The sequence below is a fragment of the Somniosus microcephalus genome, unplaced genomic scaffold, assembly GCF_052327205.1.
Source record: "Somniosus microcephalus isolate GS21.2 unplaced genomic scaffold, FLI_Smic_1.0 unresolved_chr1, whole genome shotgun sequence".
Taxonomy (NCBI): Eukaryota; Metazoa; Chordata; class Chondrichthyes; order Squaliformes; family Somniosidae; genus Somniosus; species Somniosus microcephalus.
The window spans coordinates 145,925,955-145,986,902 of NW_028225179.1; the positions used below are offsets into that span (position 1 = coordinate 145,925,955).

At 46.4% G+C, this 60,948-nt stretch overlaps 1 protein-coding gene across 1 annotated transcript; it reads right to left on the reverse strand.

The window, feature by feature from the left end:
- Positions 1–30,949: 30,949 nt before the first annotated feature.
- LOC147096200 (zinc-binding protein A33-like) lies at positions 30,950–59,857 on the reverse strand. Its single transcript, XM_085975068.1, has 6 exons — positions 59,433–59,857; positions 43,506–43,601; positions 41,085–41,318; positions 37,355–37,377; positions 37,141–37,256; positions 30,950–33,555 (listed from the first exon to the last, which is right to left on the reverse strand). The coding sequence occupies exons 1-6, from the start codon at positions 59,805–59,807 to the stop codon at positions 32,984–32,986; spliced, it is 1,416 nt and encodes a 471-aa protein (XP_085831194.1). The 5' UTR covers positions 59,808–59,857; the 3' UTR covers positions 30,950–32,983.
- Between the last annotated feature and the right edge of the window lie 1,091 nt (positions 59,858–60,948).

A 60,948-nucleotide genomic window follows, 5' to 3' on the forward strand; every position in this document is an offset into this window, starting at 1 on the left:
ACAACAACTTCAGTTCATCCACCTTATTTGCAAGACTCCTTGCATTAAAATAAATGCCTTCCAGCCCTGCCATATTCCCTTTTGCCTTCACATCTTTGCTCTGCCTTCCCTGCTGACTTGTTTTTTCCTCCGTATTTGGCTGTACATCACCCCCTACTATAGCTCCACTCTGTATCCCATCCCCCTGCCGAGTTAGTTTAAACCCCCCCCAGCAGTGCTAGCAAACCTCCCCGCAAGGATATTGGTTCCCCTCTGGTTCAGGTGTAAACCGTCCGACTTGTACAAGTCCCACCTGTCCCAGAAGCAGACCCAGTGATCCAGGAAACGAAAGCCCTCCCTCCTGCACCATCCCTTTAGCCACGCATTCATCTGTTCTATCCTCCCATTCCTATACTCACTAGCACGTGGCACCGGGAGTAATCCAGAGATTACAACCTTTGAGGTCCTGCTCCTTAATCTTGCCCCTAGCTCCCTAAATTCTTGCTGCAGGACCTCATCCCTCTTTTTACCTATGTCGTTGGTACCAATGTGGACCACGACCACTGGCTGTTCACCCTCCCCCTCCAGAATGCCCTGCAGCCGCTCAGTGACATCCTTGACCCTGGCACCAGGGAGGCAACAAACCATCCTGGATTCACGTCTACGGCCACAGAAACGCCTGTCTGTTCCCCTTACTATAGAATCCCCTACCACTATTGCTCTCCCACTCTTTTTCCCCCCTTCCTGGGCAGCAGGAGCACCCCCAGTGCCAGGAAGTTGGCTGCTGCTGCCTTCCCCTGGTGAGTCATCCCCCTCAAAAGTATCCAACTTGGTATACTTGTTTGAAAGGGGGATGTCCGCAGGGGTTCCCTGCACTACCTGCCTGCCTTTGTTGCTCCGCCTGATGGTCACCCCCTGTGCTGCCCTACCCTGAGGCGTGAACAACTCGCTAAACGTGCTATCCACGAGCCTCTCAGCATCGCGCATGCTCCAAAATTCATCCACCCGCAGCTCGAGCGCCGCAATGCGGTCTACAAGTAGCTGCAGCTGGATGCATTTCCCGCACACATGGTCATCAGGGACACTGGCAGCATCCCTGACTTCCCACATGGAGCAAGAGGAGCAGAACATGGGTCTGAACTCTCCTGCCATGACTTACTCCTTTAATTAATTAAAAAATTTATTCAATACCCCAGTTACAGGTATACTCTAGGGCGCTTTATTTACCAACTATCCCCACTACACCACAGAAATTTACACCACAGAATTCAAGCTTGTATTGAAAAAAGAGAAATACTCACCAACCAATCACCTACCTGCTCCCTGGTGACGTCACACACTGATTACTTTTTACCTCTCTCCCCGCTGCTGAGTTGGTCGGGCCTCGCTGGTGCCTCCGGTTTTTATACCGGGCTCCTCACCACGCTGCTCCCTGCTCCGAGTGCTCTGGCCTCGCTGGTGCCTCCGGTTTTTATACCGGGCTCCTCACCACGCTGCTCCCTGCTCCGAGTGCTCTGGCCTCACTGGTGCCTCCGGTTTTTATACCGGGCTCCTCAACACGCTGCTCCCTGCTCTGAGTGCTCTGGCCTCGCTGCTCTCCAGTTTTTATACCGGGCTCCTCACCACGCTGCTCCCTGCTCCGAGTGCTCTGGCCTCGCTGGTGCCTCCGGTTTTTATACCGGGCTCCTCACCACGCTGCTCCCTGCTCCGAGTGCTCTGGCCTCGTTGCTGCCTCCGGTTTTTATACCGGGCTCCTCACCACGCTGCTCCCTGCTCCGAGTGCTCTGGCCTCGCTGGTGCCTCCGGTTTTTATACCGGGCTCCTCACCACGCTGCTCCCTGCTCCGAGTGCTCTGGCCTCGCTGGTGACTACGGTTTTTATACCGGGCTCCTCACCACGCTGCTCCCTGCTCCGAGTGCTCTGGCCTCGCTGGTGCCTCTGGTTTTTATACCGGGCTCCTCACCACGCTGCTCCCTGCTCCGAGTGCTCTGGCCTCGCTGGTGCCTCCGGTTTTTATACCGGGCTCCTCACCACGCTGCTCCCTGCTCCGAGTGCTCTGGCCTCGCTGGTGACTCCGGTTTTTATACCGGGCTCCTCACCACGCTGCTCCCTGCTCCGAGTGCTCTGGCCTCGTTGCTGCCTCCGGTTTTTATACCGGGCTCCTCACCACGCTGCTCCCTGCTCTGAGTGCTCTGGCCTCGCTGGTGCCTCCGGTTTTTATACCGGGCTCCTCACCACGCTGCTCCCTGCTCCGAGTGCTCTGGCCTCGCTGGTGCCTCCGGTTTTTATACCGGGCTCCTCACCACGCTGCTCCCTGCTCCGAGTGCTCTGGCCTCGCTGGTGCCTCCAGTTTTTATACCGGGCTCCTCACCACGCTGCTCCCTGCTCCGAGTATGGGGAACCACGAGAACTGAGCATGATGAGAGACTGAAAAAAGTGCTGGAAGCAACAAGGAAAACAAACCTGAAGCTGAATAGAGAGAAATGCCAGCTCGGGGTGACAGAACTGACATTCGTGGGGGATATCCTTAGCAGTGAGGGCATCAGACCAGATCCCAGAAAGGTGTCCGCCATTGATAATATGCCTAAGCCACAATGCAAAAAGGACGTGCAGAGGTTTAATGGAATGATCAATTACATGGGTAAATTCATATCCAACCTCTCAGAAAAGATGGCGCCACTGAGAAGACTAACTGAAAAGAACATAGAATGGGAATGGAATCATGAGCATGAGAAGTCATGGAGCGATCTAAAGAAACTGCTCACAGAGGAACCAGTTCTGAGGTTTTATGACCCAGCGAGACCCATCAAGATATCATCAGATGCATCACAGAGTGGGCTCGGTGCCTTTCTTCTGCAAAAATATGACTACTGGCAACCTATTGCATATGCATCGTGCTCAATGACAGATGCGGAGACGCGATATGCTCAAATAGAAAAGGAGCTGCTCAGCATCACTTACGCCTGTGAAAGATTTCACCAGTTTGTGGCAGGACAAGCAATCAGTGTAGAGACTGCCCATAAGCCCTTGATTGCATTGTTCCAAAAGCCACTAAATAGCTGTCCGCTTAGAATACAAAGAATGATGATCAGGCTACAACACTATACACTGAATGTTGCGTACACTCCGGGTAAACTGATGTATACAGCAGACACGTTGTCCAGAGCTGTAGACCCAAGTGAGCCCGCAAACACCAAAATGGAGGAAAAAGTGAACGCCTACGTGGATATGATCACAAGTGCACTGCCCATAGCAGATGCAAAAATGGAGCTCATAAAGACTGAGACAAACAAAGATGAAACAATGAGACAACTGAGGAAAAGCATCTTGGATGGATGGCCCAACATGAAGCAAGACTGCTCACCTGACATGGCAGAGTACTGGAACTGCAGGGTGGAACTATCAGTGGTCGAAGACATAGTCTACAAAGGAAGTAAAATAGTTATCCCAAAGAGTCTGTGAAAAGAGATGCTAAAAAGGATCCATGGAGGACATCTGGGAATCGAAAAGTGTAAGAAAAGAGCACGAGAGGTGATGTACTGGCCACGAATCAACCAAGATGTGACAAATGAGGTGTCAAACTGCACAATATGCCTGAAATATCGAGCAAGCAATCCGGTAGAACCACTAAAGCCACACCCAGCGCCAGACAGACCTTACCAGAAGGTAGGCGCTGACCTATTTGTATGTCAAGGGAAGGACTATCTTGTAGTCACAGACTATTACTCCCTGTATCCAGAGGTTTGTAGACTGTACACCAGCACAGCAGATGCTGTGATAAGATGTATGAAAGCCATATTCTCCAGACATGGCGTGGCGAGCGAGGTCTTCACAGACAACGGACCCCAGTTTTACAATGCAAGTTTCCGACACTTTGCCAAAGAGTGGGACTTTGTCCACACAACGTCAAGTCCTCACTTTCCACAGTCCAATGGACTAGTGGAAAAATCGGTCCAGGCAGTGAAAAGACTGATGTACAAGGCAAAAGACAGTGGAACTGACTTCTACCAGAGCATGCTTGTATACCGCACAACGCCGCTCGAGTGTGGTATGTCACCAGCCCAACTCCTTATGGGACGTCGGCTAAGGTCAAACCTACCCATCCCGGAGAACCTCCTGAAACCAAAAGAGGGGGAGAAAGTGAGGAAGTTCAAAGAACAACAGAAAGAAAAGCAAAAGTACTACTATGACAGAGGAACACAAAACCTACCTGAACTCCACACTGGTGACCAAGTAAGGTTCAAAGACAAAACAAACATATGGACTCAGAAGGGAACCGTCCTGAGTGAAGTTCAACCAAGATCATACACCATTCAGACAGATGAGGGTGCTGTTCTGAGAAGAAATCGTCGAGATCTTCTCATGGGACCAGCCACAGCAAGTCAAAAGACTGATACTGTTGAACAACCTGATCACACAGCAGGTCAAAAGACTGATACTGTTGAAAAACCTGATCACACAGCTGAGAACCAATCATCTGAGGCAACAACTCAGATTCAAGGACAATCAATCAGAAAATCCTCAAGACACGTGAAGCCTCCTTAGAGACTCATTGAGCAAATTTAAGGACTATTGTTATAGGAGGAAGTAATGTTATCTTATTCTTTCTTCAAGTTCTAGTGTATTTACATATTTCATGTGAACACACAAAGCAAGGTTAAAAAACCTTGATAATGATAATGTTAATGTAAGTTCATTAAGTGTTACAGTTAAAATGCAGATTAATACAAAGAAAACATGTTGTTAGTTAAAAGTAAAATACTTTTGTTTTAAGAAAGGGAGATGTAATGATATCAGCAAATAGTGATGTTATTTGCCTGTTTTAGTATCATGCCTTACCAGCATATTTGCATGTATTGATTACTTATGCCTGACCAGCAGAGGGCATGTGACAGAGACAAGCAGTTTAGTCTTGGTTTCGCTTTAGATGGATTTCTAACATGATGTCTCCTGTAATGCTGTATAAAGAGTTGAACAAACTTTAGATTAAAAGACATTCTCTTTCATAAATGTCTCATCATTGAACCCACAAAGAAATCAATACAGCCCTGAGCCCACAGTAAAGGTTCAATCTTTCACTTGGACGGGTTTGGATTCAGAACCTGACCCACCGACACAATAGACGGTCGTCAAAACATTTCCTAATAGAGTACTCCTGCGGGGAGGCACTGAGCCAACTAAAGGGTTAAATCCTTCACCTGGGCGTGTCTGGACTCCACAACCTGGGCCACTGTCAAAATAATCGGCCGCTTGTGGCATTTGCCCAGTACTTGCTTCGCAACCTAGTCATAAAATCATCATAGAATCATAGAAATTTACAGCACAGAATGAGGCCATTTGGACAATCTTGTCGGAGCAGGCGGCAAAGAGCTATCCAGCCTAATCCCACTTTCAGCACTCGGTCGGTATCCTTGTAGGTTAGATACTTCAAGTGCATATCCAAGTATTTTTTAATGTGATGAGGGTCTCTGCCTCTACCACTCTTGCAGGCAGTGAGTTCCAGACCCCCACCACCCTCTGGGTGAAACATTTCTCCTCAACTCCCCTCTAAACCTCTGACCAATTACTTTAAATCTATGCCCCTGGTTATTGAGCCCTCTACTAAGGGAAATAAGTCCTTTCTATCCACTCTATCTGGGCCCCTCATAATTTTATACACCTCAATAAGGTCTCCCCTCAGCCTCCTCTGTTCCAAAGAAAACAACCCCAGCCTATCCAATCTTTCCTCATAGCCAAAATTCCCCAGCCCAGGCAACATCCTCGTAAATCTCCTCTGCACCCCCCACCCCCAGTGCAATCACATCCTTCCTGTAATGTGGTGACCAGAACTGCACGCAGAACTCTAGCTGTGGCCTAACTAGTGTTTTATACAGTTCAAGCATAACCTCCCTGCTCTTATATTCTATGCCTCGGCTAATAAAGGCAAGTATCCCGCATGCCTTAACCACCTTATCTACCTGTCCTGCTACCTTCAGGGATCTGTGTCATCCAGTGGGAAGAAGGAAATGTCCCTGAATTCCTTGGATTAATCTGTGGCTCATGGTAGACTCGCTGATATTGAGAGAGGTTCAATGAGATAGTATAGCTGCTGGGAGGGGGATATCTGTCCCACTATCAGTGCATAATGGGGATTCAGTTAACCCTTTGATATGTTCTGTATAATGGCTGTAAAATGACTCGGCTACTTTTCTGATTTATTGAGAATTATGAAACTATCTGGCAATGTATCTGCTGGAACCTCCCAGTACTCCAGCAGCCCCTCCCCACCCAAGAATAAAAAAAACATTTGTTGGCTTCACAATAGTATTTTTTTTTAAACATCCAAATTTGTGGAACCTACTTTTTTAATTGTGCAAGAAGAGAATGTTCGTTTCCATCTTTCTCTGATTGAAATGAGAAAGAAACGTCGGCCCGGATTTTGCGGGGCCGATGAGAGCGGACACCGTCGTAAACCCTCAGAATGACCCCGCAAGTTCCGGGTTTGTGCATGAGCTGTGCTCGCGTGAAAACCCAGAACTTGCGAACTGTCAAGTTTCTCCTTGACAGATCGTTCGTATGCGCCGCAAAAAACACTTCGCTGTCGCAGAGTTGGGTGATTACACAAAATCATGAGGTTATTACACGCAATTAGGACTCACGGGATTGGAGGTAATATACTAGCATGGATTGAGGATTGGTTAATGGACAGAAAATAGAGAGTAGGGATAAATGGGTTATTTTCGAGTTGGCAGGCTGTAATTAGTGGGGTACTGCAAGGATCAGTGCTTGGGCCTCAGCTATTTACAATCTATATTAATGACTTAGATGAAGGGACTGAGTGTAACGTATCCAAGTTTGCTGATGATACAAAGTTAGGTTGTAAAGTAAGCTGTGAGGAGGACACAAAGAGGCTGCAGAGAGATATAGACAGGTTGACTGAGTGGGCAAGAACATGGCAAAGGGAATACAATGTGGGGAAGTGTGAAGTTATCCACTTTGGTAGGAAAAACAAAAAAGCAGAATATTTTTTGAATGGTGAGAGACTGGGAAATGTTTGCATTCAGAGGGACCAGAGTGTCCTTGTACATGAATCACAGAAAGCTAACATGCAGGTGTTGGCGGAAATTTTAAAATGGCACCGTAGTGCCTGCTGAAATACTTGACATTCATTGACATTTTGCAGACACTGGCATAACAGACAGCTGACTTGATCTGCTTACACCAAACGTGTGATGTCACTTGTACAGAACAGTAATATAATTAAGTTGTTTGCTAACGGTATAATAATATAATCAACTTGTTTTTGACAGAATGTGATTAAGGGTTGCTAAGGTATCGGATTGGTCAAAGTTAAAGGATGCTAAAGTACCAGATTGGCCAAGGAAATAATGTAATATGGTATCTTTCCTGTTTTTAAATTGTATAAAAGGAGCGCGGCTGCTATTGTAAAGCTGAGAAGCTGGTGATTGCACCAAGGGGGTGTATAGCACTTCTCCCAGAGCACTCTGTAAATAAAAGTGTACTTGCACATTGTGGTAAACCACTGTTGTTAGTATTGTTGTTCACTGTTAGTACTGTTGTTCACTCTTGCATATTGTTGTACTTGTCTGTGCATGCCTCAGCTGACTCCGCCCCTGGCTCCACCCTCATGGCTGGGTATAAAGGTCGCTGCTCAGAAGCCTCCGGCCCTTTTGGATACCAGGCAACCACAAGAGGCATGCTCTGTTCTTTGGTAATAAAAGCCTGTTTATTACTTTCTCAATCTCCAGTCTTTTGTAGCAATTGATAGTGCATCACACATTCCAGCAAGGTCCGCAGTAGTCTGAGTTTATTGCTCTATAAGTCGAAGTTGGGTATACGTCGACCCTGTATATCACTGGGTCCGTTCAGGCTCCAATTCGGCGGTAACAAATTGGCGCTGCGAGCAGGGTCACCGGTGTTTTAGTACTCTGATCAAGTATAAGGACGCCGAGTGATCAAAGAATAAGTAAGTGGACTAGTGGAGTGTGGGACTACACTTGACATTTGTCTGTGATGAACTTATATTCGTATCTGTATTGACAAAATTTTAATTCTCAGGTCTTATTCGGGACTAACAGACTGATGTTAGGAACTTGTGGAGCGGGGTAAAACGTTACACGTCCAGGCACTCTTGAAAGACAGAGAAACCCAGACCTCTGAGAACGCCGTTTCGAGTACGTTAAAACGCCCGGGTATTCTTAGAAGAAAAGAATAGGGGGGCTTTCAAAAACGTGACTCCAGACAAAGAGGAAAGGTCGGTGGACTACTGATGTCAGGTAAGGAGATTAAGAGGGGGCCCCCGGGCTCCCTCATCGATTCTTATATGACAGACAGGCATTCACTAATTTAAAAAATGCAGAAGGACGGATGGGACGTATCACAGACATTAGAACTTCAGAGAAATTGGCTGAGTAAACAGAAAAAGGATAAAACTAAAAAGGCGGGCGTGTTACTAGTACACCAATTGTCAGGACTGATAGAACAAGTAAATGTAATTAAGAAAATTGTTAAAGATAAAACACAGGACATTAAAACTCTCGAAACAAAGATAACTTGCCAAGATAAGGTAATTAAGGATTTAGAAAAGAGGGCTACATGTGAGGGCGGATGAATGAGTGGTTGGACGGATACTACTTCCCTTCCCCCATATGAGACACTAGATCCAATGGCTCCCATGTTTGAGGAAAAGGTCGAAAGTGTCGACATGGCCCCAGTAACCTGGGGTGGAACCGCCGCTGCACCAACAGCGAGTTATAAACCCTTTACCCCCGGGGAGAGACAACAAATCATGACAGTCCTGGGAAAACTCCAGACCCGTAGCCTGAATGCAAAGTTTTGGGCAGAACTCAACAGAGTTTGGGTGGGGCATCAGTTACATCTAAGAGACATCCATCAGTTAGTTCGGGCAGCCTGTCCGGCGGACAGGTGGCGACTTGTGGCGGGCGATCCCGGTGAGGGCGCCGCCGCAGCCGCAAGTGATTACAGTGGGGGACGCTGGACACATGCAGTAGCCCTCACTGCCGAAGTAGACGCCCAACAGGCACCCTTTGTTCTCTTTAAAACTGAAGTCCAACGGGTTTTAGGTGACTCCCCCACTAATTGGAGTAAAATTACAGCGACTAAACAACAAAAGGGAGAAGGGGCCTCAGAATATGGCGAGCGACTATTTAGTATTTACCAGGAAAGTTCGGGCCAACCAAACGCAGTCAGGACAGATCTGGCATTTATACAAGCATTTAAGGACGGCTTATCACCGGCACACCAAACAATCATAAAAACGGGAGTAGTGACCACAAGAAATTATGATGACCTGGTAGAATGGGCATGTGAAATAGACGGAAACGGGATGAAGGATGAGATAGTGACAAAAGTTAAACAAGAAAAAATAGCTGCGGTCGGCCAATTGGAAACTGGAGCAAGACCCAAAAAGGGACCATGCCATAATTGTGGAAAGATGGGTCACTTTGCAAAAGAATGCAAGGGCAAAAAGAATGAGAGACAATGTAACTATTGTGGAAAAAGGGGACACTTGGAAGCCACTTGTTATAGCAAACATGGCAGGCCAACTAGCGGGCAAAATACGATGTCCGCCGAAGACTACAGGGAGTGGCAGGAGTATAAACGACAGCAACAGAATAAGTGATGTCCAGTGGCCCCCGTAAAAAGCAAAAAGGAGGGTAGGATTTATGTGTCTGCACTAGTAGGGGGCCGACAGTGTGAAATGCTAATGGACACGGGAGCGTCAATATCTGTAACCGACCTTCCCCTCCCTACAACTAGTAAGATGATATAGTTAACAGGGATCGGTGGCCTTCCTAAGTACCACCCAAATGGTAGAAATAGACAATCTTTACATCCCGATGAGATTCTACGTATGTAAAAATAACGAGGGCACAATAATGGGTAATGATCTTATGAAAGAATACGAAATATTAATCGATTGTGGCAAGGGAAAACTAATGTGGCCAAAAACAGACGGCCACGTAGCAAACGTAGGACGACTCGCAAATAATACCGGCACGATTGGAGTAGCCACAGTAACCAAAAGAAACTGGAAATTAGATACAGGTGATTACGGGGCCATTTGCGCCTCCGTCCCTGGAGTTTGGGCAGAAACAAAACTAGACACAGGAAAAGCTGGTATTGACCCTATCAAGATCCCCGGACCAGAACATAAGCCATACCGCCAGTACCCCATAAAAACCGAGGCAAGAAAGGCAGTCATAGACATAGTAAAAGGACTTGTAGAGAAAGGCATCCTGAGAGAAACAACAAGTACCACCAATTCCCCTACATGGCCAGTAGGAAAACCTGACGGAAGCTATAAGTTAACTATAGATTACACTGCCCTCAACAAGGTCACCCCTAAGTTACACCCTATCGTCGCCAGCCCCTCAACCATCTTAAACGATCTAGCCCCAGAACACCAAATCTTCACGGTCCTGGACATAGCCAACGGATTCTGGGCCTTACCCTTGGACCCAAAATCACAGGAAAAATTTGCGTTTACGGTGGGGGACAAGCAGTATACCTGGACCCGGCTCCCACAGGGGTTTCACAATAGCCCGGCTATCTTTCACCGAGTCATGAGCGACATCTTAAAAAGGGTAGAACCGCCCAGCGGGAGTACGATTCTCCAGTATGTTGATGACATACTAATAGCTTCGGAAACGAAAGAAGGGCACCAGACGACCCTGTACCTAGTATTAAAAACATTGGAGACGGCTGGCCTAAAGGTGAGCCCCAAAAAGGCACAGATAGGAAAAACTCAGGTATTGTATCTGGGACACCTTATCTCCCAGGGACTTAAAGAAATGCCACCGGACAGAAAGGACGCTGTCCAGAGTATGCCCAGGCCCGTAACAATGAGGGGAGTAAGGAAGGTATTAGGCCTCTTTAATTATAGTAGAAATGTTATCCCAGGGTTCGCTAAAATAGCAGAACCCATACAGCGGCTAGTGAAAGGGGGCAAACCAGCACTGGACTCAATAGAATGGGGTCCAGAGCAGGAGGAAGCTTATAAGGGGAGCACGGTGGCATAGTGGTTAGCACTGTTACCTCACAGCGCCAGGGACCCGGGTTCGAATCCGGCCTCAGGTGACTGTCTGTGTGGAGTTTGCACATTCTCCCCGTGTTTGCGTGGGTTTCCTCCGGGTGCTCCGGTTTCCTCCCACAGTCCAAAGATGTGCAGGTTAGGTTGATTGGCTATGATAAATTGACCCTTAGTGTTAGGGGGATTAAATACGTGGGGTTACGGGGATAGGGTGGGATATGTGTTGGTGTAGGGGTTACGGGGATCAGGTGGGATATGTGTCGGTGCAGGCTCGATGGGCCGAAATGGCCTCTATCTGCACTGTGGGGTTTCTGTGATTCTGTGATTCTGTGATATCCAACTGAAGTCAGAATTAATATCAGCCCCAGGATTGGGATTACCAGACATGTGCAAAGACTTCCACATACACTGCAATAATGAAGGGGGATTTTATACCGCGGTGGTAACACAGGATCATGGGGACAAGCGCAGGCCAGTGGCATACTACTCCACTGCAGAAGGACCTGTAGTAACCGGGCTTTCACGGTGTATAGCCGCATTAGATTGTGCTGCCTGGGCCATAAAGGTCAGCGAGCCAATTGTGATGACAGGAAACATTATCCTACACACCTTGGTAGAAATGCTGAACACGGGAAAATTGAGATCCGTCTCAAATATGAGATGAGCAAAATGGGAAGCGGTCCTCCTCCCTCCGAGTAAAGCAGTAACCATCATTAGGGATATGGGGGACAATCCGGCAGAAGGAATATTAGGAACCGGAGAGCCTCATAATTGTGGGGATGTAGATATGAACTTAGAAGAAGATAGAATAAAGGATACCCCTCTGGCGACGGCCGAAGGAACACTTTACGTAGATGGGTCACACAAATATATGGATAGACTACCCCGCACAGGGTGGGCCGTAGTTAATGACCGACTGGAAACAGTAGAGTCAGGGCGAATCGACAGGGGTTTGTCAGCCCAAGTGGCCGAGTTAGTGGCACTCACTAAGGCACTGGAGATGTCGGAAAATAAAGTAGTAAACATCTACACAGATAGTAGATACGCCTTTGGGGTAGTCCATGACTATATGACCGCCTGGGGTAGGAGAGGATTCATTACGACAGGAGGCAATCCTATAAAACATCAGAGAAGGATAGAGGCCCTCCTTGAGGCTAGTAATAAGCCCCAACAAGTTGCAGTAATAAAAATCAAGGCACACCAGAGAGAGCCGGACAGAACTAGCCCAGATTGGTGGAACCAAGCAGCGGACAAAGCTGCACAATTCGCGTTAGAACAAGAGGAGATTAGCGACACACCAGTGGCTAGCATAAGTAACCCAGGAGATGAGATAAGTATTGAAGAACTGCACGAGGACACACCAGATGTTGAGAAAGGTATGTGGGAGAAACAAGGCGCTATACGAGGAAGCGATAACGTCTGGCGAAAGGATGATAAGGTAATGGCCCCAGAGTGCATACAAAACACTCTGTTGGAAATTCACCACGGGCTCTCTCACTCGGGAAGAGAGGCAATGACAGGAAGTCTCGGTACAGAATGGTGGTGGAAAGGGATGGGAAGAGATATTGCTAAACACTGCCACCGGTGTGTTACGTGTGCACAGTACAATCCAGGCAGGCCAATAAAGGTTAATATGGGACATCAACCCAGGCTGCGAGGCCCATGGGAACATTTGCAAATCGATTTTACCAGCCCTCTACCCCCGTCCCACGGTAAAACATACTGCCTGGTAATCATAGACCAATTCACTCGATGGGTGGAGGCTTTTCCAACACAGAACTGCACCGCCCTGACGGTTGCCAGAATCCTAGCAGAAGAAGCAATTCCCCGATGGGGAGTGCCCCTTCAAATCGACTCCGATCAAGGCACTCACTTTACTGGTAGTGTGATAAAAACCGTATGTCAATTAATGGGTATAAAACAGAAGTTCCACATCCCCTATCACCCACAAAGTTCAGGAATGGTGGAACGGATGAACCGTACCCTTAAAAATGCATTGGCCAAGGCGATGCAAACATCGGGAAAAACATGGACTGAAGTGCTGCCCATCATCCTGATGAAACTTCGGGCCACTACAAACCGAACGACTGGCCTTACCCCTTATGAAGTAGTGACAGGAAGGGCGATGCAATTACCCGAAGGCATCATAACAGGTGGGGCCGATGTAGGTCCTCTAAAAGATCAATTAAAACAATACGTTTTGGAACTCAGCACTCAATTAAAGGAGATGCGTAAAAATATCCGTGACCAACAGCGGGAAAGGGACAAGGAGCTAGAACTTAACACGCTCCCGGACGTTCCCCCCGCCGGAGCGCGGGTCATGGTAAGAAATCTACCTGGCAAACCGGGGTTCACGCCGAAATGGAGCGGACCCTATGAGATCATAATCAGTGGGGACACCTGTGCCTGTCTGGACATAAGGGGAAAGGGCATATGGAAACATTGGACTCAGTTGAAGTTATATAAAGGACATGAACGTGAATGATTACCCCCACTGTTCTGAATCTGTTCCACAGAAAAAAAAGGGAGGCCCCTTCGGCAATAACTGGAAGAAGAATATTGCATCAAAAATATGTATAAGTTACTGTGTATAGTTGCGTTGATACGTATTGTCACGGGAGATGCGGCGACAGGACCGCATAGAAAACGGGGATTGCATGTAAATACGTTTTTATATATGTCATATAAGTATGCCAAACGGAGTGGGATAGATGCCTGTTGGGTATGTAGCCATACTCCCACTCATGCGAAAGGAGGGATACCCTTGCGACCAATACCCTTGAACCTCACAGATATGGCAGAATGGATAATTAATAGAAATCATACGAAACAGAAAAATACCACTTTATCCACCTTCGGAAAAACCTGGGAACAGAAATGGACTAGCCTAAGGAATGAGTTCCGGGGGGGAGGATATTCGTTAGAAAATTTTAAAGAATGGTATAAGCCAACATATAATTATACGAAAGAACCCCCCTTTTTAGTCCTTACCAATACGTCAGGAAAGGGCCAGCCGATCGGGGAGATATGTTGGGAGCGCGGCACAGAACAGACTGAAGGGATCAGAATTGATGTGGGGAAAAGTCATTGTATACAAAATTTTACCACATATAATGCAGGAAATTCCATGGAAAGCTGGTGGTTCAATACCACCAATTTGATGAATTTGACCAATAATAAACCATGGAATGGGACCAGGCGAACAGATACTGACAACCAGATGGGTTTTACCGTCTTCCGAGCCAACATAAACCCCGAACAACCGGGACAGATAATGACAGCCTATAATGGGACATACTTCATATGCGGTCATAGAGCACACCCCTGGCTACCAGAGAATTGGGCAGGATCATGCTATTTGGGGTATGTAGTACCATATATAAACCACATAAAGGAATTGAAAGACCACCACAAGCATAGTCGTACTAAAAGAGAACTTCCCACCTGGCAGGTGGTACTAGGAGCTATGTGCCCCACAGCTGGAATAGTGTTTACTTCTCAAGAAATATGGTTATTGGCAACCATAATTGAGGGAGTAGCCAATGACACGGCTGAATCCCTGAGAGAGATGAGTGCCGAAATGGTAGCCCTAAGAACTGTCGCCCTACAAAATAGAATGGCACTAGATTACCTACTAGCTGCACAGGGAGGTACACGTGCCATGATCGGAGCAGAATGCTGTACATACATCCCAGACAGTTCTGAAAATATTACCAACTTAGCGGACCATATTCAAAAACAAGTAGCTTTGCTCCATCAATCCAATATTGGAGGCGGATGGTTTGATTGGTTACTGGGAGGATCAGGCTGGGGTGCTTGGCTAGTGCAAATGATATTGATCATGGTTGTGATATGTATACTGCTGTGCTGTGCATTGAGTATCATTAAAATGTGCTGTCAAACTGCTGTGAAAGCTGTGCTGCCAGTAGCTTCTGTCGAAGAATACACCGACCTCCTGTCCAGAAATATGGGTGAAGAAGAAGAAACGTATGATGACGTGGCCGGAATGGCTGGTTCTCACGAGATGAGTCAATGGTTGTAAACCAACCCTGTGAAGAAACGAAGAACGATGGTCATCTGGGAGCAAGAGGATCGTGCTCCAGGACCAAAAGGAGGGGCTGTTGGAGGAAATTTTAAAATGGCACCGTAGTGCCTGCTGAAATACTTGACATTCATTGACATTTTGCAGACACTGGCATAACAGACAGCTGACTTGATCTGCTTACACCAAACGTGTGCTGTCACTTGTACAGAACAGTAATATAATTAAGTTGTTTGCTAACGGTATAATAATATAATCAACTTGTTTTTGACAGAATGTGATTAAGGGTTGCTAAGGTATCAGATTGGCCAAAGTTAAAGGATGCTAAAGTACCAGATTGGCCAAGGAATTAATGTAATATGGTATCTTTCCTGTTTTTAAATTGGATAAAAGGAGTGCGGCTGCTATTGTAAAGCTGAGAAGCTGGCGATTGCACCAAGGGGGTGTATAGCACTTCTCCCAGAGCGCTCTGTAAATAAAAGTGTACTCGCACATTCCAGCAAGGTCCGCAGTAGTCTGAGTTTATTGCTCTATAAGTCGAAGTTGGGTATACGTCGACCCTGTATATCACTGGGTCCGTTCAGGCTCCAATTCGGCGGTAACACAGGGTTGCAGTATCCTATGAAGCAGCAGCACGGGGAGCTGTGGAAATACAACAAAAAACACATGAATACAGCACCCATGAAATGACGCAGGGATTCGAAAAGTGTTATCGCTGCGGCAGAACAACCCATGATCAGAAGGACTGCTGGTTCAAGGACAAAACATGCAGGCAATGCGGAAAAATGGGACACATTGCACGAGTCTGCAGATCAGGAAAGAAGACCAACACCAAAAAGACGAATAAGGAAAAGTACAAGAAAGTACAAAAGATGACGGACAGTAGTTCCGAAGATCAGAAAAGTGATAGTGACTCCGGGAACAAGAGACTAAGTTGTCTCAAGCTACACAACGTGATCGCGAAAGAGGATCACCGAACCATTTGGGTCACCCTCAGGATAGCAGGGTCCCAAGTTAAGATGGAATTGGACACAGGATCAGCCCTAACAGTCATGAATCGACGAGACTACGAGCGGCTATTCTCACACATACCCTTGAAGGACACATCCATTGTCTTGAAGACATATACGGGGCAGAACGTATACCCCAGAGGGAAAATAAGGGCGCCTGTTAAATACAACGGCAAGGAAACACAGAAATTGTATCTATATATACTACAAGATGGTGGACCACCATTATTGGGACGTGAATGGATCCGAAAAATACGATTGGATTGGCACTCCATTCAGGCGCTGACTGTGGCTGACAAAAAGGATGATGATGTCACACCTGGACGATTGTCAAAAATCTTATCTAACGCAAAAGAGGTGTTCCAACAAGGACTGGGAACACTAAAAGGCGTAACTGCCACAATAAAGATAGAAGAGAATGCAATTCCAAAGTTTTTCAAAGCAAGACCGGTACGGTATACAATCCGCCCAGCCGTCGAAGCAGAGCTGGAGAATCTGGAGCATGCGGGTGTGCTGTCCAAGGTAGACTGGAGCGAGTGGGCCACACCCATCGTTCCTGTTATGAAGAAAACGTTGAACAGTAAGTCTGAGGAGCCAAAGAAGGTTCACATCTGTGGGGGCTTCAAGGTGACTGTGAACCCCGTCCTACACACAGTACAATATCCTCTTCCGAGGATAGAAGATATTTTCGCCTCACTATCTGGAGGGAAACGTTTTACAAAGATTGATCTGGCACAAGCATACTTACAAATGGAGGTAGAAGAATCCTCTAGGAAATATCTTACGATAAACACTCACAAAGGTCTTTATCAGTATAATCGACTGGTATTCGGGGTAGCATCAGCTCCAGCTATTTGGCAGAGGGTGTAGTGTATGTACCCGTCTATCTTTAAGGGAACTATTGAATGTAACCGTTCACCTTTAAGGGAACTACTTTAGGTGTGGCACTATTTGATTGGCTTCTGTATACTGTAATACCGATGGTGACCACACCAGCATATAAGTGTTGTGGCAGGATTGCTGGGGCAGATTCGCCCGGACCTTCGAATAGTAAAGACCTGTTTGTTTGTTACTTCTGAAGTCTGTGTATTTATTAACTGCACAACCCACAGACTTTACAGTGGCGACGAGTCCGATCGTACCCTGCGGCAAGACTACCAAAAGCAACGAAGAGCGTCGAAGAGAGACAACCGCCCTCGTCGTGCTACCAAAAGAAAACACGAGGCTGCAACAACAGAAAGCAGGAAGACTAACAACAAAAGCTGTATCAGCAACAGGCACTGACTACCCTTCTGCCACGGTGCGGAGTGAGCCGACCAGCAAGAAACAAGGCGGCCGAAGAGACTGTGAGTAGGGGAAGGTGTAGAAGTATCCGGAGGATAAGGGCAGAGCACTCGACCTCGGTCGAGGGGGAGCTGTGCCGGCCAACAGTCGGGTCCAACGGCGTCGGGTGACAGCCGGACCGCGATCGGCAGGAAAAATCCGGGGAGCGACCGCAGCCACGAAGCGCTGAGCCTGCGAGTAGGCGCGGGAAGAGAAACCCAGCCGCAGCCGGGGAGGGAAACACCGGTCTGCGAGAGGGCTGGGGAGGCGAACGGGAACCGTGCGGGTGAGAGCCGGGTGCGGAGAGAGAGACTGCGAGGAGCCAGTCCAGCGGCTGAGCTGTTCTCCACCAACGGGGTACTCAGAGCCGGCAAAACCGAACGTGCGGGAGTGGGAGAGAGACACAGCCGAAAACGGGGTGAGAGACTGCGCGAGAGCCAGTCCAGCGGCTGAACTGTCCTCCGTTAACGGGGTGTACCCAGCGCCGGTAGAGCCGTGCGGGCGGGAGGAAAAGACAGAGCCGGGTAAGGGGAGCTGTGCGGAAGCCAGCCAGCGGCTGAACCTGTCCGCTGTGGGGGAAGCGTACCCCTTCCACCGGGAAGAAACGCGGGAAGCCGCCATTAGGCGGAGAAGACGCCAGAAGCGGGAAACCGCCATTGAAGTGGGCGGGGCGAGAAAGGAAGAGCGGGAAACCGCCGATTTCGCGGGAAACCCACCATATTAGAAATAAACAAATAAATAAGAATACTAAAGAAATACTGGTGCTGCTCCCAAGGGAAGAAAGATGCCTAAGCGAGGGAATATTAACGACTTTAGTTCTGAAATAGAAGACTGGGCCACGTACGTGGAACGCATAGAGATCTATTGCGAAGCCAACAAAATAGAGGAAGACGACAAGGCGATAACATTGCTAAACTCGATGGGGGCAAAAACATAAGGGCTCTTGAAGCATCTAATAGCACCAAATAAACCAGCGGATCAGACCTTCGAAGAGATTGTGGCTGTGCTGAAGGACCACTTGAACCCCACACCGCTGATGCTGGCTAAACGATTCAAATTCTACGCAAGAACGCAGAAGAAAGATGAAAGCAATGCGGAATACTTGGTCGAACTGCGTAGGCTAGCAAAATACTGCCAGTTCGGAGGGAATCTGACAGAAGCGCTGCGGGACAAGTTCGTATGCGGATTGTCCAAAGAAGGGATGCAGAAGCGACTACTGGAAGAGAACGACCTCACACTGGACAGGGCTGTCCTTATAGCTGCATCGCATGAAGCCGCAGCGAAAGGAACGGCGGAAATGCAACTAAAGGCGGCGGCACTCGGGGTGGACCAAATTACTTCAAGCACAGCAAAATGCTACCGTTGTGGGAAGACAACGCATGACCAGAATCAATGCTGGTTTAAGAACCAAGAGTGTAGGAGATGTGGCAAACTGGGTCACATCGCGAAGGTATGCCGGTCCGGGAAAAAGACCAACAATCAAAGGAAGCCACCACAAGAAAAGTACAACAAGGTACACAAGGTGGCTGAGAAGAGTTCAGACGAACAGAACTCAGACTCAGACCCAAACAACCAGGAGTTGGGTAGTCTGAGAATCCACAATGTGGGTAAAGAAACGGATCTACAGACCATCTGGGTCATACTAAAAATAGCTGGAGTCCAAGTAAGAATGGAGCTGGACACTGGATCAGCTCTATCAGTCATCAACCGAAGGGACTACCACCGGCTATTCTCTCACATACCTTTAAGAAATACCAAGTTCGTATTACAGACATACACGGGGCATAACGTATACCCCGTGGGGAAAATAAGAGTCAAGGTGAGAGATAGGGGTAAAGAACACCCAAGAATGAACTTGTACGTATTACCTGAGGGAGGACCACCACTTCTAGGACGGGAGTGGATTAAGAAAATAGACATGGAATGGCATTACCTAAAAGCCATAATGAGGGAGGACTCGGTGCAAGCTATTAGCTCAGATTCTGAAATGGATGATGATAAGACCAAGTCGAATATGGAAGACAAGGCTAAAAGGGACTTGCCGACGATGGGGAAGAAAACGAAGACATGCAGAAGGACTTATGGTACCAAGAAGAATAAAGCTGCAGAGCAGAACTCCAGGTTGACAGAGAATTCTGAGCCTGTTCAAGCAAAGGATTCATCCACGACGGAAGAACACCGAGCTCGGACGCAAATTTATGTCAAAGTACGACAACAATTAGAACAGTTGAGTGACCGTCTCGTACAAGAGATGAAAAATATGGAAAAGTTCTGGGACACCGAATGGGAGAACCTGGAAAGACAACAGAGACAGCTAGCTCAAGCAGAGAGCGACCATAGAGCCATCGTGGTCAAATACCAATCACATTCCCCTGATGCTGTTCAGGAACTAGAATATTTACAGAACGAACCAAAGGAAGAGGAATCTTCAGGGAGCCAGGATTTTATTCCAGTTCTTCTCTACGACTCCTTACAAGCAGAGTGTGAGAAGTTGAAAGAACAGTATGAACAGGCCCAGGCTACAATTCTGGAGGGGGTTAACTCGGCAGCCTCCGAAAAGCTAGTTTCAGTAGAAGCATATGAACAACTGAAGGTTGAACATGAGCAAGAAGTCCAAAGGCTGCAGGAAATTCTTGATGAGCTCAAGGCCAAGACAGACTCATCGGTAGAAGTTCCATCCATAGATGAGAAATTAGAGGTGAAAATCATGGCAGAGCATGAAAGACAGGATGTCCAAGAACTTATAAAAACATTGAAGGACACCCAAGACAAATATGAGGCGGCAATGTCTGAGGTTCAACAACTGGAAGAACAGATTCAACTGGGAATCCTTTCAGTGGAAGAAAAGGAAACTGTAAGAATGGTCCCTGAACATGAACTAGAGAGCATCAGGGCGCAACTTGTCCGAGCGCTGAAAGCCAAAGTTCAAGAGGAACGTAAGGTGGAAGTATTGGAGAAAGAGGTGGATGAAATGGAGAAGACTCTGATCCACCGGGTTCCCAGGGAAGAGTTAACGGTCAGCCAACTCCTTCATATGCTGAAGGACAAGACTCTGCAAGGGGAACAATCTGAACACGAGCTTCAATCTTCAGGGGGAACGAGTTCGGAGCTCTCAAAAGTCACGGAGATAGCTGAGGTGGCAACACAAATTTTACAAGGATGCCAAAAGTATGTTGAATCACGTCAAGGTGAACAGAAGAATGTGGAAACCGCTACTTCAGTAGAAGATTTAAATAGCCTGATAACGCAATTACCGATGGAAGGGAAGGTATTGAACTCACAAATGAGGTCCGTCGTGAAGGAATGGCAGATAACCCAGGAAGAGCGGGATGAATATGAATGCATGAAGAAGGCTTTTCAAGAAAGATGTCTAGGGAAGGAACCACCGTCAGCTAACGTCCAGACGGGTGAGGAGGAAGAAGAAGGCTCTCTCGCTGGCCTAACTCAGGACGAACCCGAATATTACCATGACCTGTTGAGTGACACTGAATATTACGAGGATGTGGTCTGCCCAGCTTGTGATGAAAACTCTCAAAGTGCTGAAATCCGGAGGAAGCACTTAAGGTCTAAGGAACATAGAGAGTTGGTGGCGCTACAGCTGGCAGCCGAGAAAGGAGCTCCGAGAGTTTCAAAAAGGCAGAAAGATAATAACTGTCTAAAATATGAGCACTTCTACCATCCCAGGCGGGACATTACGAATGGAGCTAAATTAGTTGAAAAACTGGGAAATGTCAAGACAGCCAGTTGGTTGTAAAAGTCCGCACTACTGGTTCAACAGGACGAAAGTTCAAGCTGTTACGTCAAGAAAAAGGCTATGGAGGAGTCACGCTAGCCAGGTGAACCGGCTACACCAAAGAAATGTTGTTCGGAACGAGTCAAGATCAGAGACTGAATCTATGAACTGTTTCCGCAGAGACTGAACCTGTGAACTGTTTCCACCGAGATTATATCTGTAAATTGTTTTATATGACATTGACTCCACCGAGATTATATCTGTAATTTGTTTTATAGGAAGTTGAAGATATGTATGTTTAACGGGGACTCTGTAAGTAATAAGCTAAAAAAGGAGGATTGTAGTGTATGTACCCGTCTATCTTTAAGTGAACTATTGAATGTAACCGTTCACCTTTAAGGGAACTACTTTAGGTGTGGCACTATTTGTTTGGCTTCTGTATACTGTAATACCGATGGTGACCACACCAGTTTATAAGTGTTGTGGCAGGATTGCTGGGGCAGATTCGCCCGGACCTTCGAATAGTAAAGACCTGTTTGTTTGTTACTTCTGAAGTCTGTGTATTTATTAACTGCACAACCCACAGACTTTACAGAGGGCAATGGAGCAAGTCCTGCAAGGGATTCCGGGGACTCAGTGTTACTTGGACGACATCCTGGTTATGGGTGAAAATGACAGTGAATACCTTGCCAACCTGGAGCAGATGCTCACTAGACTAAGAGAACATGGGTTACGAGCCAATCGCCCCAAGTGCGAGTTTTTTAGGAAGCAAATCTCGTATTGTGGCCACGTGATCGATGAAGAGGGGTTACATAAGTCCCCTGACAAGATTGAAGCTGTAGTCAAGGCTCCAGCACCAGAAAATGTATCGCAACTGAGGTCATTCCTCGGGTTGGTGAATTACTACCATAAATTTTTGCCGAATTTGTCTAAATTTCTGCACCCACTGAATGCCCTGCTACAAACTGGAGTAGCATGGAAATGGAGTGATGAATGTAAGCGTGCCTTTCAGAAGTGTAAATGCCTGTTCACTTCAAGAGAAGTATTGGCCCACTACAATCCATCACTGCTGATTCGATTGGCGTGAGATGCGTCTCCCTACGGCATTGGGGCGGTACTGTCACATAAATTCCTTGACGGTTCAGAGAGGCCAATAGCCTTTGCGTCACGCTCGTTAACATCAGCTGAGCGTAACTACGTTCAGATTGACAGGGAGGCCCTCAGCCTGGTGTGGGGGGTGAAGAAGTTCAATCACTACCTGCACGGGCAGAAATTCACCTTACTGACTGATCACCAACCCCTTGTCTCCATTTTCAACCCTAAGAAGGGCGTTCCGGTAATGACGGCACAACGGCTGCAGAGATGGTCCCTTTTCCTAGGGGCGCATCAATATGATATAGAATACAAGGGCACGAAACAGCATGGGAACGCTGATGGACTGTCGTGCCTACCGTTGCCTACGGTGGAGGGAGCACCTGCAGCGGATCCTGTGGAGATATTCCACTCGACCATAGTCGAATGTCTACCTGTTACAAATGCAACTATAGAGAAGGAAACAGGAAATGACCCGACACTCTCTATGGTCTATGATTTAACGGTGAAGGGATGGCCAGCACATGGCGACTCACTGTTGCCAGCATTCTCGCCAAGAAGAGAACAGCTGTCAGTGTGCCGGGGAACCTTGATGTGTGGATCCAGAGTAGTAATTCCACCCAAGTTGAGAGATAGAGTGCTCAATGAGCTTCATGAAGGTCATCTGGGAGGGATAAAAATGAAGAACCTAGCCAGGGCGTTTGTGTGGTGGCTGGGAATCGATAAAGAAATCAAAGAAATCACCAAGAGCTGTACAGGATGCCAGAAGGTCCAAAACGCTCCACCACAGGCCCCGCTACATCCATGGGAGTGGCCCTCACCTCCATGGCAAAGGGTACACGTTGATTTTGCTGGTCCATTTATGGACTCGATGTTTTTAATTGCTGTGGATGCGCATTCAAAGTGGCCAGAGGTAATCAAAATGTCCTCCACTACCACAGAGAAAACTATTACAGTCCTACGGATGATATTCGCCAGAAATGGGTTGCCTGAACAGATTTGCTCCGACAATGGACCACAGTTTGTGTCCGAGGAATTCCGAAGGTTCTTAAAGAACAATGGTGTAAAGCATTATACATCCGCCCCATATCATCCAGCCACCAATGGATTGGCTGAGAGGTTTGTTCAAACATTTAAAAAGGCCATCAAGGCAATGTATAATGAAGACATACCACTACAACACAAGGTGGATAACTTCTTGTTTGTCTACCGGAATGCGACACATGCAGTCACCAACCAAGCTCCAGCCATGATGTTCTTCAATCGGAGATTAAGATGTCGCTTGGACTTGATTAAACCAAACATCAGACGAGATGTGGAGAACAGGCAATTTCAGCACATGAATGAAAGGCCAACCAGGAGTTTCAGGATAGGTCAACCAGTTTTGGCCCGTGACTACCGCACAGAGAAATGGCAGCCAGGAACGATCTGCACACGGCAGGGACTGCTTATGTATACAGTGGACGTTGGAGAGAGCATCGTGAGATGCCATGCTGACCAGATTCTAGAGTCACTGGAACACTTCAAATCTATACCACAATTATATACACCTGGTGATGAAACCGAAGTACCAATTGCATCTACCTCAGAATCGGTGATATTGGAAGCAGACGAACCAAACAATGACAATGAGCCAGAACCTGATACTCCAAAGAGACGTTATCCAGACAGAATCAGGAAGCCTCCTCAAAGACTGAATTTATAATGGATTAACTTCAGCTGATGTAAATAGTAACTGTAATTGTAAATACGTTGCTTAATTGTTAATTGAATGTTATGTACTGTTTATCTAAAAGGGGAGGAATTGTAGTGTATGTACCTTTAAGAAGGAACTATATTTTACAGCCCCTGTATACTGCAGTACCAGTAGTGACCACACCTGTATATAAACCCGTGTAGTAATTTTGTACAGTTAGTTCCAGTTTATCCTCTATCCAGTAAACACCTGTTATTAACATCTTCTGCAGTTCGTGTATCATTTATACGCGGACATTACATCTACCATTCTCAGATTTAAAATGAACAACTGATCTAGCATTAATTGCCGTTTGCGGAAGATAGTTCCAAACTTCTACCACCCTTTGTGTGTAGAAGTGTTTCCTAATTTCACTCCTGAACGAACAACAGTAAATACTGGAAACACTCAGCAGGCCAGGCAGCATCTGTGGATAGAGAAACAGAGTTAACGTTTCAGGTCTGGGACCCTTCATCAGAACTGGAAAAAGCTGGAGCTGTAACAGATATTAAGCAGGTGCAGAGACAGGGAGATGGGGGGCGGGGGTGGTGGGAGTGGAGGAACGAATTGAAGGAACAGTCTGTCCTAAGGTAAGTCGGGAAAGATAAAATGTTGCCAATGGGGATGGCAAAATCATACAGCATGAAAAATGGGAGCAGGGGCTATAGTCTAAAATTGTTGAACTCAATGTTGAGTCCAGAAGGCTTAAAATTTGTTAGATCTCCAGCTTTTTCCAGTTCTGATGAAGGGTCCCAGAGCTGAAACATTAACTCTGTTTCTCTCTCCACGGATGCTGCCTGACCTGCTGAGTGTTCCCAGCATTTTCTGTTGTTATTTCACTCCTGAAAGGTCTGGCTCCAATTTTTAGGCTGTGTCCCCGGTCCCAGATTCCCCAACCAGCGGAAATAGTTTCTATCTCCCATGCCCTAATATCTCATTATGTTGTTCGGTTTAAAATTGTGTTTGATAATCAATCCTGGAATGTTTTATATAATGTTAAAGCAGCTATATAAATGCAAGTTGTTGTTGTTGTCTGCTCTGTCCACAGTTGCTGCCTGACCTGCTGTGTGTTTCCAGCACTTCCTGCTGTTGTTTGTGATCTGTCCTTGTTGCTTTGTCTGCTGATGCCTCCTGTCTGATAAGAACACAGAAAAATATCTCAAGAGGTTGTTGAGTGAAATATTTATCCGGAGTACTTGCTGGACAGGAGTGATCTCTCAGCGTGTATTCAGTATCTGCTGGGCACGTTCTCTGCACTGTGTGAAAGCAAAGCGTCAGAGCAAATACCTGGAACAATTCTGCCATCTGCTGGTAGCACTGAGAAGTGGTTCATTTATTCTACCCCGTTCATGGTGGGTTTGCTCAATGCAATTCTCATTTTGAATAAACTTTGAGTAATCACGGAATCATGCAGCACAGAAGCAGGCCATTCGGCCCATCATGCCTGTACCGGCTCATTGAAAGAGCTATTCAATCAAGGGCAACGAGGGATGGGCAATAAATGCTGTCCCTGCCAGAGACCCCCATATCCCAAGAATGAATTTAGAGAAGGACAAGGGGACACAGGGTCAATATAGTAAAATGCCAGGTGTAGGGGGTTGCGTGTGCCCAGTCAGCTCTGCCCCTGACTGTCTCTGAGTGGTTTGAATCGCTCCCACACCCCTGGGTTCTAGACAGCGGACTTAGGTACAGCAGCGATACAGAATTAGAGTAGACAACTGGTTTGGTACAAGAAAACCGCTATTTTATTAAAGGCACAACAATATAACAACACTGGAAATTACTAGGATAATTACAGACATATAAAAGTACACTTAGTTGGGAATGGGGAACACACGGCACAACGAGGGAACAATCACATTAATAATCCCCCTACCCTTGTCCCACCCCCAATACCTAACTAGATTGAGCTAAGAAGGGCCAGCGATTTATGCTCACCAATGGGGTTTCCTTGACAGTTTGACGCCTGTCGATCAAGCCGGCTGCGGTTTTTGGGGTTCGCTTTCTGTGTCCTTTGGGGCCTGCCGTCCCCACGTGGTCTCAGTCTTGGGAACTGCGAAGTTCCCTCAGTTGGGTTGAGTCCGCTGATGCGATAAGGGCGCGGTTATGGATTTGTCTGGTAAGTCCCCTTTTCTTTTGGTAGAAATAGGGACAGTAAAGTCTTTTGTTGGATACCTTAGGTTGTAGAGTGGAAACCTCGGGTTTTGTTCTTCTTGCGGTGGTTTGGTCATCGAGTTTCGTTGCGGCTGGGCTCGGTTGGTGGCCTTCGGTGTCGGCTCAGTCATGTAAGGCTGTGGTTGCGGCCTAGTTGTCCTCGGTCGAGCCTGCCTTGATCTTGCTGTTTGGCTCTATTCCTCACCGTGTCCCGATGGCTGGTTCTCTTCTGCGGCGCGTTTGGCCCCTGGTGTTATGGTGGGCATCCTCGGTGTCAGCGCGGGACGAGAAGAGAAGAAGAGCGAGATTGGCTACCGGTGGGCCTACAATTATACTGGTTCTTCACCCCTTATCTGCGCGCCAAATCAGGTCGAGTTCTTTGTTTAATTTTGGCGTGCTCGTCTAAGGTGATTACAGTCATTCACCTTAACTGCTTTTGGGGTGGTTGTCTCCTTACTTAATGGCTTCAATGTCCTGACTGTTTGTCATTTATGAAGTTTAATTGTTTTTTCCTAGCTTGGTAGCTACTTTGAGCTGTTACCGATTATTTATGCAGAAAGTTAATGGCCTCAAGATTAGGTCTATCCTGAGTCGATCTGTTTCAAGATGAAGAATGCATATTCTGTGTTTATCTAGCTGTCTGGCTTTAGAAATGACAAAGTCTTTCACAGGTCCATGCATGCCAGGTTTCTCTTCAAAGCTTTGAATGGGCCTGCTTTTGCAGGGCCTTGCTTTTTAAAATCCTGCAGGCTTCTGTCACGAGGTTTCAGAAGCCATTTTCCTTTGGGTACCCTTTTTAATAAATTGTCCATTCACGGTCCCTTTTATTGATAACTTTTGGGGAATGTGGGAATTTTGAGAACCCTACAAGCTCGTGACTGAAAACAGGAAGTTCTTCTCCACACAAAGCGTGATTAACACTTGGAATGGGCTCCTCAATATAGTGGAAGCACAAACACTGAAATTATCTAATAGAAACTGGAATGCTGCAATGAAGGGGGAACAGTGGAGTCCTCCTGGATGGATGAAGTAAGATGGGCCGAATGCCCATCCTGATCCTTAAATATCCTGTGAAGTCGCCCAAGGTGCACTGACGGGTTAGGAAGAGCAACTGTGCCCACCTGTTGGCGAATCATCAGTACGACATAGAACATTTCTACAACAAAAAATCGCAAATACTGCAAATGCTGGAAACCTGAACCGAAGACAGAAACTGCTGGAGATGCTCAGCAGGTCAGGCAACATCAGTAGAGGCAACAGACAAGTTGATGTTTCGGGCAAGATAAATACAGGTGGGCACCGTGGGTGCAGCATAGTGTTCCGACTGGGAGGATCCCCACCCCAAGTACCTCTCCCTCCCCCAGTCTCCAGAATCACTGGCACATCCATCCTATATTGCTAGCAGCTCCTACCAGAGAGAAAGTGGGAGATATAGCTAAGGACTGATGTTGTTAAAGTCCATATTAAGGCTAGAGAGCTGTAAAGTGCCTCGTAGACACACCAGGTATCTACAGGTCTGTCCGTTTAACGTCAGTTGTGAGAAGGCTACTAGATTCTGACATTAAGGATCGAGTGACTGAGCACTTGAACAAATCTGAGCTGATCAGGGGGAGCCAGGATGGCTTATCGTGTCTGACTAATCTCGTTGAATTGTTTGTGGAGATCACTAATAAGATAGACAAGGAATGTCTGTGGGTGTTATCTATATGGATTTTCAGAAGGCATTCGATAAAGTTCCACACTAAAGATTATTGGTAAAAATGAGAGTGTACAGAATTGGAGGGAGCCTCTTGACTTGGGTTGGAAATTGTTGGTAGGTCGGAGACAGGGAGTGGGGATAAAGGGGAGGTACTCAGATTGGCAGGATGTGACAAGTGGTGTTCCCCAGGGATCTGATCTGGGGCCTCAACTTTTCACCATATTTATTAATGACTTGTTGATGAAAGTTGTATCTCCAAGTGTGCAGATGACAGTAGGAGGGACAGTAAGTAGTGCAGATGGGAGCAGGAAGTTGCAAAAGGATAGAAACAGATTAAGTGAGTGGGAAAGACTATGGCAGATGGAGTTTAATGTGGGCAAGTGTGAGGTCATCCACTTTGGACACAAGAAAAGATAAATCTGAATGGTGAGAAACGAGGGTCCGTAGAGGAACAAAGGGATTTGGGAGACCAAGTTCACAAATCATTTACAGCGAGTAGACAGGTACAAAAAGCAATCAAAGAGTCTGGTGGAGTGTTGGCCTTTATCTCAAGAGGGGTGGATTACAAAGGGGAGGAAATGATGCTGCAGTTGTATAGAGCGTTCGTCAGACCCCATCTGGAGAACTGCGCCCAGTTTTGGGCATCACACCTCAGGATGGAGGGGGTGCAGCAATGATTCACCAGAATGATACCGGGGTGTAAAGGGTTAATTACAAGGGCAGGTTGGCTTGTATTCCATGGGTATAGAAGATTGAGGGGTGACATGATCGAGGTGTTTAAAATGTTACAAAGATTCGATAGGGTAGAAACAGAGAAACTATTTCTGCCGGTGGGGGAAGCAAGAACAAGGAGACATAACCTTCAATTAGAGCCGGTTCATTCAGGAGGGAAATCAGGAAGTCCTTTCTCACACAAAGGGCAGTAGAAATCTGGAACGCTCTTCCCCAAAGGACTGTAGATGCCGGGTCAATTGATATTTTCAAGGCTGAGATCGATAGATTTTTGTTGGGTAAGGGTATATGGAGCAATGGCAGTAAATGGGGTTCAGGTACAGTTCAGCTACGATCTCATAGAATGGCAGAACAGGCTCGAGGGGCTGAATGGCCTCCTCCTGTTCCTGCATTTCTATCTCTGCACAAACGTGGCTCATAGAATATGTGAATTTTAGTATTTGAAAAACCTGCCATGTAAATATATAATAAATAAAACAGGAATACATAGGGCTTGAATTTGCAGTCGGAGGCTCCCCGTACGTACGGAATCCCCATAAGCAAGAATGGGGATCATATAAAAAGCACATAAACAATTAAAAAAAATAATATTTAAAATTGATTGAAATATAATTTAATTAAGTATTTAAAACAAAAATTAAAATTTTTGAAAAATAAATTTAATAATTTTAAGGGGCTAAAAATAACCTTAACTTATTTTACAGGTGTTTTAATGTTTAAATAATTGAGGAAAAAAATGTTTTTATATTCATTTAAAATGCTTTTACCAGGCATAAGAATTTCACGGGCCTTCGCTGGGCAGCAGTTGGGCAAATAGCCGAACGCTCCGCCTGGGGGATGTCCATTTCCCAGGAATGGCTACGATCTGTCAGGAAGATTCTTGACAGATCGCAAGTTCCGGGTTTTTGAGCGAAGGCACCGCAAATTCAGGCCCATAACATCTTACCCTGTAAACAAAGCATAGTAAATATAACAACTTGCCTTTATATAGCGCCTTTAATGTTGTGAAAGGTCCCAAGGCGCTTCACAAGAGTGATTATCAAACAAAATTTGACACCAAGCCACATAAGGAGATGTTAGACAGATGACCAACAGCTTGATCAAAGAGGTAGGTTTTAAGAAGCATCCTAAAAGGAGAGAAAGGAGGTGAAGAGGTTTAGGGATGGAATTCCAGAGCTTAGGGCCCAGGCAGCTGAAGGCACGGCCGCTAATGGTGGAGCGATGGAAAATCGGGGATGTACAAGCGGCCAGAATTGGAGGAGTGCAGAGATCTCGGAGGTTTGTAGAGCTGGAGGAGGATACAGAGATATAGAGGGGAAAGGCCATGGAGGGATTTGAAAACAAGGATGTGAATTTTATAATTGAGACATGGCTGTACCAGGAGCCAATGTAGGTCAGTGAGCACAGGGGTGATGGGTGAACAGGACTTGGTGCGAGTTAGGAGACAGGCAGCTGAGTTTTGGATGAGCTGAAGTTTATGAAGGGTGGAAGATGGGGGGCCGGCCAGGAGAGCATTGGAATAGTCAAGTCTAGAGGTAACAAAGGCATGGAGGAGGGTTTCAGCAGCAGATGAGCTGAGGATGGGGCGGATTCGGGCAATATTACAGAGGTGGAAGTACGCAGTCTTGGTGATGGAGTGGATGTGTGGTCGGAAGCTCATTTCAGGGTCAAATACAACCCCAAGGTTGCGAACGGTCTGTTTCAGCCTCAGACAGTTGCCGGGGAGAGGGCTGGAGTCAATGGCTCGGGAACGGAGTTCGTGGTGGGGATCGAAGACAGTGGCTTCGGTCTTCTCAATATTTAGTTGGAGGAAATTCTGTTCATCCAGTACTGGATATCAGACAAACAGTGTGACAAATCAGAGACAGTGGAGGGGTCAAGAAAGGTGGTGGTTGTTAGATCCGTGATTCTGAGAGTATGATGTTTTCAAATAACTACACGGATGCTGTAACTTAACAATCAACAGGTGTTTACTGGAGTAGGGTAGTCTCAAGACTGGGGGTACAGAGGCATGCTCAAGGCTTATATACAGGTGTGGTCACTGCCGGTACTACAGTATACAGGAGCTGTAAAAGTAGTTCTCTCTTAAAGGTACATACACTACAGTGGTGAGGTAGAGCTGGGAGTCGTCAGCATACATGTGGAACCTGACATTGTGTTTTCTGATGATGTCCCCGAGGGGCAGCATGTAGATGAGCAATAGGAGGAGGCCAAGAATAGGACCTTGGGGGACACCAGGAAGAGAATCCATTGCAAGTGATTCTCTGGCTATGACTCAACAGATAAGAATGGAACCAGGCAACAGGAACTGATAACACCTGTTGGCCAAATGATGTACTGTGTCCCTAAATATAATTTGAGTTCAGGCCTGTTGAATGAGAGAAAACTACATATATGTTGATTAAAATCAATTGAAATTTTTATTTGCGAGAGACTTGAAACAGCAAAGCAGTAACATGTCACAGCAGGTAGAGGACATCGTACAACATTCCCGCCATATGACAGCCTCACCTAACAGGGCACAGTGATCACAATGATTGTCTCTGTCCTGGTAACTACGCCAACCAAGGCTTCTTCTGTGGAGGATTCACCGTAGCTCTCCTCCTCGGTTCAGGCTCTCTATTTTTATACCCTCTCTTATCATTGTCCTGTGATTGTCAGCGTGTCTCAGCAGCTGCGTTCCCTGGTCCTTCCCACTCTTTGATTATCAGAAAGTGTCAACACAGATGTTTCTCTTCCTACAGGACTTAGCACCCAAGTCCTTGTAGCTCCTGTCAATGGGTAACAGCACCTTCTCATCCCCCCCATTCTTTCGTGTAGCTGCTCAGTCCGTCCTCACTGGGAACCTGGTCGCCCCCAAGCTTGATTCTGAATTGTGTCTCTTTAGGCACCGGTTTGTCTGTCCCTGGCACCCTTTCTACATTCCCATGCTGGCTTTACCTTGACCAACTAACATTCATGTGTCCCTCCTGTGTCAAGTCAATAAACAGCAAGTAATTCCCCTAGACACACAATGCCAACATTGATTAGTTGTTCTAAGACACCATGGTTTGGAAATTATATTATCATACGTGGCAGACTAAAGCTGAGAATTGACACCACTCATTGACATTCATAGAATCTTACAGCACAGAAGGAGGCCATTCGGCCCATTGAGCCTCTTTGAACGAGCTACCCAATCAGCCCCACTCCTCGCTCTTTCCCCATAGCCCTGCAAATTCCTCCCCTTCAAGTATTTATCCAATTCCCTTTTGAAAGTTACTATTGAATCTGCTTCCACCCCGCTTTCAGGCAGTGCATTCCAGATCATAACAACTCGCTGCATCAAATATCTCCTCATCTCCCCTCTGCTTCATTACTACACTAACAAACTTCAGGAATTCACTTCAGCTTAGCTGCAGGAATCCCTGATTAACCCTTTCCATCCCCGGTCTGTTACATTCATCCGATGTTAACTGGAGTCTGATCACCTATCAGACTGGCGCGGTCACTCTGTCAGACGGGAATGATTGTAAGGAACTTTGTTATAGATCCCAAACTCTTACATTACACACTCATCACAGGAATCACACACATGTTGTAAATAGAGAGATGCTTTAAATGACCAACAAGTAAACCCATGATCAGATTGCATCGCAATTATTTCTACAAAGTATCGGATGTATATTGCAGTGACCTTACATCACATGTCAAACACAGTCAGTGAAGCTGAGGGACCTCACATAAAGATCACCTCCAGAGATATAGAGCAGAGCACTAAATACATGTAGAGAAATACATTCAGGACCACAGGGAATGGAATAATTATACAGACCCGATACGCCATCAATTCAGCAGTTTCCAACATCTTACACAGGACATTATTCTTAAAGCAATGTGTTAGCGTGTGTGAGCCTATTCTATCACTATGGTTCAGTTCATTGTTTACAGATACTCATACAATTTATATTATTATAAACAGAAGCTGGGATCCCAAAATCAAACTACTTTCTCAGAATCGCTGAGGCACTGGGTGATGGCAAAGTGCAAATATTCAGCTTATTGCAGTTATTTATTAAAGTGGGCGTGATTTTCCCAGACCCTGCGGTGATTATTGGTGTTATCAGGTGGGATTTTCCCAGACCCTGCGGGTATTTATCGGTGATTATTGGTGTTATTGGGGTGGGTTTTTCCCAGACCCTGCGGGTATTTATCGGTGATTATTTGGGTGGGATTTTCCCAGACCCTGCGGGTATTTATCGGTGTTATCGGGTGGGATTTTCCCAGACTCCTGCTCCACTGCCGGGACCTGGCACTCACCGGGTGAGTCAATGGGTGGAGTATCGGGCCGGTGCACCGTGGGTTTCCAATAAGCTTCAGGCTGGCTGCGCGGTCTCGCCGGAGGTGCCGAGTCTGGGAATATTGTGCCTGGTATAAGAAGCCATTTTATTTTTATAAAGGGATAAAACCCTCATCCTCCTGGATTGTTACTGTCCGGGGACAGACTTTCAGCGGGTCTATGTTTACACCCCCAAAATTATTAGCTGGATAGAAGTAAGGATAGAGTTTCTCAGTGAATGTATCAGTGAAAGTGTAGATATGGGACTTGTTATCTGAGTTATAAAAGGACACCTTCCCTCCCTCATAATCCAGGCAGACTCGAATCTTTCTTGGGTTCACACTCAGCGCTAAGGGTTTCCATGATTCGTCACAAGCCCAGTATTTATTCCCATCTCTCAACGTCACTGCCCAGAATCCGTTACCTGAATTCAGATAGATTTGCCCCTTCCTGTTGATGGACTCCTTGGCCACACCTACAGTCCAGGCAGTCTTGTTCCCCACCTCCACCTCCCAGGAATGTTTCCCTGATGTGAATCCCTCCAATCCCAGGACACAGGGACAGGGATCAAATCTCTCCGGATTGTTGGGGATCTGCTGCCATTTCCCGGTGTATCTCACGGTGCTCAGGTCCTCAGACAGGAGAAGGTCAGGTTGGGCTGTATTAGGGTCCAAGGTGACTGGAGCTGGCGACAGAGGGACACAGATAGAAAGTTAGTCGCTCGCTGCAACTTTCACAGCCAGTTAGTGATTGGTAAAATCGGCAATGATCCAGAATTTGAAATTAATTCAGCAGCGCACAGGGGAAATGGGAAGAAACTGTCGGGGAAAGGTTTTACCGGGCGGACACACCCTGCAGTGAGGCTGAAGCTGCCCCATTACACGGGGAGAGAAAGATAGATAGAGAAATGGACAGACAGAGACGGCGAGAGAGAGAGAGAACGGCAGAGAGAAAGAAAGGCAGGCAGAGAGACAGAGACACAGGACTGGATATGAATGCGGAGGCGGGGAGGGTGCGGGGGAGCGGGCCAGTGCGTTGGATGTGGAGGCCCTGCCAGTCTTAATGCTATGGCCTCAATTAAATAAAATGCTGCAGTGATGCCCGACAGCCGGCCAGACTGACAGCCTGACCGGCGGGCGGGAGCACAGACAGCAACATGAAGTCACAGCCGGGGTCTGTGGGGACAGCTGTTTTCCATAATACAATATCAAAATTGTGCAAATGCTGGAAATCTGAAATAAAAATACAGAAAATGCTGGAAACACTCAGCAGGTCAGGCAGCATCTGTGCAGAGAGAGAGAAACAAGAGTTAACGTTTCAGGTCGATGACCCAGTTCTGAGGAAAGCTGATCGACCTGAAAAGTTGGCCACAATTTTTATTCAGCTGAGGGGGCGGGTTTGGAGGCGGGGCTGTCGCGAAAATCAGAGAAATTGGGGGCGGGCTGCGATCCCACCTCCACGCAACTTTGGGAAGTGTCGGGTCAGCCGCTCCCGAACTGACCCAACAGCAAATGGCGGGAGAGGCAGTTAACAGGTCGTTAACTGCCTGGATAATCCTATTTTAAAGGGCTGATCAGATTTGAGGTTTTTCATTAAAACACGGCAGGTGAATCGAGCCGGGTTGAGTGAGGACCTGAATTGTTGCCAGCTGCTCGAGCAGCTTAAAAGCGGTCCTGCAATCTCTCATCCTTTCACAGGCCACAACGTAGTGCTTTGAGGTTTGGTAGACATTTTGCTGCTCTACTAATCTTGAGTGTTGAGGCTGAAATTCAAGTGCAGTGTGAGCTCCTTGGAATACCCTTTGGCCACTTTGTCCATTCCTCGACTGAGATATATACCAGCGGTATGGAAACCATTTATAACCTCTCATCCTGGTTGTCAGATTCAGAGGATGAGCAGCCGCGGCAGCAGCGCAACCAGACACAGCAGCAGTACCAACAGCAGGAGCGCCAACCTCCTCCTCACCCACCTGATGATGCACAGGGCAGAGGGCATCAGTGCAGGGCTGCACCGCGCCGCAGGAGAAACCCTCAACACAGCGTTTACAGGCTGAGGAGGAGCTTCCTTAACATAAGTGAGCAGCAGTGCCAAAGGAGGCTGAGACTTTCGCGAGACGCAGTCGCTGACATCTGCACAATGCTGCACCAGCACCTGGAGCCCAGCGGAGCGGGTGGACACTCCTTATCAGTGGCTGTCAAAGTCACCACCGCACTCAACTTCTTTGCTTCGGGCTCCTTCCAGGGATCAGCTGCAGGCATCAGCGGCATCTCCCAGTCGGTCGCACACACCTGCATCACGCAGGCTACCGATGCCCTCTTTGCAAAGGTGCACAATTACATCCGCTTCTCCATGGATGAAGCAATAGTAAACCTGCGTGCAGTTTGCAAATATGGCAGACTTCCCAAGGGTGCAAGGCGTTGTAGACTGCGCACATGTGGCTATTAGGGCACCCCATCACAATCCAGCTGTATTTATCAACCGCAAGGGCTCCCACTCCCTAACGTCCAGCTGGTGTGTAAATTGGCGGCCATGTTTCCTACATTACAACATTCCTACACTTCAAAAAAACAAGTACTTAATTGGCTGTAAAGTGCTTTAGGATGTCCTGAAGTTGTGAAAGGCGCTATACAAATGCAAGTCTTTCTTTGTCTCTAAGATTGAGACCATCCATTCAGCTGCCTCTGCTACTCTCCTCTCCCTCTTTCCCACCAAACCAAACCTCCTTCCAGCCCTGAATTCACATCTTTCTCTAATTTCCTTTCCCATTTCCCCTCTCATACCGTCTCTGAGCATATCTTGTCCATGATACCCACCACCTGCTCCCTTAACTCCATTCTCACTAAACTGTTGACCACTCATCTTCTCTTCCTGGCCTCCACGTGAGCTGACATTGTAAATGGTGCCTCCCCTTCAGGCATCGCCCCTTCCTTTCGAAAACAGCCACTCCTCAAAAAATACATCCTTGACCTCTCTGTCCTTGCAAACTACCACCCCATCACCAAGCTCCTTTCCTCACCAAAGCCCATGAACATATTGGCCCAGATATTCCGATCCCTACGGGTGGGCAGGCACACACAGCGCAGGCGCTGAAAACCGGCATTTCCGATCTGTCAAGAATGGTCTTGACAGATCCTCCGGCTGCCCGGGAGCAGGGCCTCTGCGGGGGGAGAGATCCTCTTTTTGGAGACCCTCCGCCCGCAGAAAACACTTACAATTCTTGCGCCTGGCGTAAGACCTGCTTTTACCAGGATAAGAGTTGAAATCTTTTTTTTTTTAATTTTCACTGATTTATCATTTAAAAATACTTTAAAAAAAGTAAGTTTATTTTTAGCCCCATAAAAACCTTGAATTATTTTTTTCTAAAAAATAACTTTTTGTTTAAAATATTTAATTTATTGTAATTTCAAGTCATTTTAAAAATGTGATTTAAAAAAAAAATTATTTAAACTTTTACTATGTTTTTTTATTGATCTCCATTCATATATTTGACAGGTCTTCCTGTGAAATGTATGAAAGGAGATTCCCTTCTGTGACTGGCTCCCCATAGCACATGTGATCCCAGGGATGCTGTGAACTACATGCGCCTCTGGGATACGTAGGCCCTGAGCACTTCAAGTTTGGAGAGACCCAGGAGCAGAAGCGTGTGCATCCCGGGAGCCCTCAGGTAAGGACGCAGATTTTCCCAGATTGCAGGCACTCCGCCCGCGAGAGGCCTGCGATCGGAAAATACAGGCCATTAGGTCCAGGGATCAAAGACTTCAGCTATGCAGAGGGAAGGGAGAAACTGGGTCATTCTCCTTACAGCAGAGATGGTTAAAGGGAGATTTGATAGGGGTGTTCAAAATCTTGAAGGGTTTTGATAAAGTAAACAATGAGAAACTGTTTCCAATGGCAGGAAGGTCAGTAACCAGAGCACACAGATTTAAGGTATTTGGCAAAAGAACCAGAGGTAACACGAGGGAACAAAGGGTGGGAGCAGATTCAATAATAACTTTCAAAAGGAAATTGGATAAATATTTGAAAAGGAAATATTTGTACGGCTATGGGGACAGAGCAGGGGAGTGGGACTAATTGGAGAGCTCGTTCAAAGGTGCAGGCACTGGCAGGATGGGCCGAATGGGCCGAATGGCGGCTTTCTTTACTGTATGATCCATTGATTCTATGACTATCACCTCCTAAATTGGTGCCATCTTCTCCCCAGCTCCATACCTCTTCTACCACTAATAATAGAGAGCTGTTTAATAGCTGGTGTCAGGAAGCTCACACCCACCTGTATTAATCACCGTCAGCATCTTTCTCCACACTCTGTACTGCAGTGACCCAATGTACTTCCCCACATTTATTAAAGGGTAAACCTTCTGCGGCTCTGGGAGAGTTGGCTTCGCTCTGGAACAGGAGATAAAGGTCAGTGTTGGATCATTCCAGGGGGGGCGAGAGATGTTAGAAATTCAAATATCGACTCAAATCAAGGGTGTCAATTATACCTTTTCTCAGTTTCCGGAAATTTCTGCGGAACAAGAACAATTATTAATATTTGTGGTTAGAGAACATTTTATCACAAAAAGAAAGTAACAGACTGGATTCCACAGAAAAGTACATTCTAAATATGGAAAGTTATTGGACTGCCTCTTCCTGTCCTCACTGTACTGTGAGTTACTCCACAACATTACAACTGACTCGATCTGACTGCACAACACAAGTCACAGAGCTACAATCCAATTGTAAAATCCTGAAGTCTCAAATTCTTAGAATTAAAATATTATTTAAAGAGAGTCACTTTAATCTATTCAAGTTGTAACTTGCATGTGTCCTTTGCCCAAAGGAGATGAATGTATCTGTGAAACTATACCAGTGTTGTCCAATAGAAATGGCTGACTAGCCACAGGTGTGACCAGAGAGACACCGTCTTAACCACGTGAACTAGTTCAGTTGAAAACACCTTATACAATGTAGGTGAAATAAAAACAGAACATGCTGGAAATACTCGGCAGGTCAGGTAGGATCTATGGAGAGAGAAAAAGAGTTAAGTTTGCAGCGACGAGGAGGGTGATACCACGGTAGTAGGCCAGATCACCAACAACGATGAGTCAGCCTACAGGGAGGAGGTCCAGCATCTCGTGAAGTGGTGCGCCGATAACAACCTGGCCCTTAACATCAAGAAAACCAAAGAAATCATTGTGGACTCCAGGAAGTCTAAAGGCGGAAGTCACACCCCCATCCACATCCATGGGGCTGTGGTGGAAAGGGTGGACAGCTTTAAGTTCCTCGGAGTCCACATCACGGAAGACCTCTCCTGGTCCCTCAATACCTCCTCTCTGGTGAAGAAGGCCCAGCAGTGCCTACATTTCCTAAGGAGGCTGAAGGGATGTAACCTGTCACCCCTGATCCTCTCTAACTTTTACCGCTGCACAATAGAGAGCATCCTGACGAACTGTATCACAGTATTGTATGGCAGCTGCAGCGGGTAGTCAAAACTGCCCAACGCATTACCGGCACCCGGCTACCAACCATAGAGCACATATACCAGAAACGCTGTTTACGGGGGTCACGGTCCATCATCAAAGACCCTACCCACCTCAGCCACAGTCTGTTCGCCTCCTGCCATCTGGGAGACGCTACAGATGCATTCGCACCCATACGACCAGATTTAGGAACAGCTTCTTTCCCAGGATTGTCATCCTACTGAACTCCACAAATAAACTCTAAAGCCTGTGATGTGCCTCAATGAATCCGAGACTCGACGTTAACGGAGCAAAGCAAGGCTTTTATTAACTCAGAAAGTAATACACATTGGAGAAGTGTCTCTCATCCAGAGATCTGCTGTACTGCTGTGAGACACGCTGGGGCTTGCTTAAGTAGGGGCCAGGTATGGGCGGAGCCCTACACACAATACAATACAGGTAAGGAAATGAAACTGAAACTAAACTAAACACAGGGAATACAGTGCCTGATGAATGGCATATTTCATCACAGCCTGCACATCTGCCAATGCACTTTATTATGGTATGTTTATGTTAATGTATTACAAGCCAAATGTATGTTGAATGTTTAAATGTCTTAATCTAAATGTACACTCTCGGGAGCTGCAAGCCTACATTTCGTTGCACTGCACTTGTGCACTAACAATGACAATAAAGTTGATTATTATTATTATGAAGGGATTGTTAACCGAGGCCTCTTCTGCCTGTTCAGGTGAAGGTAAAAGATCCCAAGGCACTATTCCAAGGGGAGCAGGGGAGTTTCTCTCAGTGTTCGGGCCAACATTTTCCCTCAACCGACACTGCAACAATAGATTAATTAGCATCACAAAACGCAGCACTGAATTCACAAAAAGAAGTACTTAGGGGGTTCACTGAACTTCCTGAGAACGTTTTATTCCAAATTGACCTTAATTTAAATGTTTGCAGACTGGAGATTCTCACCTCCCATTCTCTGATCATTTCACTATTTAACTGCTGGGAGAAAGCTCGGTGTTCCTGACCCTGTGCAGATCTCTCTCCTGGACAGAGTCATTACAGTTCCAGCCAGGCAGGAGCCAAGCAATGTGAACACGGTCCTGCCTGGCTGATCCCGGACTGTCGTTACTGGTCTCTGACCAGCAGCTCGCAGTGTAAATGTACTCTCGGGGGAGAATGGTCTGACCGTTCTGAGGAGTTTCTTACTCTGTGTAATCTTGAATTTCCTTATTATTTGATTTGACAAAACTATTCCCTTATAATAATACTAGCTGGGGGAGCCCGGCTTTGCCAGGGCTGTTTTGGGCCGGGCGGTTTAAATCGAGTGCCAGGCTTTGGGGCCTCTCTGTGTCCCTCTGTGAATCTGCTGCCGGGCAACATTTTAAATCGAGTCCCAGGCTTTTGGGCCCTGTCTCTCTGTCCCTTTGTGAATCTGCTGCCGGGCAACATTTCTACCTTTTAATACCTTCAAAGATGAAAGTGAAAGTACTTATAAAACGTTTTTGGTAAATCTTTTAAAAATAACATAAGAGATACTAACGTTTTTGAAGCTGCATCAGCAGATTTTGAGCTGGAAGTAAATGGTGTTTTTAGCTTGAGGCAATGGCTGCCACGTCCCTGAGATGAAAACGATTAGTCACGCCCACACACACACACCGATTGGCCAACCATCAGGGGACTGTACTGTAGGATTGGTCAATCGTGACGGCACAGGATTGGTCGAACCTTGACGTCAGTCAATCAATGCTAAGTAGCAGATAATGAGTTTAATTTTGAAGGTTTTTTGCATAAGGCGCGAACAATTTTCGTCTGACCGAAAAGTAAATACGCTTACGACCATCCCAGAACCGTAAGCTTTCTTCGGAGGTAACGCGCGCGTAGGTAGGCTCTATAACTTTCGAGCGCATAGCCGGGCAGACGCACACCCGAGGACAGACAGACAGATAGACAGACAGACAGAACGATTCATTTATATATATAGACTAGCTGGAGTGCCCGGCGGTGCCGAGGCTTTTTCGAGGGCATGTTGTTGTTGGAAGAAAGAGAGAGAGAGCGACTGGGGGGGGAAGAGAGAGAGCGACTGGGGGGGGGAAGAGAGAGAGCGACTGGGGGGGGGAAGAGAGAGAGCGACTGGGGGGGGGAAGAGAGAGAGCGACTGGGGGGGAAGAGAGAGAGCGACTGGGGGGAAGAGAGAGAGCGACTGGGGGGAAGAGAGAGAGCGACTGGGGGGAAGAGAGAGAGCGACTGGGGGAAGAGAGCGAGCGACTGGGGGGGGAAGAGAGAGAGCGACGGGGGGGAAGAGAGAGAGCGACTGGGGGGGGAAGAGAGAGAGAACGACTGGGGGGGAAGAGAGAGAGAGTGACTGGGGGGGAAGAGAGAGAGCGACTGGGGGGGAAGAGAGAGAGCTCCCTCCCTAAGAGCACTTTGGGAGTACCTTCACCACACGGACTGCAGCGATTCAAGGCGGCTCACCACCACCTTCTCAAGGGCAACTAGGTATGGGCAATAATGCTACGCCCACATCCCATAAACGAATGTTAAAAAAAAATAAACAAGCTTCAGATTCAGTAACTTACATGTTAAAGACAGCCGTTAATGCTCTTGGGTGTGAGACAGAAAAAACCAATTCTCACAGGTGATTGGTATTATTTTGGTTAGTGAGTTTTATATTCTAGATTTTGATGGCACACCATGCACGATCTCAAATACGGTGTTGAGGAAGAAGGAGAGAAGAAAAGAAAAATAAATAAACAGCTACCGTTAAAAACTTGACACTGTCCTGTTCACTCAGCTCGTGTTCAATATCCTGAACAGTGACTGAAAGCGCTGAAAATTCTTCCGTGATCTTCTTAATCCTCTCCTTCATCTCCTGACTGTTTTTCTCTTTCTCCAGTTTCAGATCTTCCAATACAATCCTCTCCTCCTCACGGAGAAACTGGTGAAGTTTTTCAAATTCTGCTTTAATCTGTTTCTCTGTCTTTACACTTTGATCCTTTGGAAAACAATAATGAATATTTTAGAGCAAAACATTCTCAGTCTAGTTAATGGAGGCCAGATAATTTATTGAGATGTAGACATGATTTCTATATATATATGATGAAAACTATTCTCCAATGCAGTGAAATCTAGTTAACAGTTCATAGATTAGATCCAATAGATAATAGAATAACAGATGATAATTCATTCAGAAGAGGGAGCTCTAACTGAGGATCGAGCTGCTGAATTCCCTATTGGATTTATTAGTGACTGTCTTGTATTTATGGCCCATAGTTTTAGACTCCCCCACAAGTGGAAACATTTTCTCTACGTCTACCCTAGCAAACCCTTTCATGATTTTAAAGACCTCTATCAGGTCACCCCTCAGCCTTCTCTTTTCAATCTGTTCAATCTTTCGTGACAGGTATAACCTCTCAGTTCTGACATCATCCTTGTAAATCTTTGTTACACCTTCTCCAGTGCTTGTATATTCTTTTCATAATGTGGAGACCAGAATTGTGCACAGTACTCTTAAGTGTGCACAGAATGCAGAAAAAAGTAACATTATGAGAAAAGTACTATTCTGCTGGCTTTTAGCTTCAAAGCTGTTATTGTCAGCAGTTTGTGTAACTGTCCTTGTCCACCTAGGTCAGAAGACATGGGGGGAAAAATTCAGTTGGTTTGCGCCTCCCGTTAGCACCTTAAGAGGGCACTAATGGGGCGCAAAGCAACTAGCGCCCATGCGCGGCGATGTTTGCGCCGCTCACGAAATTAACTAGACATTTTGCGGCGGCGCTAAACACTACCGCCACAATCTCCTGCGCCGGCAGATCGTGACGTCAGTCGAGTGTGCAACGCCCTGGTAGCGCTCCAGACTGGATATTGAGTGGCGCCCCCTGCCTTACCGCCTGCCGCTAGCAACGACAGGTTGAGGGGAGCGTTTTGCAGTCAGCAAGGGACTGGGGAGCGCTATTTAAAGGCGACCGCTTCCTGCCTTTTTTTGTTGGTGACATTTTTGCACCACGCATTCTGAGAGAGAGAGAGACTTCTGGAGTGATTCAACGCTGTGTGAAGGAGTTTTGGGTACTGAGCAGCACTTTGCAGGTTTATTTTGATTTGCTCTTCCTTGTATCGATTTAGAAGAGACTGTGGGGGCTGCACTCTGAGCTCTTTCCCTGGGCCTCTCCATTGTTCTTTCTAGCAGATTTGATGTACAGGACTCTCCAGGCTGAGATTCAAGGCTGCAATGAGCAGGGTGTGGATGGAGTGCAAAATCAACCCTCCCCTTTAAGAACTGGCTGGCGCCATTGTGTCTGTGTTCCATTGCTGACTGACATCACATGAGCTTCGCCAGCGCTCTGAGGTAGCGCCTCGCTCCTCGGCCTTTGCGCCTTAAGACAGGTGTGTAGCGCCTGATTTAGCGCTCCAATCACCTCCAGGGGCGATAAAAGCCAAGTTTGCTGTCGGAGGCGATAATTAGCGCCAAATGGGGCGATACTGAATTTTTCCCCCATTTTGTCTACTGTGGTTATTTTGTGTTAAAATCATAGAAATTTACAGCACGGAAGGAGGCCATTTCATCCCATTGTGTCTGCGCCGGCCGACAAAGAGCTATCCAACCTAATCCCACTTTCCAGCTCTTGGTCCGTAGCCGTGTAGGTTACGGCACTTCAAGTGCACATCCAAGTACTTTTTAAATGTGATGAGGGTTTCTGCCTCTACCATCCTTTCAGGCAGCGAGTTCCAGACCCCCACCACCCTCTGGGTGAAGAAATTTCCCGGCAAATCCCCATTAAACCTCCTATCAATTACTTTAAATCTATGCCCTCTGGTTATTGACCCCTCTATTGACATACAGGCACAAAAAGCAGGCTCAAGTCCTCATAATATAAGGAGTGATTTAATGTATATAAGGCAGGCATGAAGTATAGAATAATAGAATATTCTCAGATCGAGACTGGACCGCTCCCATGTTATCACAAGGCCATTCGAGATCAATCACTTCGAAAACTTGTAGATGTCAACAGGTTGTATCTCTCTTACTTTACTCTGCTATAAGTATAATCTTTGTATTTTAACTTCTTGTATTGTAGCTTCTTTTATAATGTTAATAAACATGAATACTTTGAACAAAGCTCCCGCTAGCTTTTGAGTACCAAAGCCCGAATCTAATATAAATTACTCACACAAACATCTAATGTACCTGAATGTGGGCTAACGTTTCCACATAATCACTTTGTACAGCGTCACATTCCTCTTTCTTGTCCTGGACCGGCTTCAGTAAGATTCGCAGTTCCTCCTGAACAAAGAACATCAGTTAATTTGTACATTTTGAGAGAAATAAACACCCAAAAATTAAATACCATTTAATTTAATCAATTTAAAGTCTCAGAGCTCTCAAACTCTTTTTCTTCACACGAGCGGTTTCTGAGATGGATTTTCAGCTTGCTAACTGGTTTAAAACTGGCCTTACGGTCAGCTGCCTGCGATAGGAACCACCTGATTTCCATTTCCTTTGTATCATGAATATGTGGTCTGCCACGTGAGGTTAATATAGTGAATTTGGAAGGCTTTGTTTTTTTTATTGTAGTAAGTTGAATTAAAGTACTAGTGAGAAATTAACTCTACTATTACTGTATTACTCTGCTGTTGAACGCATTTCTGTTCTCTATTTGCTTCTTACCAATAAACAACCATGCTGTCCATGCCATTACATCAATGTGCAATGCCACAGGAATTCCACTCATTTAAAATAAAATTTTAATCCAGTGAGTCAGTCATCTCAAAGTGTTACGTGTGTTACACTTGAAATTGTCAAGTATTAAAATGTCCATCATACTCCTACCTGTGGGAGAAATGGGTTTTGCTTCCTGGGACACTGGCACCAGTACTGGGGCAGGAGGGAGCTGTTCCGTTGGGACGGGCTTCACTTGGCCAGTGCTGGGACTAGGGTCCTGGCGGATCATATAACTAGGGCTGTAGAGAGGGCTTTAAACGAACTAGTGGGGGGGAGGTTCCTAGAGAACAAATAATAAAAATGACAACAGAGAAGGTCATAGACTTAGGTAGCAGTGGGGAAATGAAAAACCAGAGCGTGTCAGGAAGGGGCAGAAGGTATGGAGTAAAAGGTAAAGTAATAAAAAGGGCAAAAGCAGGAACTAAGTGTCAAAAAACACATTTGAAAGTTCTCTATCTGAATGCAAGTAGCATTCGTAACAAAATAGATGAGTTAATGGCACAAATAGCTACATATGGGTATGATCTTGTGGCCACTACAGAAACATGGCTGCAGGGTGACAATGCCTGGGAATTAAACATACCAGGTTATTTAACGATCAGGAAGGACAGGCAGGAAGGAAGGGGAGGTGGGGTGGCTATGTTAATAAAGGAAGGAATCACTGTAATACAGAGAAATGATATTGGGTCAAAAGATCAGGATAATGAAACAGTTTGGGTGGAGATAAGGAATAATAAGGGGAAAAAAACACTAGTGGGCGTAGTCTATAGGCCTCCGAACAGTTGCAACTCGGTTGGACGGAGTATCAATCAGGAAATAGTTGAGGCTTGTAATAAGGGAACATCTATAATTATGGGGGATTTTAACTATCATATTAACTGGACAAATCAAATTGGGCAGGGCTGCCTTGAGGATGAGTTCATTGAGTGTATTAGGGATGGGTTTCTTGAGCAGTATGTAACTGAACCGACCAGGGGGCAAGCAACCTTAGATCTGGTCCTGTGTAACGAGGCAGGATTAATTAAAAATGTCCTAGTAAAGGATCCCCTTGGAATGAGTGACCATAACATGGTTGAATTCCATGTTCAATTAGAGGGTGAGGAGGTTGTATCTCAAACAAGCGTGCTAAGCTTGAATAAAGGAGACTATGAGGGTATGAGAGCAGAATTGAGCAAAGTGGATTGGGAAAATAGATTAAAGGGTAAGACGATACATGATCAGTGGTGTACATTTAAGGAGTTATTTTACAACTTCCAAAAAATGTATATTCCACTGAGAAGAAAAGGGTGTAAAAGAAAAGACAGCCATCCGTGGCTAAGTAAAGAAATTAAGGATAGTATTCGACTAAAAACAAGGGCATATAAGGTAGCCAAATCTAGTGGGAGGATAGAGGATTGGGAAAACTTTAAAAGACAGCAAAAAATAACAAAAAGATTGATTAGGAAAGGGAAGATAGATTATGAAAGTAAATTAGCAAAAAATATAAAAACAGATAGTAAGAGTTTTTATAGTTATATAAAAAGAAAAAGGGTGGCTAAAGTAAATGTTGGTCCCTTAGAGGATGAGACCGGGAAATTAATGGTGGGAAATATGGAGATGGCAAAAACACTGAATGAATATTTTGTATCAGTCTTTACAGTAGAGGACACCAAGAATATCCCAACACTGGACAAGCAGGGGGCTATAGTGGGGGAGGAGATAAACACGATCAAAATCACTAAGGAAGTGGTACTCGGTAAAATAATGGGACTCAAGGCGGATAAATCGCCTGGACCTGATGGCTTACATCCAAGGGTCTTGAGGGAAGTGGCGGTAGGGATTGTGGATGCATTGGTAATAATCTTCCAAAACTCCATGGACTCAGCAAAGGTCCCAGCAGACTGGAAAACTGCTAATGTAACACCCTTATTTAAAAAGGGCAGTAGACAGAAGGCTGGGAACTATAGACCGGTTAGCCTAACATCTGTGGTAGGTAAAATTTTGGAGTCCATTATTAAGGAGACAGTAACAAGACATTTGGATAATCATAGTTTAATAAGACAAAGTCAGCATGGTTTTATGAAGGGGAAGTCATGTTTGACAAATTTGCTGGAGTTCTTTGAGGAAGTAACATACAGGGTGGATAAAGGTGAACCAGTGGACGTAGTGTATTTAGACTTCCAAAAGGCATTTGACAAGGTGCCACACAAAAGATTATTGCTTAAGATAAAAAATCACGGGATTGGGGGTAATATTCTGGCATGGATAGAGGATTGGCTATCTAACAGAAGGCAGAGATTTGGGATAAATGGTTCATTCTCAGACTGGCAATCAGTAACCAGTGGTGTTCCGCAGGGGTCAGTGCTGGGTCCCCAACTCTTTACAATCTATATTAACGATTTGGAGGAGGGGACCGAGTGTAACATATCAAAGTTTGCAGATGATACTAAGACGGGAGGGAAAGTAGTGAGAGAGGAGGACATAAAAAACCTGCAAGGGGACATAGACAGGCTAAGTAAGTGGGCAGAGACTTGGCAGATGGAATACAATACTGGAAAGTGTGAGGTTATGCACTTTGGCAGGAAAAATCGTAGAGCAAGTTATTATCTTAATGGCAAGAAACTGGAAAGTACTGAAGTACAAAGGGATCTGGGGGCCCTGGTGCACGAAACTCAAAAGGTTAGTATGCAGGTGCAGCAAGTGATTAAGAAGGCCAATGGAATGTTGGCTTTCATTGCTAGGGGGATAGAATATAAAAATAGGGAGGTACTGCTTCAGTTGTACAAGGTATTGGTGAGACCGCACCTGGAATACTGCATACAGTTTTGGTGTCCATACTTAAGAAAAGACATACTTGCTCTCGAGTCAGTACAAAGAAGGTTCACTCGGTTAATCCCGGGGATGAGGGGATGGACATATGAGGAGAGGTTGAGTAGATTGGGACTCTACTCATTGGAGTTCAGAAGAATGAGAGGCGATCTTATTGAAACATATAAGATTGTGAAGGGGTTGGATCGGGTGGATGCGGGGAGGATGTTCCAGATGATGGGTGAAACTCGAACTAGGGGGCATAGTCTTAGAATAAGGGGCTGCTCTTTCAAAACTGAGATGAGGAGGAATTACTTCACTCAGAGGGTGGTAGGTCCATGGAATATGCTGCCCCAAAAAGCTGTCGAAGCTACATCATTACATAAATTTAAAACAGAAATAGACAGTTTCCTAGAAGAAAAGGGAATTAAGGGTTACGGGGAGCGGGCAGGAATTTGGACATGAGTTTAGGTGCGGATCGGTCATGGCCCTGTGGGTAGCGGGCCGTGTAGCCTGATCCTGCTCCTGTTTCGTGTGTCTAATTCTGTTAGATGCAGGAGATAGTCCTGTCATAGTGGATTGGCGGTTAGGATCAGATCAGCCATGATCTTATTGAATGGCGGAGCAGGCTCGAGGGGCCAATTGGCCTACTCCTGCTCCTATTTCTTATGTTCTTATGTTCTTAAATAACTACTCTCTGTTGTTAACCATGTTGATTTGCACAGGCAGAGACAGGTGGGAGATTCGCCCAATCAGGAACTACCAATCCACCTGGAACCAACCAATGAGGTTTGCTTTTTTATCTGAATCCTACCAATCAGGACCCAGAAATTGCAACAAAATGAATGAGTCAAATGAAAAAGTCATTTATACCTTTATTTTCTGATTTATTTTCACTGCCAGGTTGTTTCCCCAGCTATACCAATAGATACAGGTTAAAAAGTACATTTTTCTCCTAAATTCCCCGTAGCATTGCCGAGAGCTGGTTGAAGATATCGGTGTTTTCCACACAGAGCCTCCTAGTGTGCAGAGTCTGCAACTACATCACAGCAATACTTTACAATGAGAAATGTTGACACAAAAATATAACCAAAGATGGTGATAATGGGAAGTAGGTTTGAGGACAGCCACTATGTGCCCTCCACAAGATTTTTAGTAATATATAGATAACATAACAAGCATCTAGAAACTGAAACAATTTGCAAACAATCGTTAAACTTACCCATAAATTGTCCCAACTCCTGTTGGATGTAGATCCAGTAAGTTTTCTCCACGTAACCTCTCTCAGGGGCCTGGGTTTGAGTTTTGCTTTACTCATCTCTACTCTTGGTGCAGTTGTAGCTCGGTTTCCCCTCTGGTGTGGCTTCTGCTAGTATTGGTGCTCCTTTTGCAGCCATGACTATGTGCCCTGATGTGCCGTTCTCTGGTTATCTGGTGTGACCACATCTACAATTGATGCCCCTGTTGTGGCCGTGGCAGTTTTTGCCCTTTGTCCTCACCTGTTGCACCAACATTGTTTTCAGCTGCTGGTCTCCTGGGCCTATACTGTATTCCCCATGAATGGCTCTCTAAACCCAGCACTGTCAAACCGCAAATCCTTCGCCCAGCGCTGCCAGTCTTGTGATCCCACTCCCTCAGTGTACAATTGCAGTGGGGAAAGAGTTAAACTGACATCGCTGGCAGTTTCACTGAAGGTGTAAGGTGTTAAATCCGTGAATCTTAAGGTATGGTGTTCTTCAGTAAATAGACGGAGACTGCAGATCAACAATCAACAGGTGTTTACTGAATGAGGGTAGTCTAAAAACTAACAGTACAGATGCCTGCTCAGGGCTTATATACAGGTGTGGTCACTGCCGGTACTACAGTATACAGGAGCTGTAAAAGTAGTTCTCTCTTAAAGGTACATACACTACAATTCCTCCCCTTTTAGATTAACAGTACCATAACATTCAAATAACAGTTAACACTTTTAACATGCACATTAACTGAAATAGTCCATTTATAGATTCAGTCTTTGGGGCGGCTTCCTGATCCTTTCTGGATAGCGCCTTTCCTGAGTGTCTTGTTCTTGGTGCGGAGGCGATTCTGGCCCCCTGTCGTCGGTTAGTTCATCAGTTTCCGATGCTTCTGTTTCTGGGATAGATAGTATGTCGGGTTCATCACCAGGTACGCGAGACATGGGGTTGACTCATTCCTGTGACGCTAGGATCTGGTCGACATGGCGTCTCACAATGTTCTCCCCGACATCCACTGTGTACATTAGTGGCCCCTGCCGTGTGCATATCGTTCCGGGTTGCCATTTCTCTGTTCAGTAGTCGTGGGCCAAGACTGGTTTGAAGACTACATTGAAGCTCCTTGTCGGCTTCTCATTGATGTGCTGGAATTGCTTATGCTCAACATTTCTTCGCACATTTGGTCTGAGCAAATCCAGACGAGATCCCAACCTTCGGTTAAAGAACATCATGGCCGGGGTCTGGTTGGTAACTGCATGTGTCGCATTTCTGCAGGCTAACAGGAAATTGTCCACCTTATGCTGCAGTGGAATGTCGTCATTGCACATGGCCCTTACTTCCTTTTTAAAGGTTTGTACGAACCTCTCAGCCAATCCATTTGTGGCTGGATGATACGGGGCGGATGTGTAATGCCTTACCCCATTCCTTCTCATAAATTTCTGAAACTCTTCGGACACAAACTGTGGTCCGTTATCAGAGCAAATCTGCTCTGGCAAGCCATTTCTGGCAAATATGGTCCGTAGGACTGCAATCGTTTTCTCCGTAGTGGTGGAGGACATTTTGATCACCTCAGGCATTTCAAGTGCGCATCCACTGCTATTAAGAACATTGAGTCCATGAATGGACCAGCAAAATCAATATGCACCCGTTGCCATGGAGAGGAGGGCCACTCCCATGGGTGTAGAGGGGCATGTGGTGGTGCATTTTGGACCTTCTGGCATCCTGAGCAGCTCTTTGTCAGGTCCTCGATTTGTTGATCGATTCCCGGCCACCACACATAAGCCCTAGCAAGGCTTTTCATTTTCACCCCTCCCAGATGGCCTTCGTGAAGCTCATTGAGCACACTCTCCCTTAACTTGGGTGGAATTACCACTCGGGATCCACACATCACTGTCCCCTGGCATACTGACAGCGGTTCTCTTCTGGATGAGAATGCTGGCAACAGTGAGTCGCCATGTGTTGGCCATTCCTTCACCGTCAAATCATATACCCGAGACAGTGTCGGATCTTTTCGGGTCTCCTTCTCTATATCCGCGTTAGTTACTGGCAAGCGTTCAATTATCGATGAATAAAATATTTCGACAGGGTCCACTACTGCTACTTCCTCCACAGTAGGCAGTGGCAGGCATGATAGCCCATCAGTGTTTCCATGCTGTTTCGTGCCCTTATACTCTATTTCATATTGGTTCGCCCCTAGAAAAAGGGACCATCTTTGTAGCTGTTGCGCAGTCATCGCCGGAACGCCCTTCTTTGGATTAAAGATGGAGACAAGTGGCTGGTGGTCAGTCAGCAAGGTGAACTTCTGCCCGTGCAGATAGTGGTTGAACTTTTTTACTCCCCATACTAGGCTGAGGGCCTCCCTGTCAATCTGGGCGCAGTTGCGCTCGGCTGAGGTTAGTGACCGAGACGCAAAGGCTACTGGCCTCTCCAACCCGTCTGGGAATTTGTGCAACAGCACCGCTCCAATACCATAGGGTGATGCATCACACGCCAACCGAATTGGTAGTGCTGGGTTGAAATGGGCCAACATCTCTTTTGATGTGATCAATTCTTTGCACTTCTGGAAAGCTCGTTTACATTCGTCATTCCACTTCCATGGTACCCCCGTCTGCAGTAGGGTGTTCAGTGGGTGTAATACTGTAGACAAATTTGGTAAGAACTTATGGTAGTAGTTCACCAGCCCGAGGAACAACCTCAGTTGTGACACATTTTCCGGTGCTGGAGCCTTGACTACTGCCTCAATCTTTTCAGGGGACTTATGTAACCCCTCTTCAACAATAACATGGCCACAATACGAGATCTGTTTCTGGAAAAACTCGCATTTGTGGCGATTAGCTCGTAGCCCATATCCCTTCAATCTAGTGAGCACCTGCTCCAGGTTGTCGAGGTGATCACTGTCATTTTCGCCCATGACCAGGATGTCGTCCAAATAACACTGGGTCCCTGGAATCCCTTGCAGGACTTGGTCCATTGCCCTTTGCCAAATAGCCGGAGCTGATGCTACCCCGAACACCAGCCGGTTGTATTGGCAGAGACCTTTGTGAGTGTTGATTGTGAGGTATTGTTTCGAGGCTTCTTCTACCTCCATTTGCAGGTACGCCTGGGCCAGATCAATCTTAGTGAAGCGTTTTTCTCCAGATAGCGAGGCGAAAATATCTTCAATCCGCAGAAGCAGATATTGTACCATGTGAAGGACTGGGCTCACTGTCACCTTATAGTCCCCACAGATGCGAACCTTCTTTGGTTCCCCAGGCGTATTACTCAACGACCTCTTCATTGCAGGAACGATGGGTGTAGCCCACTCGCTCCAGTCCACTTTGGACAGTACTCCTGAACTATCCAAACCTTCCAGCTCTGCTTCGACGGCTGGGCGAATCGCATAAGGTACCGGTCTGGCTGTAGTGTATGTAACCTGTACCACCTTAAGAGACTACCTTAAGGTGATGAACTACTTTCTGATGGCTCCTTTATATTGTAGTACCGGTGGTGACCACACCGGTATATAAACCCTGTGGAGCAGTTTGTATTTCAGTTCAGCCCTGACCCTCAATTACTAAAGACCTGTTTAAGTATTCTGTTGTCTGTGTACAGTTATTCAGCATAACTACATTTGGGAAAACACAGACTCAACAGTGGCGACGAGTCTGATCGTACCTAGCGGCAGTTGTGCATCCAAGGAAGCTTCGTCCTCAGAACGGGCGTCGAAAAGGGGCACCCGCCCTCATCATCCTGCTGAGCACCGCATCGCATGGGAGGCATCGAGAACCCGGTTTGGAATTGCTGGCCACGAAGTCCACCATCAGCAACAGGCAGTGATCATTCCTTCTACGACGGTGGCGGGTAAGCCCGATCTAGCGACACGGAGAGAAAGTCGGCCGAGTTGTCAGTGGGCGAAGGGGAGGGAAACCGAAGAAAAGGGCGGAGAACACGACCGCAGCCGGTGTAAGGGGCCGGACTGCAATCGGGCAGAGACGCGCAGCAGCCAAAGAAGCGTTAATGTCCACAAGGACCGCGGGAGCGGCGGGGAACAAGAGCAGCAGCGTCAGGGGAAATAAAGGACCGCTGGGAGGCGAGATCGGCAACAGCGCGGTAATCGCCATTTTAGTCGGCGGGGGAAGAAGACAAGCGCGGGAAAAGCCGCCAAGCGCGGGAAGCCGCCATTTTGGAAAATAAATAAATTAAAGGAAACTCAACAAGATGCCAAAAACGGGTAACATCACTGCTTTTGATAGCGATGTAGAAGATTGGGCCACTTATGTGGAACGCGTTGAAGTTTACTGTACAGCGAATGAGGTACCGGTGGATAAGAAAGCACTAACCATATTAAACTCGATGGGTGCGAAGACGTACGGGTTATTAAGGCACCTCGTAACACCAGATAAACCGATAGGAAAGAGTTTCGCAGAGATTGTTACTATCCTGCAAGAGCATTTAAACCCCACGCCGCTGCTGATAGCGGAACGATTTAAATTTTACAAAAGAATTCAGCTTAAAGAGGAAAGCAACACTGAATTCTTAATCGAACTGCGCAAGTTATCAAAGTACTGTCAGTTTGGTACAGGACTAGCAGACGCTCTGAGAGATAAGTTCGTGTGTGGGCTACTAAAGGAAGGAACCCAGAAGCGACTGCTAGAGGAAAAGGATCTTATGCTGGACAAAGCTTTCAGCATTGCAGCATCGCACGAGGCAGCAGCACAAGGCACTGCGGAAATGCAGCAAAGGCCATCGGAATTCAGCACCAATGAAATGGCATTGGGTGCAGTAAGGTGTTATCGTTGCGGAAGGACAACGCATGATCAGAACCAGAACTGGTTCAAAGATAAAGAATGCAGGAAATGTGGCAGACTTGGTCACATAGCGAAAGTATGCCGGTCAGGAAAGAAGACCAGCAACAAAAAGTCGCCGCAGGAGAAGTACAAGAAAGTACACAAGGTGACAGAGAACAGTTCGGATGAACAAAAGACGGATTCAGACTCCAGCAGTAAGGAAATGGGTTGTCTAAAAATACATCATGTGGGTAACACAGCAGACCACCAAACTATCTGGGTCATGCTTCGGATAGCAGGAGTCCAAGTGAAGATGGAATTGGACACTGGATCGGCATTGACGGTCATGAATAAGCAAGAGTACAAAAGGTTATTCTTGCACATTCCCCTGAGGGATACGGAGATTGTATTGAAAACATACACGGGGCAAAGCGTATACCCCATCGGAAAGATAAAGGTAAAGGTGGTCTACAATGGTAAAGAAAGTCAGGGAATGGACTTGTATGTGTTACCTGAGGGAGGTCCACCACTACTGGGACGGGAATGGATCCGGAGAATAAATATGGACTGGCATTCCTTACAAGCACTAACTGTAGATTCCTGTAAAGAGGACGACGTCAAACCTAAACGACTGTCCAAAATATTGGACGATGCTAAGGAGGTGTTCCAACAGGGACTGGGAACACTGAAAGGAATTATGGCAAACATCAAGGTTGAAGAACATGCAAACCCAAAATTTTTCAAAGCCAGACCGGTACCTTATGCGATACGACCTGCTGTGGAAGCAGAGCTGGAAGGGCTAGAACATTCTGGAGTACTGTCAAAGGTGGACTGGAGCGAATGGGCCATGCCCATTGTTCCCGTCATGAAGCGTTCGTTGAGCAACAAGCCGGGGGAACCTGGGAAGGTTCGCATCTGTGGCGATTTCAAGATCACTGTTAATCCGGTTCTTCACACGGTGCAATATCCGCTTCCGCGGATTGAGGATATCTTCGCTTCGCTGTCTGGCGGGAAACACTTCACCAAGATAGACCTGGCGCAGGCGTACTTACAGATGGAAGTTGATGAAGCGTCACGCCAGTATCTCACGATCAACACACATAAGGGCTTATATCGGTATAATAGACTGGTTTTTGGAGTGGCATCGGCTCCAGCGATTTGGCAAAGGGCCATGGAGCAGGTATTACAGGGAATTCCAGGCACACAATGCTACCTGGACGACATTCTGATTACAGGAGATGATGATAAGGAACACCTCGCGAATTTGGAGCAGGTGCTCACCAGATTGAAGGAATATGGACTCAGAGTTAATCGCCAGATATGTGAGTTCTTTCAGAAGCGAATCTTGTACTGCGGTCACGTCATTGACCAGGAGGGGCTTCATAAGTCACCTGACAAGATCGAAGCTGTTGTGAAAGCTCCCGCTCTGGAGAATGTATCCCAGTTGAGGTCGTTCCTTGGGTTGATTAACTATTACCACAAGTTTCTTCCAAATTTATCCACGGTGTTACACCCGCTGAACACTCTTTTGCAAATAGGAGTACCATGGAAGTGGAGCAAGGACTGTAAGCGGGCTTTTCAAAAAAGCAAGGCACTGATCACCTCTAAGAAAGTGTTGGCTCACTTTAACCCAACGCTGCCTATTCGTTTAGCTTGTGATGCTTCTCCATATGGTATCGGGGCAGTGCTCTCACATAAGTTGCCAAATGGCTTGGAAAGGCCAGTCGCGTTCGCATCCAGATCATTGACCTCCGCTGAGCGCAACTATGCTCAGATAGATAGGGAGGCTCTCAGCCTTGTGTGGGGAGTTAAGAAATTTAATCATTACCTGCAAGGCCAAAGGTTTACGCTGCTGACAGATCACCAGCCGTTGGTTTCCATCTTTAACCCTAAGAAGGGTGTTCCAGTTATGACGGCGCAGAGGCTCCAGAGATGGTCCCTTTTCCTAGGGGCACATCAATATGATATCGAATTCAAAGGTACAAAGCAACATGGTAATGCTGATGGGCCGTCGCGCCTGCCACTACCTACAGCAGAAGAGGCACCGGCAGTTGACCCTGTCGAGATATTTCACTCGACCATCATCGAATGCTTACCAGTCACCAATGCGAGTATTGAGAGAGAGACCAGAAACGACCCGACACTGTCTCGGGTCTACAATTTGACAGTGAAGGGATGGCCAACACATGGCGAACCACTGTTACCGGCATTCTCAGCCAGACGAGAGCAGCTGTCCGTCTGTCAAGGAACATTGATGTATGGAACAAGGGTGATTATTCCTCCTAAATTAAGGGAGAGAGTTCTGAAGGAACTGCATGAAGGTCATCTGGGGGGAGTCAAGATGAAAGGCCTTGCTAGGGCTTATGTGTGGTGGCCAGGTATCGACAAACAAATAGAGGATCTGACTAAAAGCTGCTCAGGGTGCCAAAAAGTTCAAAATGCACCTCCAATTGCACCGCTGCATCCGTGGGAATGGCCTTCAACCCCATGGCAACGTGTGCATATCGACTTTGCAGGTCCATTCATGGATTCCATGTTTTTGATAGCGGTAGACGCACATTCTAAATGGCCAGAAGTGATTAAGATGTCAACCACTACCTCTGAAAAGACGATCGCAGTTCTAAGAACCATATTTGCAAGGAATGGGTTACCGGAACAAATATGTTCAGACAACGGACCACAGTTCGTGTCAGAAGAATTCCAGAAATTCATGAAGAAGAATGGGGTGAAACACTATACATCTGCCCCATATCATCCGGCTACAAATGGGTTGGCCGAGAGATTTGTACAAACGTTCAAAAAGGCGATAAAGGCCATGAGCGAAGACCATATTCCACTACAACACAAGGTGGACAATTTCCTGATGGCATATCGAAACGCCACGCATGCAGTGACAATGTTCTATAACAGGAGGTTGCGGTCCTGGTTGGATTTGTTAAAACCCAATGTGCGTAGGGAAGTCGAAAACAAACAATTCCAGCACGTAAATAACAAGGGCACTCGGAGTTTCGAAATAGGACAACCAGTGTTGGCCAGGGACTATAGGAATGATAAATGGCAATACGGAACAATTCGTGCCCGACAAGGACCCTTGATGTACACGGTAGACATTGGTGAGAACGTAATACGACGTCATGCTGACCAACTTGTGGAATCGAGAACAAGGGTCGACCCCATGTCTACGGCAGAGACACCAGCCGAAGAAGTTATTGAGCCTGTAGCATCTACCTCAGATTCGAACGTACATGATGATGTTCAATCCATAAGAGATCAAATGGAGGAGTCACCCCAGCAACGAGAACCAGAGACCCCTGAAAGGCGTTATCCGGCCCGGATCAGGAGGCCTCCTCAGCGACTGAATCTTTGAACAGTTTTGTATGAAAGTTGTATATATGTTATCCATGTTATGTTTAAATTGGGGTGTACACTGTTAAGCTAAAAGGGGAGGAATTGTAGTGTATGTAACCTGTACCACCTTAAGAGACTACCTTAAGGTGATGAACTACTTTCTGATGGCTCCTGTATATTGTAGTACCGGTGGTGACCACACCGGTATATAAACCCTGTGGAGCAGTTTGTATTTCAGTTCAGCCCTGACCCTCAATTACTAAAGACCTGTTTAAGTATTCTGTTGTCTGTGTACAGTTATTCAGCATAACTACATTTGGGAAAACACAGACTCAACACTGGCCTTAAAAAACTTTGGGCTTGCATGTTCCTCTATTTTGATCATATCGCTGTTATGCCTTTTAGTGTTCCGAGTCCCTCTTGGAACACTTCTTGTGCGTCAGTTAGCATTTTTGACAGTCGGCCAGGTGTGACGTCATCATCCTTTTTGGCATCTACCGTCAGTGCTTGTATGGAATGCCAATCTAACTGTACCTTCCGGATCCATTCACGTCCTAGTAGTGGTGGTCCTCCATCTGGCAATACATATATGTCCATTTTTGGTGTTTCCTTGCCGTTGTATATCACGTTCACCCTTATTTTTCCTTTGGGGTAGACTTTTTGCCCCGTGTACGTCTTCAAGACAATCTCTGTATCTCTCAAGGGTATATGTGAGAGTAGCCGCTTGTAGTCCCTTCAGTTTATGACTGTTAGGGCTGATCCTGTGTCCAATTCCATTTTCACTTGGACTCCGTCTATCTTGAGCGTGACCCAGATAGTTTGGTGATCCTCCATTTTGATTACATTATGTAGTTTCAGACAACCCAGCTCCTTGCTTCCGGAGTCTGTATCACTTTTCTGTTCGTCTGAACTACTCTCCGTCACCTTATGTACCTTTTTGTACTTCTCCTGTGGAGATTTCTTGCTGCTGGTTTTCTTTCCCGACCTGCAGACTCTTGCTATGTGTCCTGCTTTTCCACACTGTCTGCACACTTGGTCCTTGAACCAACAATCCTTCTGGTCGTGTGTTGTTCTGCCGCAGCGATAACACTTCACTGCTCCATATGACATTTCATTGGTGCCATATTCTTGCGGTCTCCATTGTATCTCTGCAGCTCCCCGTGCGGCTGCTTCGTGTGATACTGCCATGCTGAAAACCTTGTCCAGCGTAAGATCCTTTTCTGATAGAAGCCGTTTCTGGGTTCCTTCACTTTGAAGCCCACACACAAACTTGTCCCTTAACGTATCTGCTAGTCCCGTTCCAAATTGGCACTGTTTCGATGGCTTGCGCAGTTCCGTTAAATACTCAGCATTACTTTCGTCTTTATGCTGGTTCCTTTTATGAAACTTAAATCTTTCTGCTATCAGCAGCGGTGTGGGGTTTAAGTGGTCCTGTAGGATTGCCACTATGCTTTCAAAGTCCTTATCCACTGGCTTCTCTGGGGTTATTAAGTTTCGCAGTAAGCCATACGTTTTTGCACCCATGAAATTCAACAAAACCAGTGCTTTCCTGGCATCTGGCACTTCATTCGCCTTGCAGTACACCTCAATGCGCTCCACATATGTCGCCCAATCTTCGACTTCATTGTCGAACGCTGTGACACTGCCACTCTTCGGCATCCCTGGGTGTGGTTAGACTGGCTAAAATGGCATCTCCCGCGCTCTCCCTTCTTCTCCGCTGGCTCAAAATGGCGTCTCCCGCGCTTCCCTTTCTTCCCGCGCTCGCCCTTCTTCTCCGCTGCGGCTTCAAAAATGGCGTCTCCCGCGCTCGCTGCTCAGCCCTTGAGCCCTGGCTGCGCTCTGTGCATTTTCCTGTGCGCCTCTCTCGTTGCCGCCGCTTGGTCCTGAAACCCGGCTGTGCTTTACCCTCTCTCTCTCTTTTCATTTTCCGTCGACTCCGCTCGGTCTTCAACCCCCGGCTGCGCCCTGTGTGCTTTACCTTCTCTCTTCGGTGCCGCTCGGTCTTCAACCCCGGCTGCGCCCTGTGCGCTTTACTCTCTCTCTTACCCGTCGACGCTGCTTGGCCTTTTTCCGTGCCATCGGTCGGCTCCCGCCACCGCTGTCCGGGAAGGGTCTGCGTCGTACCTGCTGCCAGCCCGCTATGCTGGATCGTCGCGGCTGCTTTCATTGGCTCCCTTCAGCACGTGTCCCTCTATGAGGAGAATCTGCTGCTGATTGTACTGGTCTCCGGCGACAGTCCCTGAAGGTTCCCTCTCCAGGTCTGATCCTATCCTGGCCTTATCACTCACTGAATCGAATTCTATCCACTCAGCCTCAGGACATCTCTTGATTTCTCTCCCTGTAAGTTCCTGCACCTCGAATGTCACAAATTCATTTTAAGCTGCTGATTAACAGACACTTTTCACATCTCTTCACTTTGTATTGTATCCCCCTTTCTCCTTTATGAATATTGCACAATAACCAAACATCATGGGCTCCACCTTAGTTATAATTTTCTCAGCTGTTTCCCTTGTTCTATTTCTTCTGTTGTCCTTTTAGGTTATACTTTTTGTTAATTCCAAACATTCCCTTTTAATTTTCCTTCTGTCCTCTATCCCTATTATTACCATTTATTTCTCTGGGGTTTTCTTTGCTGTATCTGGTCTCTGGTGGTGTGCTGTGTCACCTAATTCACACAGGGGTTTTATTTCACCTTACTTCTCCTCCACTCTATCCCTTTCCCTTTAACTTCTCAAGTGCTTTCCCGCTAAATCTGCCTCTGCTGTTCTTTAAGAAAATACCGAGAGTAATTGGTCTGCTTCTGTTTCCTGGTCCCTGTTGTTTTACCCGATTGCTGAAACTTTGCGCTGTTCGGGAGGCTTTGGAGGAAGTTTAACAAGTTCATGTTGACATTAAACACTTTACATCTGGAATATAAATAGGAGACACGTTCCACAGATCATCACTTGTCACGGAGACAGGATCGGTATCGATCTGATAACATACTGTACAAGAGACTTCACTCTGCATTCCAAGGGCTGATCAATTTACACTGATCTATTAAAATGGTGTTAGAATAAAGTGAAACTCTCACTTCCTGTCCCTGGTTCCTTCAGCAGCGATACAAATGGCAGTCCGTGTAAGGACTGAGTAATTAAATAAATAAACACATTATCTAAAGAGCTTTAAGTATTGAGAGACGCTCAAACCCGAATCTGTGAACGCTCCCTGTTCAGGATTCTGTTACCTGTGTCTGTATTTTATTTTACACGGTGTCTCACCTTAAACTCTTCAGTAGCTTCTTCCAGTGGCAGCACCTCGTGGTTTTGATGACTTTTTGAACTCTGACAAATGACACAGATGGGCTGTTTGTCGGTTTTACAAAATAATTTCATCTTCTCCTTGTGGCGACTGCATTCCTGCTGACTTTTAGCACTTTGATCACTTTTTACAAATGTCTCCACGATGTTGGCGAGGATGCGGTTGGGTCTCAGGTTCCTGGAGGAAGTCTCCTTTCTACAGACAGGACAGGCGGCGGTGACAGCGCTCTCCCAGTACCGGGTTATACAGGATCGGCAGAAGTTGTGATCACAATCAAGTAAGACAGGGTCTTTATACAGATCATGGCACACAATACAGGAGAGATCACCTTCCATCTCGAAGCACTGGTCACCTTGCACTGAGCTCCAAGTAAAATGGTGAACAGAGTAAAGTGAAACACTTTCAGTTTCTGTTCCTGATTCCAGCAGCAATATTATAAACCACCGCCCAGAAAAGGGCAGGGAAGAGTGATAAATATAGATGGATTGTTGAAAAACCAGGCTGGTTGGTTCACATATTTTGTTCAGGGAACCTGCCACCCCTCCCCAGTCTGGCCTGAATGTATCTCAGCTCCTGTAAGAATATAGATTTTACATTATTCTAATACAGAACAAAGACAGAACAGCTAATCTAGATAGAATTAATTTAAACTGTGCTGACAGGCTTTTGATCACAGCAAGGGCGAGTGTAAGAGCAGGAAATTGCTGAACTATATATAAGGCAAGAGGTTCATTTTACTGGATCATAACATCAAAGATTTGTATAACATAGGCTACGGGGGTTAAATTGGGCCGTGTAGTGTCTGCTTTTTAGTTGCTATGCTGCCACATAAGACTCGAAAATGGGGTCAGAGATGTGCACACAGTTCCGATGGGAAGTGTGTAGGATGCCATCTTGGCAAAGGGGTTTGTGCGCACGCCAAACGACCGCCGGCAGCACGTAGAGCAGCGAGATGGTGTCGTGAATCAGAGTGCAATGCTGATTTGAAGCCACCTCTGCTATTTTGAAACACCTCACTCCAGCCAACACCCTATCTTAACCTCGCACAGCTGAACACAACGTTAAAAAAGAAAGACTTGCATTTATATAGCGCCTTTCACAACCATCAAACCACAAACTGCAATGTGCCCTTGTGACAGCCAGTGGCTCAGTTGGTAGCATCCTTGCCTCTAAGTCAGAAGGTTGTGTGTTCAAGTTCCACTCCAGAGACTTAAACACCAAAATCTAGGCTGACACTCCAGTGCAGTACTGAGGGAGTGCTGCACTGTCGGAGGTGCCGTCTTTTGGAGGAGACATTAAACCGAGGCCCTATTTCAAAGAAGAGCAGGGGAATTATTCCCGGTGTCCTGGCAAATATTTATCCCTCAATCAATATCACTAAAACAGTATCTGGTCATTCTCACATTTGCTGTCTGTGGGAGCTTTCTGTGCACAAATTGGCGGCTGCGTTTCCTACATTACAACATTGAGTACACT

Coding starts and splice junctions, on each gene's coding strand:
- LOC147096200 (XM_085975068.1), bottom strand. CDS start 59,807: ATGGAAGGTGATCTCTCCTGTATTGTGTGCCATGATCTGTATAAAGAC. Junction 43,602..59,432: donor AAGCTACTGAAGAGTTTAAG/GTGAGACACCGT, acceptor TTCTTTGTTCAG/GAGGAACTGCGAATCTTACT. Junction 33,556..37,140: donor GCTGACGGTGATTAATACAG/GTGGGTGTGAGC, acceptor CTCTGTCGCCAG/CTCCAGTCACCTTGGACCCT.